General features: G+C 42.2%; 1 protein-coding gene across 1 annotated transcript; it reads left to right on the forward strand.

Annotated features, from left to right (window-relative positions):
- Positions 1–676: 676 nt before the first annotated feature.
- On the forward strand, positions 677–58,217 carry peds1a (plasmanylethanolamine desaturase 1a). Its single transcript, XM_078257826.1, has 6 exons — positions 677–1,246; positions 28,391–28,510; positions 28,806–28,897; positions 44,484–44,628; positions 51,851–52,063; positions 55,280–58,217. Exons 1-6 carry the CDS (start codon positions 1,087–1,089, stop codon positions 55,402–55,404), a joined length of 855 nt encoding a protein of 284 aa, XP_078113952.1. The 5' UTR covers positions 677–1,086; the 3' UTR covers positions 55,405–58,217.
- The last annotated feature ends 13,872 nt before the right edge of the window (positions 58,218–72,089 follow it).

Here is a 72,089-nt window from a genome sequence, read left to right on the forward strand (position 1 = left end):
CCACATGATGATTTTGTCCTTGGCAACTATCATGTTTTTCCCAAATGATGTTGAGATTTTAGGCATTCTCTTATCAAAAGTGCATACAGCTGCCATAAAGGGAGCATATGCCCCTGGACCCCCTTAGGTTTTGGCTAAGTGAGCCCTAGATATTTACAATGTCTGGTTCCGCCCCTGCCTTTTACCACAAGCACCTGGGAGGTAGATATAATATTAACCTTAAACTGTGAATTTACAAAACTTGGCAGAAGATGATTTCGGTAGCTGATTAAAGTGAACTTTAATCAAGTTGTTTTTCGTTAAATGCCTCCATAGACCTTTTTCACAGCAGACATGTTGACTTAATTGTCATAGTAAAGCACAGGTGTCTTCAAAACCATTAATGATGGCTGCATTCCACTCAGGAGAGACCCTGGTATTGTTCATGCTGACTCACTGAAATAGCTTACTGGGACACTTGATGGAATTGAGCCATCGTTAAGGTTATCAGTTTCAGCTGTGCTTTTCCTATTACAACAAGTCAAAAATAAATGTCTGCTGTGAAAAAGGTCCATTGTTGTGTATGGGGGAACAGACCATAACTCTCACTAACACACACCAGAAACTACATTTTAGGTAGACACTTCCACTTTTTTATCATAGCCTAACTGCAAAATGCAGACGGTCCCTGCAGCTGACGTGACGGTTGAACTGGACGCACAAATAAAGTTAGTTGAACTCGACCCGTGCTGTAAGAGTCGTGCTACAAAAAGCTTCACGTTTTGTTAACACAGGTAGTCTTTCACCGTTACAAACTAACAGCAGTGCCAGTGCGTGACAGAGACTACAGCGGTTAAATAGCTCTGTGTGTCCGCAACAGCTCGGTCCGTATATTTCCGGGTGGTACGAGGCTGCTCCGGTAACGTTACATCCTAGCTAGCATCAGTTGGTTCAGCCTCCCTCCTCCACACAGCCACAACAACAGTCATTTGTGTCGGAGGCCGGGACACAAACAAAACCAGCCGAACAGTTCTTAACCGAGACAGCTCTATAATTGATGACTTATAGCTGAAAGCCAAAGCGACGGCAGCAGTAAGGGCAGGAGTTATGGCTGCGTCGCTTCTCTTCGAGACCGACATCAGGCACCGGTCCATGGCGGAGGAGGATCCGAACGGGAATGAGCACGGGGCGGCTGCACGCAGCGCGGCGCCTCGCTGGGGACCGCAGCACGCCGGGGCCCGACAGCTCGCAAGGCTCTACTCTCCCGGTGAGAACGTGCTTATTGTAGTTTGTTATTGTTGTTGTCGCTGCCTAAAAGCTACAGGGTGACATGATGATGATGATGATGATGAAGATGGAGGAACTGTGGCTGTAGGACTTGATGATATCAGAAATGGCATGTGACCAGTGGTGGAATGTAACTAAGTAGGCTACATTTACTCAAGTACTGTAGGCTACCATAAGTACACTTGTATGCCTGTACTTGAGTCTTTTCTTTTCATGCCACTTTCTACTTCTACTCCACTACATCTTGGAGAGAAATATTCCTACTCTTTACTCCACTACATTAATCTGACAGCTTTAGTTACTGGTTATTCTACAAATGAGAGATAGAGAGAGAGAGAGAGAGAGAGAGAGAGAGAGAGAGAGAGATATATATATATATAATATATAATTTTTTTTTTTTCACACAAAACAAATTATAAATGAAACTAACCAACGATATGGTCTACAATTCCAGCTGAAATGATTAGATGATTAATCATAGTTGACAGAACTGATCGTTTCCAGTTTCTAAAATGTGAGAATTTGTCTGCATTGAGTAGGCTACTGTTACTATTAATAGCCTACTTTTAAGTTAATTTTCCTGATACATTAGCTACTTTTACTTAAGTAACACTTTTAATACAGGACCTTTACTTTACTGTAATAGTACTTTTACTTCAGTAAAGGATCTAGAAGTAGAGAATACTTCTTTCACCACTGAGGCCCTGTTTACACGATGACGCTCGTTGTTTAAAACGACAAAATATTTCATCGGGTGTGCCTTTCGTTTATACGGCGACGGTGTTTTTGAGGCTTAAAAAGGCAAAAAAGTGAAACCACCCTCCAGAGTGGAAATCTTAAACGCTGCACCAATTCTAGGCTCCTGTTATCTAAAATATTTTCAATGTAAATGCTCAATATTTGAATGATTTCGACAATTGTGGATAAGGTTGTTGTAGAGAGAGAGAGAGAAGGGTCTGCTTCAGCCTCCTCTGCCCGCTGCCTCTCGCTCTCAAGCATCGGCTGAAGGGCTGCGAGGCTCAGGATATTGGTAGTGCTCCCGTGGGTGCTGTGGCTTATCGGGGTCGACTGTGCCGGTCATCATCAGACAAACCTGCAACTCCACCTCATCTTTCCAGACAAAATTGTCAGCTTTTGTTGTTTGCTTCGACATGTTTTGGTTTCGCGCTACTAAGGAGAGAAGTAGAAGGAAGGTTCTACGTAGGCGCGCAGCCTTGGTGGTGGTGTTGTGGCAATGCCACCTAGCCGCCTGGTGTGCATACTACATCGAATTTCACACACGTTTGCGTCACCATATGCACGCAGATTCCCCCCCCAAAAGTCTTGTCTAAATACGGAATAAAAAGTGAGAACGCAACTCCACTTTTGCATTTTTCTCTTCAGATCGTTTCCGTCTAAACATAGCCTGAATATGACTAATCAAAACAGTTACAAGCCACAGTCTGTCATTTACCCATTGCACATTATTGCATTCAACAGTGTCAAGGTTTACTGTCTACAGCTAAGGATCACATTTTTCAATCTGCAACTTACTGAAAAGCAAGTTGGTCCCTAATATATTTTAGTTATTAATATCTGCTAGACTATGTCCACACTAATAACACTGAGCTTAACTAAATCTGAAATTGAAGCACGAGTATCACTCAGTATTTCTCTTTTAACTCAAAGTGGACCTCCAGAGGAAATAATAGCCTCCCTGTCCTGGGGTCTACATACCTAGAAACACATAGGCTTACTCAGGGTGCCATTTATGAAGGGGGGGCGGTTCTGATCATGCAAAACAAAACATGCAAAAATGCCAATGGATATAGTGCCAGTCGGCCAGCTATGCCAAAACACTTATTTATGAAGTTCAATATTCAAAGGAAAGTAATCTCAAAGTGAAATAGCACATAGTGGTGTCAACATAAAACGGAGCGCTTTCACGCCGGGGAGCGGAGTTCACTTCGTGGCGAAAACAAAATACTTTCACCTAGGAAACGCTCGTTCGTTCCTCGGGGGCGTTTTTTAATCCAAACCGCGATCATTTTCCTCAACTTAACTGGTTGTTTTTGGTGCCTAAACGTAACTGTCATCACCGCATGATGCTCACTTTTTCTGGCAAAACTGCACTACCACGGCCCCTGAAAGGAGCGTCATCTGGCGGTGCCTGTAGCTGGCTCACAGTCCCCTATTGGCAGCTAAATAATCCCGCCGGTAGCCGGCGACCCCGGAGCTCTGTAGCGGCTAAATACAACCAGCAACTGCTGCTCGGATTTAATAGTCCATATTGTTCACGTGTTCGGCGCTTTATTTAGTTTAAAATACTTTCTATTTTAGGTTTATTATGGTCTATTGGTGAAGTAGCATTGATCACTTTAAGGGGGGGGGGTATATTTTGTTCCCACCGGGGATAATATAATTCAGCAGAGGCAGGGATATGTTGACCAGAAAGGGGGAAATCCCACGCATCCCCTCCGGAAAATCGCACCCTGGGCCTACTGTACATTAGTAGACTACCACTCAATGTTCAGAACCCCCCCTCTAAATTAGCATAACCAGTGTGTGGGTCGAAGCAAGTTTAAATCTTTGTAACACATGGGCATTTATTCAGGTATGGAGATTCTAAGAAACAATGCTATTGAGATGCAGTATGGAAACTGGAGGATCCCGTGTCTTTGGAGCTTGACCCGTACTGGGAATTAAAAAGCCTTGATAACTCAGCCTTTGCTGCGTACAGTTTGATTATTCTCTGTTGAATATGTCTCTCGCAAGTCCCCAGACTTTATGAAGACTACAATAATATGGAAGTACAATAATGAATTGCTGCACATATCCCTTTTGATATTTGGAAAACAGATTAGGTCTTAAAGGCCAACCCCAGTCAAGTGTACATGTGTTTAAAATGCCCCTGGATTTTGGGTACTTTTTTTTTTATTTTTTTTTATTTTTTTTTAAGATGTTAGTAAAGTTGTTGCCTTCAGCTCAGAGAGATGTTTAGTCCTGGGACAAAATCAATGTCCGTGACACAGTCTACAGCAGTAATCCTCAAATCCAGTCCTTGGGGGTCCAGAGTATTGTTGATTTTCCTTTTTCCCTGCTAGTTTAAATTCACCTGGCGTCCCAGTCCAAATAAATCTCCGAATAGAAGTCTAGAATGAAAACTGCCTGGCAGAATAAAAACTAAGCAGCAGTCTGGACCCTGGAGACTACATTTCAGGAGCACTGGTGCACAGGCTACAAATACTTAAATAAAATGACGGTTGTTATTGTTGGCAGGATTGCCTGCCTCCATCACACCAAAGTGTTGCCTTTGTATCATGACCCTGAGGCCTCATGTAGTAGCGTGCATTGCGGTCTTGTTAAATAAATGGAGCTTCCAGAAAATATTTTCCCATCAGCTCTTTTGTGTTGATTTCTATCATTGTCTTCTTCTCTCGATTCAGTTTATTTGAGAAGGGGACAGTGCAAATTAATGAAACACATGATTTTACATGGGTTAAAAATGCCTTAATTAGCCAAAAGGCTGTTTTTCATTTGTGGTCCCGTGGCCTTGATGTTAAAAAGGCTTTTTAAAAATTCAAAGAAACTGGGGCCTGGGTAGCTCACCTGGTAGAGCGTGCACCCATATACAGAGGCTCCTCAAGTCTAAGCTGTCCTGTCAAAAATAAAGACCTAAAAATGCCACAAAAAATATCTTGTAACAAAAAAGATGCCACAAGAATAGCAGAAATTAGCAAAAAACAAGGGACAGCGCAGAATAGGGGTGTGACTGTTCACTGGTCTCACGATTATCCTGTCTTCGATTCGACATTGCGATACATCACCTCGTCCATATTATCATACAGTGGCACTCATAAGTTAAAGCTCATTAAAATAGCCCCACATCGTCACATTCCATTCACCATACCTAGAGATTGGCATGGGGTACTTTCCATAAGATCATCTCTCAATGCAAATCAAACCAGCTATTAGGCTAACTGAAATAAAACCATGCCAGTCTCTAGGTATGGTGAAGGGTATGTGATGATGGGGGGCTATTTTAATTCCAAAGGCCAAGGGAACTTAATCAGGATGCATAGTATCCTGGATCCATGAAATAACTGGCCTTTAAAAATAACAATCTGCCTGCCTCTATGGGAATTTAACATAGGGGTGTACTTACAGGTGCTGGTCATATATTTAGAATATCATGAAAAAGTTGATTTATTTCAGTAATTCCATTCAAAAAGTGAAACTTGTATAATGTATACATTCATTCCACACAGACTGATATATTTCAAGTGTTTATTTCTTTTAATTCTGATGATTATAACTGACAACAAATGAAAACCCCAAATTCAGTATCTCAGAAAATTAGAATATTGTGACAAGGTTGAATATTGAAGACACCTGGTGCCACACTCTAATCAGCTAATGAACTCAAAACACTTGCAAAGGCCTTTAAATGGTCCCTCAGTCTAGTTCTGTAGGCTACACAATCATGGGGAAGACTGCTGACTTGACAGCTGTCCAAAAGACGACCATTGACACCTTGCACAAGGAGGGCAAGACACAAAAGGTCATTGCTAAAGAGGCTGGCTGTTCACAGAGCTCTGTGTCCAAGCACATTAATAGAGAGGCGAAGGGAAGGAAAAGATGTGGTAGAAAAAAGTGTACAAGCAATAGGGATAACTGCACCCTGGAGAGGATTGTGAAACAAAACCCATTCAAAAATGTGGGGGAGATTCACAAAGAGTGGACTGCAGCTGGAGTCAGTGCTTCAAGAACCACCACGCACAGACGTATGCAAGACATGGGTTTCAGCTGTCGCATTCCTTGTGTCAAGCCACTCCTGAACAAGACACAGCATCAGAAGCGTCTCGCCTGGGCTAAAGACAAAAAGGACTGGACTGCTGCTGAGTGGTCCAAAGTTATGTTCTCTGATGAAAGTAAATTTTGCATTTCCTTTGGAAATCAAGGTCCCAGAGTCTGGAGGAAGAGAGGAGAGGCACAGAATCCACGTTGCTTGAAGTCCAGTTTAAAGTTTCCACAGTCAGTGATGGTTTGGGGTACCGTGTCATCTGCTGGTGTTGGTCCACTGTGTTTTCTGAGATCCAGGGTCAACGCAGCCATCTACCAGGAAGTTTTAGAGCACTTCATGCTTCCTGGTGCTGACCAACTTGCAGATGCAGATTGCATTTTCCAACAGGACTTAGCACCTGCACACAGTGCCAAAGCTACCAGTACCTGGTTTAAGGACCATGGTATCCCTGTTCTTAATTGGCCAGCAAACTTGCCTGACCTTAACCCTATAGAAAATCTATGGGGTATTGTGAAGAGGATGATGCGATACGCCAGACCCAACATGCAGAAGAGCTGAAGGCCACTATCGGAGCAACCTGGGCTCTCCGAACACCTGAGCAGTGCCACAGACTGATCCACTCCATGCCACGACGCATGGCTGCAGTAATTAAGGGAAAAGGAGCCCCAACTAAGTATTGAGTGCTGTACATGCTCATACTTTTCATGTTCATACTTTTCAGTTGGCCAACATTTCGAAAAATCCTTTTTTTGTATTGGTCTTAAGTAATATTCTAATTTTTCGGAGATACTGAATTTGGGATTTTCATTAGTTGTCAGTTATAATCATTAAAAGAAATAAACACTTGAAATATATCAGTCTGTGTGGAATGAATGTATACATTATACAAGTTTCACTTTTTGAATGGAATTACTGAAATAAATCAACGAGGGAGAGAGCGAGAGACTTTCATGATAAAAAGTGAATAAATCTCTTCATTGGAGAACGGTACTGGATAAGGTTAGCATAATCAGTGTTTTGGCCCGTACATGCATTCACCAGTGTTTTAATAATCTTTTCATTGCTGACGGATTTCTTGCTGATTCGCTCATAGTGTCACACTTCAATTAGGATTAATCACAATGAAAACACAAGATGGTGGCAGACAATGACATCAGATTCCATTTCAACTTTCATTCAATATATTCAGACATTCATTCAATATATTCAGACTTCCATTTATATACAGTATATATTCAAGGTTCATTCAAAGTATTCAGACATTCATTCAATATATTCAGACTTCCATTCAATATATTCAGACTTCCATTTATATACAGTATATATTCAAGGTTCATTCAAAGTATTCAGACATTCATTCAATATATTCAGACTTCCATTCAATATATTCAGACTTCCATTTATATACAGTATATATATTCAAGGTTCATTCAAAGTATTCACTTTCATTCAATATATTCAAACTTTATATATAGTGTTGTGTGTGTGTATATGAACTCCCCTTTTTATTGTATCTGCTCTTAAAAAAATCTAAAGCAGCAACCGTAAAATCAACAAGTAACATCAGTAGGCAATAATCGATTATGATCAGTCACTGCATCGATGCAGAATCGTCCAGGGCCGCATCAATGCAATGCTTAATTTAAATCATTTTAGCTTTTATTCAGGAATGTCTCTGTAAACAGGCCTCCTTTTATCTTCTCAATAATCAAAAACAGTAACAAAGCTGACAAGTTTCATATATAGATCTGCTCAAGGTTTTCAGGATTTTAACCTCTGCTCTGTACTTGTATTCCCAAGCATGCCTGTCACTCTCTGCTGCCGTTTGTCATCACGGCTCAACTCACGGTCATTGGGTTTCGCTCCAATGTGGGCTCAGAATAGTTAGAGGGAAAGCTACGTTTAACCAATGCGATAAATGAAGGCATTTTATCGCTGTAGATCCATTGGTTTTAGCGTGGTGATGGCAGGCACACTGTGCCTCAGACCATGCCAAAGACAACCTGCCTTACCAGTTGTGCATCAAGCTGGACTGTGCCACGTTTTTCCTGACCATCTGCCCTGCTTCTCACTTCACTGAGCATTTTAATTGCCTCTGGTCGGACCATGTTGGCCACTTGTTAACACTTCCTAAAAATAGGAATGATGAGAGAGAAAAAGGTTTGCATCGCCTTAACCCCATTATTGTGAAGTTCATATGAGGGCACACAACACGTGTCACTAGGTTAGCGCTTCCAGCACTTTTGAGTGTGTTCATGTTCACACACGACTGGCCCCTGGCACTGCCTCCCTCGACTCACTGAGCCGAAAAGGATCTTCTGACCCGACTGGTGACTTTTCTTAAACTTTATTTTCATTTTCATTTCATTTTGTCTGCCTGCAGGCCGTCGCAGAACAAACCCTTCCGTCAGTAGTCCTATCTTAAGACACTGTGAGTAAAGGAGTCACCTTCGTTTTCAATCAAAGATAAAATGTGTAACTTTACTGGCAAATTTCCTGTTGAAGCCTGCCTGATGAGCGACTGCAAAACTATTTAAATATGTCAGCTAGCAAAGTGTGATACTTAGAGCTGTAACAATTCCAAATTTTGCGATACAATTAATTGTCTCAGAAATAATTGCGATTAACAATATAATTTTATTAATTTAATTAATATTTATTTATTTTTTACTTTTTTAAACAAATCAAAGTTTTGAATGAATTCCAGCATACATCTTTTGGTTGTATCACTATATATGCGAGACGGATAATGTAATAACACAGGTACACCGCCTATGAAGTAAACCACGCCTCTTTATTATCATAAAACATTTTTTCCAACTGTATCCCCCCCCCCTTGTCATTTTTGTTACTATGAATGTGTATAGGGTCAAGTGCCAACAACAATTGAAATAATAATAAAAATATATAGTCCAACCAATAATCACTCATATAATTACAATTTGGCATATCTAAACAAAATTAACAATTACCATTCATACGCCTTAAAGGTTAAGTACCTTTTTTCATCTTGGACCCTATGTTTTTCTGTCTTATTGACTGATCGGAACAACAGTCTTTGACGCTGCTCCAGCAGTCGGCAGCGGCGAAACAAGCTACAATGTTAGTTAATGGGGCAATTGTCCAGCTTGTATTTACCTTCACAAAAGTGCTCGTTTTGCCGCTGACAGGCTCAGTGTCTGACAACATAATGGAAGTTAGAATTGTTATTTTTTTATATACACAGTATATTTATATAGGTTTATGTCATCTATATTTTTTTTAATCATTATGATTGAATGAGCAGGGCCCCATTTCAGGAAGGAGGTTTAACAAACTCAGAGTCTAACCCTGATGTCTGAGTTGATCTACCCTGAGATGGGAAACTGAGTTTTCGGTTGCAGAACGGCTGATATGAGTTGGGGTCAATCAACTCAGAGTATGTTCACGCGCGTGCACCACCACAATAACAAGGCAGCACGAATGGAGCCATGATACTACGATTCACCGTGGTAACAACCACAAACAAACGGGTCGGCGGAAATACTCATGTGCACATACAGCGAGTTTAAAAAAAACAACACAGTGGCTGCTGCAAAAGAGAGAATTTGCGTGGGAGAAAATTGCTGCTAGAGTAAATATTCCAATATGGTGTAAATCATATTTAATCATAAGTATAGCCTAATATTACTGGTGAAATGGTATTGAACCTATAATCTATTTCATTTAGGTGCAATACTGCGGGCGAAAAAGTACTATGCCTACTAATCCCATTCTGAGGCTGCAGCACCATCATTAACATTTACATAATTCACCTGCAATACTGTGGAACTCCTATTTTTTTTTAAAAATGGCTCTTACTGGTTTGTGTTCAGGGAACACTACAAAACATTTAAAACACGTTTCAGAGCGAGTCACACTCTTCTGTCGCCGCTACAGTGGCTCTACTAAAATGCTCCGCATCACCATAGGCATAACAGACTGGGAAGAAAAACATACTGCTACAAATAGGAAGTTAACTGAAAATTAAAATGTCGGGGCTTCAGTATCATCTCCCGACAACACCCTGCGAGGTAAAGCAGCTTCTTCATTGACGGGATCGTCGACACAAGGAAATGCCATGTTTTTAGAAAAAGTTTTATAGTCTGCCTAACGCGGTTAATAAACCAACACTATTTTTTTTTTTTTTTTTATTCATGCCGATAACAAACTAAAATGCTAAAATGTGCCTGATACAGACTGAATGATTGAATGAGGAAATGAAAGCGCTCTCTGTCAGAGGGAGGAGACTGAGAGAAACTCGAGGTTTCTTGAAGGAAACCTGCTCCCGACCAGGTGAGGTTCACAGGCTCAGTTACCATAGTAACTGACTCTGAGGTGAAGTTACCTCTCTTTCTGAACCAGAAAACCCAGAGTTTCATCTCAGGGTTAACAAACTCCGAAGTCAGGTTTTCCTCAGCATCAAAACGGGACACTCTGTCCCCTTCACACAACCGCTTTTGACTGAACATTCAAGTGACACAGTGGCCCAATCCCAAAGTGAGCCCTGAGGACTAAGGACTAAAGACTCACAGACTTAATTGACCTCATGTGCTAAGTGAGTGTGTGAGGCCACATGGGCTCAGATAGGTATAAATGGGATTGGGACAGCACTTCACGAGATCACATGTTACCTTGGCGACGTTTAATAACAAAGATGTTGCGGACACTTGCCGGTTTGGGAATTTTCATTTTAAGTTTGTTGCTTTCCGCACGGCCAAGGCACAGCAGACGGCTGCCCGATTCCAATATTTTTTTCAAACTCCGGCTTTACAAGCTGGACAACAGGTTGGTCTGTGTTCCGTGGTCACGTGTCGTGCTGTTGTTTACCTTTTGTAATTCCCGGATTTCCCTATGGTCTCCGCAGTAAACGTCACAACGCTTTGAACTGTGGGTAATTCCCTTTGGTGAAGTCTGCATCGACGCAGACTCACGGAAAGGGCTCGGTAAGTGTGTACTCAAACCCTCACACCCTTTGAAATTCGACAATGGGCCAACCCTAAGCCCTTACGAATTTCGCGAGAACGCGCACCAAAGTCCGTGAGTCTGTGAGTCCGGACTTTGGGATTGGGCCACAGACATCCGTTGTCAGGTGGATTTACAAAAATGGCTGAGGCTTTCTCTGTCACGTTGATACATTTTAGAAATATTCTAAAGGAAGGTGCTGCACAGGAATCATGTTGAGGCTTCAGTGATGGATAAATGTTGCTCAGATGGGGATTAACATTGGGGACAAAATAGTGACTTAGAAGCATGGCACTTTTTTAGTATGGCATTCATTCTAACTTTTAGTTTAAATCTGAATTGTTTTATCAAGATTTAACATAATATTGTCAAATAAAATATCTGTCTTTAAATATGTTATCCTACTGCTTTACATAATTGTATTTTCTTTTGCATCCCTATTGTCCTAATGTATTCATCAAATAATTTTCTGTCTGAATGTTTCATTGCCTTTTCTATATTTCTTATGATTGTACTTTGTGTTCTGTTTTTGTCTTTGTAATCTGACTCGATGACAGTGAAAATGAGGGTCACCCCTCAATGATCTCTCGAGGATAAATAAAGGTTTAATTTCAAAACGGTGTCCACACTATAACACTGAATATGGTGGTGGTGGTAGGAATGTACCAATACATTTTTAAATAACATTTTATTGTGATTTTTATTGATGGACAATAGCAGTCGAAATTAGTGGTCACTGGATTTCTAGCTGCAGTCATAACGAAGAATATGGTTGTGTGTGCATTTCTGTGTTTTCACCAGGTAAATCTCCAAATCACTTATACGCTTTCGCTCATTTCAGCCAAAGGGCACAGCAGGCTGCAAGTGGAAGATGTGCTCAGCAAAGCTAACAATGCTGCCGAGCCATTTTATGAAAACTTAAAAGCACAAATGTTCCCCACATGCTGACAAGTGTCTGTTAAAGAAAAATAAACAGCTAAAATTCAAAATGTCAAAGTGTCCATTTAAGGGAGCGCCACGCTGTTATGCGCTTAGTTGTCTGGGTCCGGTTCGACACTGGTAGGAGGTAAATCTAAATAGCAGTTTGGCTTGTTAGAGTTTGGAGACGTTAGATGAGGCGTTGGCGATGCTCCATAGAGCCAAAACGTGCTCATTACAGCAAAGCTAGGATGGACAAACAGCTGGATACATCTCCCTCTCCCTCTGTTTCTGCGCCTCTCCATTTCTCTCACCAACTCTCGATTCATCCCCTCATCTCTCTTCGGTCCTCCCATATGTCTTAAGTGTCATGGTCCACCGACTTTCTCTCCTCTCGTCTCCTATCTTCAAATGTTGGCTCACATTTCTCTTCTTCCTCTTGCTTTCTGTATACTGTTGCAACTTGCGAGACATCTAACTCTAGTCGCATGAGCAGCATGTATGTTTTGTCTCTCTGTTAGTGTGTGTGTGTGTGTGTGTGAAGGCTCTAGGTTACGTGTGTGTGTGTGTGTGTGTGTGTGTGTGAGAGAGTGTGTGTCTGGAGTTACCCTGGATGATCTGTTGTTGGTACCTGTAAGCGATCTAAAGAGCGATACTGATCTTCAACCTCATTCAGCTCATCTCGCTCTGACTGCTCATATGTCAACCTGCATCCATTAAACACACATAGACATTCTGTAGCGCAGGAGCTTCTCTGGAAGCACTCTTTTGGATGCGTACTGCCAAGAAATGTAACTTCTTCGATTGCAGTCTAACAACCTTTTGGTTAATACAGTAAATGACTTCTGCAGCAAGGAGGATGGTAATTAACCTCAATGTTCCAAAAGTGGAAGTGGTGAAACGGACAAGACGCTGCTGACCCAAAGAGGGAGATGTGGCAGTAACAATATCCTATTTTCCCTAATTCCCAACCATAAGAACGTAAATACAATCTTTGTTTCTGTTGTGTATTTTGGGCTCCTTGAAGATCCGTAGTTGACCTGCACCTAGTCTCGCTTTGCCAGACCGTCTTCCAAAGCTCGCTGGAGGAGAGTCTGGCTACTCCACACAGCATTCGGGGATGGGAGTAAAACGTGCTCTGGTTAATTGGCATTTCTTTAAACCAATCACAATCGTCTTGGGCGGTGCTAAGCACCGGAGAAAAGCCATGGTGGCGCTGCAGAATGGGCTCCGAAGGAACTTGCTTTGGTGGAACGTGTACGTTTAAAAGTTGTTTTAGTCGTGCAACAGAAAACTCCGATTGGACAGATAGTCTAGCTAGCTGTCTGGATTTACCCTGCAGAGATCTGAGGAGCAGTTAACCATAGTCCTCAGAAATCCACCGGAGTTTAAAATGCCAACACAAAGGAAGCCCAAGGCAATGGATATAGCAATCCCGGAAGTGGAACGTCAAGGATATAGACCAAGATGCACTTGATGGATAGTGGGTAACTTTAGCTTCCGTAGTTGGTGTTAGCAATACTGCTGTAAAGACATGCTGTTGGGCTAACAAATAATTTAATACTCCGTCATCGTCAGGGTTATCATTGTTATATACAATATAGTAACATGAAAAAGTGAAGAATATAAGTTTTTGATTGGTTAAGTTTTGAAATCACAATCTACACCATATCTTCAAAGCAATACAACTATGTAACAGATCAATTTAATCTATTGAGCAGAGAAAGAAATGTTTGTAAAATAAAAGGTTGTCTTTGTGAAACTGCAATAACTGAATTTACATGGTAAAGTAATGTGAATCGTTATGGCTTAATTTAGCACCATTTGAATTAACGTGACTCGGTCCTCGGTAGTACCGACGTAATACGGTCGGTACCCAAAATAAGTACCGAGTTCGGTACCCAACCCTAGTAACATTAGTAACAATAATTTCTCTCAGGACTGATGCGGTGTGCTTGTGTTGTGTCAGTAATGAAACATGTCCTTTAGCTATCCTTTCATGATGTCATTATATAAGGGCTAGAACGATATGCTTCCTCATCTCATTTTTCAGATTTTTCCGACACCACATGAATGCAACACAAATGCCCAATATTGAAAAAAATATTTGTGCGCCGTGATTCGGATCTGCTCCAAACTGCAATGGGTTTATCTTTGGCTTCCATAAAGTTCCATGAAAATTGGGCCAGTAGTTTTCCTGTAGTCCTGCTGACGCAAACCAACAAACAAACACACAGACAAACCGGCTGAAAACATAACCTCCTTGGCGCAGGTAATAAAGAGTACATTTGATTTGCAGAAATGAGTTTTCCCTCACAGAGAAGGCTCCATGCTGCAGAGGAGTGACTGTCTCCTCCCTGACATCTGACTGACCTGCATTTGTCTGTGTAAGACGTGCTGCTGTGATAACACTCACTTCTCCCATGTGACAGTTGACACATTCTCACACACACACACACACACACACACACACACACACACAACCTGACCAGACTCCTTGAACTGTGGGACCCAGGGTCATAAAGATCAGGGGTCTCATTTATAAAACTGTGCGTAGGATCCTTACTATAAGTGTACGTGATGGATAAATGTTGCTCAGATGGGGATTAACATCGGGGACAAAATAGTGACTTAGAAGCATGGCACTTTTTTAGTACGGCATTCATTCTAACTTTTAGTTTAAATCTGAATTATTTTATCAAGATTTAACATTATACTGTCAAATAAAATATCTGTCTTTAAATATGTTATCCTACTGCTTTACATCATTGTATTTTCTTTTGCATCCCTATTGTCCTAATGTATTCATCAAATCATTTTCTGTCCGAAGTCTGAATGTTTCATTGCCTTTCTACATTTCTTATGATTGTACTTTCTGTGTTCTGTATTTGTCTTTGTAATCTGACACATGATCCTTACTATAAGTGTACGTACGCCCAAAAGCCCAAAATGGCGTACGCCGAAAAAAAGTCTGATTTATAAAACCGTGTGTACGCACACCTGTAAGCAATGTTCCCTTTATAAATCACAGATTACCTACAAGTGTGTGTACGTGAATCAGCCTCTTATCCCGCCCTGTACACGCCCATTTTTAACCATAAATAGTCAATCCAAAGCACCTCATGAATGCTGATCAGTGTATGAATGACACTGGCAGTTGTTACACTGTATCATGATGACTGGCGGAGAAAAAGCAAAGAACTTCTCAGACATTCAGGAATTGCTGCAAATTGAATTATAATTTTGGCCTGTTCTTGCACAGTGTATAGAACCCGGATCTATAGACTACATATATTAATAAGTCCAAAACGGCAGGCATTACGGCACTCGGGGACAGCTTCGATATACCAGACCTATATGATAAGATTTAACAGAACTATATATTATATCCAAACAAGCCTTAGTGATAAAGTTGAAGATTATATATAATATTTATAAAAAACAACACTTAGCTGTCTGCCATTTCTCTCTGGAAACAGCCGTAGCCTATTTGGACCTGGATGGCACGGTTCCGGCACATTGCCCTCTCTACTGGACCCAATTCAGTGCATAGATCCAAGAGCTCAGCTTAAGGGAATCTAAATCGGCATATTAGCAAGTCATCGTCATGGTCCCTGAAGTCTCTTTTTCTCCTGATTCTTCCATTGGGGTTAGTCCTCCTGCAGGGCCAGCAGTGCCATCATGCAGCACGCACGGGTTCACCGCAGTATTTATAGGTTTACAACAATTTGTGATTGTTAACACCTTTCCAACACAGCATCAACTAGTGGTATTTCCCCCCAGGTTTTGTTATGAACAGTATTAAAGTTCGGACTGATAACAAGGACATTAAGGGTAACGATTGCACGAGAGCTTAACAGCTGTATTTTCAGACTTTGACATTTGATGATATATGCACAGTTTTAAAGACATATTTAGTTATTTACACTGTGTTCTGCTGTTATCTAATGCTGGGTATTTGATGTTATCCTGTATTCCATGCAGTGGGGCCATCTCCTCCTCCTGCGCTCCATAGCAGACTGTGACGGCGAGACAGCGTCGATTAAATATTAAGAATTTTTTTAAAATTTAAGATTTGAGTTGGAGGTGTTTATGGAACAGTTATCACTCAGTACAAGCGCAAATAACACTGCTGGATTTAATTTTCATGGTAACGTGGATGATATGTAGTGAAAAAAATGTGCGAGGCATCAATATTTTTTTATTTTTTTTACTTTTATAGTCATTCCCATTTACTCTCTGCAGTCTGACTTCAGTTCACCACCTCACCATCGTGCGTCGCCAATTCCTATTTTGTCTCCAAAATGTGTGTACGCATGGGTCAGAGTTTGCGTGGAGGACCGCACATTCTCCCGTCAAGTTTGTTTTTTATAAATCCCAACCTTTGCGTGGGAAGTGGCGTACGCACAAAACAGGGCTGAAAATGTGCGTACGCCACTTCCCACGTTTATAAATGAGACCCCAGGGGTCACAAACCATTTGAGCACATGGTGTTGTCACATGGGCTCCACTGGGCTTTAGTGTGTGTGCGTGCGTGTGTGCGTGCATGTGTGCATGCATTCGAGTGGGCCAGAGAGTACTTAAGCAGAGTCAGCAAAATCAGTAGATGGAACTTCTTCATTACTTCATCATGTTTGTGGCCCTTCAAGTACAGTGCTGACCTGGTCCATCTTTACATTTACATTGATAAATAACACACTCTTTCTATAAACATAAAATGTCTATTTTTTCTCTAATCAAAATTTTTTTTAAAATTTCTACACACATACATACATATATGTAAGCTCTATCACTAGGCTCGTTTGAGATGAACTGCGTCCTCGCCTGTGAAGTGGACAAGAGCAGGCGGCAGCAGCCGGGGGCGGAGACAAAATGCCGCGGTGAAGTCGGACAATTTTCAGCCGTTTCCAGCAGCCTTCAGGCTGAACAGGAAGTCGCATGAACACTCACATCCTGTTAGGTCCGATTCCGATTTCATAAAATGTTTTCAGACCCATATATCGGCTCCTACACAGTCTCCAGTTGTTTTTATTAAGACAGAGTAGCTGTCAAAATGCTCTACATGTGATCTGTTGCTGATTTGAATTAACAACACACTGTAGATGATCCGTAATGTGAACAGATTTAGTCTCTCTGACTTCTAAACATAACTATCAGCCACACGTGTTCTGTACAGACTAAGCCTTTAAATCAGACAAATAGCAGTTAAAATCCAAATCAAAATCAATAAGTTTATATAAAACGTCATCAATTTGAGTCGATTCTGAACCAATCGGCTGTTAGATCAGCTGAGAGGCCGGCGTCTCCCAGCATGCCCTGGGTCCCCCTGGGTCTTGCAGTCGGTGAAAAGCAACTGCCTGCATCTCAAACCTGCGGCCGCCTTGATCTCGTGAGGTTATCGTTGCCCACGTGTGCATGACGTCAGAGCAAGTCGGGATCAAGACGGACACATATCTAACCGGCATGTATCGGGCGGCGATCGCCGGTGATCGACTCTGTGCAGACCTGGCTCATCTCGAACGAGCCTATTGTCTCTCTTTCACTCAAGCTCTCTTAGCTGCAACTTGCCCACATCTCTAAATGTTGTGTTTTGTTCCCATTCTCTCTCTCCTTCGCCCCTGTAGCTGTCCTTCAGAGCCACAGGCTACAGCTTCAAAAGTTCTCTCTTTCCTCTTCCTGTGATCAGCAGGTTTAGACATCCAGATTCTTGCAAATATCAAACACGTTGCTGTCTTCACCTACAGATTATTACTGGCACATTCATGAAGAACTGCGATCACACACCTGCGTCATTGCTGTCCTCTTAAACTGTCCGGGTACTTAAACGTGAGTCCACACCTTCAAGTCAGAATCCAGAATTTCCAGTGGCCACGGTTTAATGGCCATTATGACCTGGCTCTAAAGTGAGTCACTTTCATTGTCCCGGTTGTGGATATCAAACATTTATTGAAATCAAAATGTTTACGCTTTATTACTTGAATGCACTTTTTAGTAACTAGTGAGGATTTACCAACGTGTGATTTCAGAAGCTTGGTTTAAATAACTGAGTGGGTTTGTGTTCAAGGGAGATGGTTTACCTAAATGGATGAATATGATCTGTGTGATCTGGTGGCTTGTGGCTCCGAGGTAGAACGGTCTCCCCCTCAACCACAAGATTGGCGGTTTATTCCCAGGCTCCTTCAGCCACATGTCAAAGTGTCCCTGAGCAAGACATTGAATGCCAAGTTGCTCCCAGGATGCTGTATGTATAGCTGTCCACTGCTCCTACTACTTAGGATGGGTTAAATGCAGTAATTGAATTTCACTACATTGTGTGTATGTGTAATGCTTTTTTTTTTTTATCTATATTTTTTCCTGTTTTCTGTTGTCCGCACTCATGCAGGCAAAAGTAATCAAGCACAGCACACATACACGTGAAGAATGTGCACACATATTGACCAGCACACATGCACTGTACACACACTTTACACATACACATACAGTGCATTTATGGCTTTAGGCGAGCCTTCTAGGCAGGATATTGCTGTTGACCTTGTCCAACGCAAGAGAGGAGCTGTGTGTGTGTGTGTGTGTGTGTGTGTGTGTGTGTGTGTGTGTGTGTGTGTGTGTGATTATCCTTATGAGGGCCGCAGATGAATATGGTGGTAGCAGAAAGCCCAGGAGATGAGGTGATGGCATAAAGCACACACACTGGCACACAAAGGAACACACACAAGATGGGATCCATCCATCCTTTTTGTATCTCCACAGGGGAGGGAGGCTGGAGCAGGGCCTACTTACACTGGCTCTCATGTGGGTTCAAAATGTGCGTGTGTGTTATTGTGTCTAGATGTATGCATCCGTTTGTCTGTGTGTGTGTGTGTGCGCGCAGTTGGTTTGCCGTTATTGAATCTCATTTGCCACATTCCTCTCTTTGTTGCTGTTGAATCTACATGGTAATGGATTTATTAAGTTTGTCTGGCAGGGTTGTGTGTGAGCAGATGAACATATAGACATACTTTGTGTGTGTGTGTGTGTGTCGTTTCTTCATCTGTGGTATGTGTACTGTGCGTTGATGTTGGTTTTGTGTGTATGAATGTGTGTGTGTTTGCTTGCGTCGCTGTGTTGTGTACTGTTATTGTGTGTGTGTGCGTGTGTGTTTGTGTCCCAGGTTTTGTGGTCCGCTGAGATCAGATAAAAGGAAAGAGGCCTGTGACTGATCCACTCCTTCTGAACAAGGGAATTCGACCTCCCCCCTCTCTCTCGCTCTCTCCCTCACCATGTTTGCGTCTCTCTACCTCTCTCTGTCACCCCATCTTCCCCTGTTACTGTCATTCTCTCTCAGTATCTCTCTCCCTCATCGCCCGCCGTCTCCCCCTCTTTCTTTCTCTCTGAGCATATGACCCACTTTTACCACCCACATCTCTCCCTCCTTTTTTCTCTCCCTCTCACTCTCCCGAGTCCCATCTGAAGACAGCCTACCGAGAGCAAACCAGGGGACACGGAAAGAGAGACAGACGAAAAAGAGAAGCGGAGCTGTCTGTGTTCTGTTCATAAATCCTGTATCACACTCTGTGATGTAGTGCCTAATGTGTTAGCAGTCTTAACATGAGTATGAATAAGTGTTCGTAAACAGTTTCATCTCAGAGAAAGACTGTAGGTGATGGAAAGAAGAAAAAGCCCAAAAAGGCCTGTCACTCGGCCTTTGAGCCGCTGTCAGGCTCGCTGTTCAAAGTGTGTGACTTTCCTTTTGTCACAAGCTCTGTATGTGGTTTCTTCAGAGTGCGAGTGCGGCTGGCTCACTTGTTGTTTGCTGTTTTTGTGTGCTCGTCTTTAGTTTCCTCCCTCGTTGTGTGTATGTGTTCGCTTGATTGGTCATAACTGAATCAAAAATTATTTTTTTTCTCCCACTTTAAAATGGGAAAATGTCCTTGTGGTGGAGACATATTGACAGTGTATGCTGTAGTTGTAGTCAGTGATACATATACAGTAATACAGCAGCACTGACTTTTGAGTGATTACAGCCAGAGACCTAGTAAAGGATCCACCCGCCTCAAGTCAGTTCACCCTCCTCTTTATTTGCAGAATGGAGTTTTGCCTCCTTTTTTAAAGCTTTTTTATTCATGCAGTCCGACCAGTATCATAATGAATGAATGCAAGCATGAAGGCCAATGTGTGCAGGCCGATCTCGCGAACAGGGTACGTATTTACAAATTATGGTTTGGTAGTAACACAGCCTATTAACCATAAATGCGGCAAAAACCACAGAGATGGCAGTAGATTCTAGGAATAAATCCTACTGTCAGACTCATAAATACTTAGGGACTGTGTTGGACGACAAATCGACCTTTGGTACGGTTTACTGAACTAAATACTAAAAAAAAAAAAAAACTTCAAGGGATTGTGAAAGTGTGTGGGAACATTGCAGCTACTACTCTGACCAATCTCTCCAATGTATTTAAAGTGAGAGTTTTTAAGAAGGCAGAGTCAGTCTTGGCAGATCATAATCGCCCTCTGTCACAGGCGTTTCAGTTGCTCCCGTCTGCCTTCTCAGATGCAGGACTAACAGATCATAAAAAACTCATTCTTTGCTGCTGCTATACGTGCTCTCAATGATTAATCCTTACTGTATTATTGTTTTTGTAATGATTGGATGTGTTGCCAAATTGCCCCTCAGACTACTTTGACCTTGACCTATTTTATTGCCCATGTTAAAACAGGTAAGATCTTTGCAAGTAAGTTACCGGTAAAGTTATGTTGTCTGAGGTTATTATGGCCGTAAGTTAGCTTATGACCCTACAGTAGGTTGTTAGCATTATATAGTTAACTTGTTAGCTAACGCTAGTGTTCCATTCCACACATAATAGATCCATAATGTCACATCACTAACATAGCAAGCATTCATAAGTCACACACATTTAATCATGCACGCCAAAGCACTTATCACTTCCCCTTGTCGCCGGAGCGCCACTGCCAGACGCCATGTTAAGGTTGACCTGTGACCAGCCTAAGCATGTTTTTGATAAACATTGCAAATACTTTTAAACACTTATATTCATGGATTTCTATTGCACCAAAACAAGAAATATGTGTGTGTGCATCAGAAATACATTTGTGAACCATATCTTTTTATTTTTTTTATTTTTTATATATAGGCAGATGTTTCTTTTACATTTATGTACAACGATAACTATTTCTGTGTGCATTGAAAAATATATTTGTGTAGGGAGTCATTTATATATAAATACCAAAATACAATTGTGAATCCTTCTCTGTGCATTCATTCATTATGATACTGACCTGGCCCCATATTTATTATTATTCATTCAGTCACATTATTATTTATCGAAGCATGTGTAGAACAAGTTCTAAGAGTGTGTGTGTGTGTGTGTGTGTGTGTGTGTGTGTGTGTGTGTAGGAACTGTCAGTACAAATTTATCAGCATTCGCACAACTTGAACAGTGACAACTCTCACCTGTTCTGTATCTATCTACTCATGCACGTTCAGGCTCATTTACATACAGAAACCTACACAGAATGCCAAATATGGTCAACCACATCCCTTTAAAAGTCCAAATAGCTTTAGGGCCCGATCTTGCACCCGGCGCAACGCAAAGCAAAGCCCGACGCAAGTGTCTTTGCTAGTTTAAGACCGACGCAGTTGTCAATTTCCTGTCCAGCGCCCACGTGATTTAAATAGCAAATGCACCTACGCCCATTTTGTGCGCCCATGGGCGTGCTGGTCTTACAGGGAGGTGTGTTCAGGTGCATTCTTGGCATATTGCTATCTTGAGACAGTGGGAAGTGATCGCGCCATTGACCAACAAAAACCTGGTCTAAAGTCAGTAGTGCAGCATATTGACAGCATATTAGTAAAGCATATACAGCAAATTAGTAAAATGCGCCTAGGCTTATGCACAGCGCGCGCACACTATGCTTGGCACACACACACACACAGGGAAGCGCAGCAGCACACAAACATGCAAAATATTACAAATAAAAATATTACGGTGCAAATCCGCCATCATAATATCAATGTGCCAAGGTACAAACACGCCTGGCTTTTAAAAGGAATGGGAGATGACTCTCTGATTGGTTTATTGCATGTTACGCCCAAAACACGCCTATGAATTAATGAAGACACTAAGTACAACCCTTTAGAACCATGCGCCCGGCGCACGCACCCTTTTTTTTGCCGTCAAACTAGCAAAAGTGGATTTGGACACGCCCTAAACGCACCTGCGCCATGCGCTTAGATCGTTAAAATAGGGCCCTTAATGTAGAGTTGTGGACAAAAGTAGCAAAAAATAAAAATCAAGACGAAAACCATCACAGACAACAAGACTAAGAAAGAGCACCCAGGGAGAAGGCGTGTTGGAAAGTGTCCCAGAATGCACCACGGCAGTGGACTTATTCACATAAGTCTCATTTCACGTGTCCTTGCGTTGTTCCAGGCATTGTTGTGTTTCACATTGTGTTCTACGTTTCCACTACTTCCACCCTGCATGCTTGCCATGCGAGTGGTCACAACAAACGACTGTGGCGAGACTGTAAGTGACGTGGCGTGCGCTTGTTGTAAGCACAATAAAATACAGTGTAAATCCAAATCCAAATATTCCCTAATAACGCTTTGTAGCTGAGAAACCGAGATCAGCCCAGTAATAAATAAATAAAAAATGTTTATTGCTTGACATTTCCACAAGTGGCTTGTTCAAAGATAAATAAAGATACAAAATTGGGACAGATGATTCACTTGATGTAATATGTGTGACACATAATGGACATTTGGTACAGGACCCCAATTTAATGCAATGTGTGCACATTTTTCAGTACATAAGAAAACGGATAAATCTCTTCTTGCTCCAGTTTGTTGTGTATGAAATGCCAAAACAGAGAGGAAGGAACAGCTATGGTTTCAGAATTAGCCGGCTTAGTGCGGAGGAAGGCATGACCCTGCTATTCTTTCTTTTCTTTTTTAAAACACGAATCATCATACGACTCTTCTCACTCTGTCTTATGATTCTTGAACTGCAGATTTTGTCCAAATATTTTCTCATTTGGGAGCAGCAAAGACTGCTAAGTGGTGTTTGTGAAGAGAAGTGTCCTATAAAATAACATGGCTTTGAATGACAACAGTGCTGGTATGTGATAAATATGTACTTTTGCTCATTTTGTGTATTTTCTTGCATTCTGTCACATCAATCTGGATTTTAATCTTTTGTTTTCTTGTTAGTGTAGGTGAAAATTGCTCATACTGCTCATATATTTTAATGCTGTTTAGTCCCTCCCCCTATTTTCTCATTACCTGACAAACATCAGAGAGAGGTAAAGGGGTCTACTTTTTGTCTCCCCTCTCCATTAGTCTATTAGTATTCAGGATGTGTTGCCTGCCTGCTGCCTGCCACTCATTCCCCAGACAGCGAATCAGCCGGCGTTGATTAATTTCAGCCTATTAGCACCCCTCGTTCCCCTCCCCTGGCTCCGCCCAGGTTAAATCCCTGTGCACACCCACGTGCACGCTCGCAGGCGGGGGGTTCTGCTGGGTGAGCGATGGCAGAGAGTTTGCCAGGGAGCCAGTTGTTGTCAGAACGATATTAATGAGTGTGCTGCTCTGGCCCTATGTGTGTGTGTGTGTGTGTGTGTGTGTGTGTGTGCGTGCTTGCGTACGTGCCAGTGTGCCTGTGTTTACGTGTGTCTAGGTGTCTTCAATTTTGGTGGCCAAGTGAAGGCAGGTCAGGTGTGTGTGCTGTAGAATAAGATTTTTGTGTTTGAGAGTTGTATGTTCAAACATGCTAGCACATGTCTGTCCGTCTATACATATACATGCTTGTAAAGGTAGTTTTTGTGTCTGTTTTGTAGCTGTGTGTGATATCCAGCAATGCCATGGCCTGAGGGACAAGGGCTTATGTGTGTGTGTGTGTGTGTGTGTGTGTGTGTGTGTGTGTGTGTGTGTGTGTGTGAGAAAGTCTGTGTGAGAGTGTGTGTACGTGTGCTCTGCGGAGGCCTGTCCTAGTTTCTTTCCCCTCACCAGGGAGCCAGAGGATCCAAGGACTGACGCACATCACCTGACAGCCGCCCCACTGCTCCACGGCCCTGCACCACATGCAGTGTGTGTGTGTGTGTGTGTGTGTGTGTGTGTGTGTGTGTGTGTTTGATGGAGATAGAGTGTCTGAATTTGTGTATGTGTCAGAGGATGTTTGTGTGTGTAATCAAGAGAGATGTGAGAATGTGTTGGGATATATATCAGTTGGAGCATCAATCTATTTGTGTGAGCACTCACACATGTATGTTGTGTGTGTGTGTGTGTGTGTGTGTGTGTGTGTGTGTGTGTGGCTGGCTGCAGACACAGTGAGGAAGTTGGAGTGAGTGAATTTTGGTGTACTGATCCCTTGAGGTGTGTGTGTGTGTGTACACCTTGGGGCAGAGTGGAGAAAATGGTGAACAATTGGAAACAATTGAGCGAACTGCGCTCTACTTATCCTTAGTTTGGACTCAGGCTGTGTGAACTGAAAATCCATTACCTGGACGATATGATGTGTAAACACATTAAGTTATTTCACTGGACCTGGGAAAAGCAAATCTGAAAAAAGCCATTTTTATTTCATTGCCGTCAGTTGTAACTCCTCTCCTTCTCTTTCGCCGCGCTATTTGTGTTTTCAGTTTTTCTTTTTGAATTGAGCCCTAAACTAATGGCCACACCACGTTTCTTTGGAAATGAAGTTCCCCTATATCTGTTGGCGCAGCTCATGGCGAGCACATCATTTTCCAGGAATGCTGCCTAATAACTTTACTGTTGCTTTTGTGTTGAGCAGACAGCTGCAGTACATTAGTGTGCCACAGTCCCAGAGAAACAATCATTCTATTTTTAAATTGCATTAGCTTCCTTTTACCACTCCAATTACCTTAGACACGTCCTGTAGATGTCTTTGAAATTTACCTCAAAATTACTGTACTAATACAATTATGTTTAATGCAAACAGTTCCTTCACTGGATTGCCTCACAGGTTTCATACTGGTCCATACCGTTTTCTTATTTGGCCATAAAATGATGCAGAGTAGCACTGGTTGTAGAATTAAGGCCTTCTTTAATGTCCTGTGAGGAGGGTCCACATTATTCAATGAAAAGGCTACATTTTCCCAGGGATAATGTTAGGAACTGGGGCAATAAGGTTATGAGCAACAAATGAATGTATCATTAATAAATCCTAGGCAAACTAAATCATAGTTGTTGTACATTTTAAAGCAATAGTTTTGGGAGATACACTTGTTTGCTTTTTTTTTTTTTTTTGCCAAGAGTTAGGTGAGAAGATTAATACCAACTTCATGTCTGTGTGGTAAATATGAAGCTACTGCCAGCTGCTGGTTAGCTTAGTTTAGCATAAAGTATGGAAACGGGGGGGAAAGAGCTAGCCTGGTTCTCACTAATTAATTAACACATTATAACTCATTTGTGAAATCCAGACAAACACTGAGATGTTTGCCTAAGTTGCTTGGCAACCAGCAGAGACACCGAGACGTCACTTCTCACAGCCAGTTTTTGTTTTTACTAGTGCTGTCAGTTAAGCGCGTTATTAACGGCGTCAATTTTCTTATCACGAGATCAACGTTCTTTTTGGCCTAGCAAACTTTGTCGTTTTTTTCACATGCTACAACCATGTTACTGGTTGTTTGCAACAACCAGTAACGTTAGAAAAACTACAACACCACACCGGATCTAGCTAGACCGGAAACAAAACGACAGGCACGCCGCCACACACTTGTTTGGGCTTGCGAGCCGGCCAAAGAGTAGTAGGCTAACGTTACGTTTTGAGTGGATGGCGAGCGCGAGACGCCGAAATGGATGCCTGTAAGATTCTGAATGGAAAGTTTACTTTTAAAAAGTTGCCAAATGGTTCCATTGACAAGACCAAAGTGATCTGTGTGTTTTGTCGTTGTGAACTGAGCTAGCATCGCAGCACGTCCAGTCTGAAATACCACTTGATGGCCAAGCACACAGCTGATGCCAATTCTCCGCCCCCTCGTCAAAGCCAGGCCGATCCACTTTTCCATGTTGATAAGAGCATTAAAATGAGAAAAAATAATGGGACAAAAAGAAATCTAGGGACATTTAGAATAGATAAGTATGTGCGATTAATTGCGAGTTAACTATGACATTAATGCGATTAATCGCGATTATATATTGAAATCGTTTGACAGCACTAGTTTATAAACTTCGATGTAAAACACAAAATGTTTGGATTTGAATTGCCCCCAGGGTATGAATAAAGTTATTTGAATTGAATTGAAATGAAACAAATTGCAGCATCTTATTTAGGGATCTTTTGGGGATTGTTGTAGTTACTTTGTAGTAAAGAGCTTGGTTACCTGTTTCTCTCTGTTTCCAGTCTTTAGTGATTATGCTATGATAGGTGTAGGGCATCAAAGCACCCAAAATAAGTCTTAAACAAAAATACCTCATCATTTGCCTTGTCCAACTACAATCAGTAGCGGAAACAATAGTTTTTTTTCGAAACATCTTTGAGTCAAACTCATTGAGAAGCTGAACTTCAGTCCACACTTAAATTAGCCGTCTGTCTCTTCGCAACTTTGATACCATCTATCTTTAGAAGGTGAAGGGTCACATTTGATGACCCGTAAAATATACATAATCACACATATTTTAAATCTCCCAAGACCACTTCAATCCTTACCTTATGAGAGGCTGATGGCATATTCATAGTCACACAGGTCTATAGGCGCACACATTCGCAGGCCTGTGTGCTTTATTAAAAAAAAAAAAAAAAAAAACTGTCATGAATTTCTTATAGGCTGTTAATGCTGTGTGATCCGTTCGGATCTGAACACATTAAAGTTTTAAAAGCCCATTTGACTGGCAAAGACCGAAGGATTAGGAATAGGGCCACGGAGACGGGGTGATGACAGACAAAGAGCAAAAGAAAGTGAAATAGGAATAGAACAGTGGTGGTTTATATTTGTACGTTTTTAAAGTTTATTTCTGTAAGTGAGATCACATTTCCTGCTTGGCCTAACAAGTCAGACAAGTCTGAACAAAGACAATTTAAATAAAGGGACAATTCAAAGAAATGTGAGCTCATGGAAGACGAAAGACCTGAAACTAATAGAACTAGAAAACCCTGCAGTACGGTGCTCTGACATATTAGATGAGCTATAGATCAGCTGTGTGTGTGTGTGTGTGTGTGTGTGTGTGTTTCAATAATTCAGTATCTTTAATCTGCAGGGGTGTGTGGCTGAAGGGTTTTGAGTTTGACCCTCCCATCTCTCTCTCATATTGCTGACCTGCGACTTTAGAGTATGAGTAGTTTGAGTTAGTCCCTCTCCCTCTGTCCTTTTAGTTAATACTGCTGACCTATGAGTTTGGCCTTGTCCCTGCAGAGGCCTGCATCCCACCTGATGTGTGTGTGTGTGTGTGTGTGTGTGTGTGTGTGTGTGTGTGTGTGTGTGTGTGTGTGTATGCTGCGTCAGCAATGGTGTTTCACATATGAGAGGTCTTGACCCCACACTCTGGAGTACACTTGTCTTCATCTGACTGATTACATATTAACACCCTGGACGGACACACACACACACACACACACACACACACACACACACACACACACACACACACACACACACACACACACACACACACACACACACACACAGAGAGAGAGTCATTGTGGTGGTATGGTCCTTTGACCCTGGGTAAGCAGTGAGTTGTTCTCCCAGTGGGTGCAGGGACCTCACCCAGTTCATTAATGCAACACCTCAAAGCCGAACCCCCTCAACTTCTTTTCGTTTCCACTCTCGTCTACAGCCTCCTCTCCTCGATAATAACCAATGCACAGTACTCGGCGGTCAATTGTAACTAAGTACATTTACTCAAGTACTGTAAATTTGAGGTACTTGTACTTTACTCGAGTCTTTTCTTTTCATGCCAACTTTCTACTCCTACTACGTTTTAGAGAGGAATATTGTACATTTTACTCCACTACATTCGACTGGCAGCTTTAGTTACTTTACAAATTAAGATTTTTGCACACAAAACCCATGCAGTTTATAAAATATGTGTTATTATAAATGCAACTACCCAACAATATACAGGCTACAAGTCTAGCCGATCAATCACTTAGTTGATTGACAGAACTGTTTACATTGTTTCCAGTTTCTAAAATGTGAGGATTTGTCTGCATTGAGTACAATGAAAATATACTTTTAATACTCTAAGTACATTTTCCTGATTATACTTACATAATTGAGTAACATTTTCAATGCAGGACCTTTACTTGTAACGGAGTATTTTTTTTTTTTTACAGTGTGGTATTAGTACTTTAACGTAAGTAAAGGATCTGAACACTTCTTCCACCACTGACAGTACCCAACAATACAATTTGTATTTTGATGATGCTGAGATGAATAAAATGCGTTTTTCTTCCCGTTTGTGTCCTTGTCCTTCTTCAGGGAAGCGGCTCCAGGAGTGGGTGTGTGTGATTCTCTGCTTCTTCCTTTTCACCATCAACTTCTCCTTCCTCCTCCTGCACTTCTCCGCCGTCCACATCTACAAGATCATCCTCGGCATCGGTGAGCTGGCAGCCAGAGAGACTTTTTATCGGAGAGAAATTACCAAGCTAAGATCAAGCTTCTCCTCTGTAAAGATATCGCTTTAAAACAACCTGTCACAGTCACCACAAGACGGTGTTCTTATATATGTTTCGAAATAAACCAGTGCAGTCCTAAATCATTGTTCCAGTCCACATGAGGTTTTTGTAACACTTTTTGTAAAAATATTGTTTTGATGTTTGCTTGCACATCTCATAACAACAAAACCGTATCTTATTCCTCTTTTCTTGTGTCTCTTTCTGTGTTCGTGTGCCAGTCCTGGGAATAGTGACGGCAGACTTTGCATCGGGGATGGTACACTGGGGGGCGGACACCTGGGGATCTGTGGACATCCCTGTTATTGGCAAGGTGAGCACACACACATATATACACACAGCCTAACTGCCTAGGCTCCATTAAACAACTTCTAATAATTTGTCATCAATTAGCTACTGAAATCATTATTCCCCCACAACTGAACTGGTACACATTTGATAACGGCCCTCTAAATGAGGTACACATTTTCGGGGCAAAATATTGTTGTGTTGGTGCAGTCTAAATCTCTTTTTTTTTTATTTTTTTTTTTTTAAACTTTTGTTTGTTGCATTTTGCCTGTATCCCACTGTATAGAAGATGACGTTGTGTTGACAAACTTCTATCTGACATCTTTGGATCAGTATTATTTTACTACACATATCCTTGTCAATTACAGACAGTGCTTTCCCTGGGTTTGTGGAAGACTTGGGTGCACATATTTAGCGAGGCGTTAGGGGTCCTCCCTCAAGAAAATGTTCCGTTTTTCAATAAAATAATAATGCTATTTCACATCATTTTGGACCATTAATATATCTTTTTTATAAAACGTTGGAAAAGATAGAGCAGATAATAAATAAAAAACACTCAAAAAGCTTGAAGACCAGTCCACTGGGGACCAACGATAATCACTAGATTACATTCATTCGGCTTAGGCGGTGCCCAAAACTGCTCGGGTGCTACGCCTAAGCCTTAAAATGGTAGGGACAACCCTGAAAGCCAGTTTATTTAGCTCTCATTAAGTGTTTTGCAAGAGGAACATTGTCCACTGCTTTAATTAAGATTAATCTTCTAAACCATTTGGCTGTGCCATGCAAATGAATTTGGTAGCCACCACACACAAAAGGAAATGAACAATTGGTGGAAAGCTGACTCTGCTTGGGCATCCAATGTTATTTCAAACTTAATTTTCACCACTGGCTTTCTTTGCTGTGTGTTTAATTTACTTGCTTAAGGTTTGGTAAATGCATTACTTTTCACACAGTGACAGTGTCTGGCAGCTAAATGGGATTTTTCTTTTTTTGATGTTGGAGGTCTTGTCAAAATAAAAGCTCATAGTCAACCTGCAAGTCAAGGCCTTTGAAGCAAACATGAGATTATAGTAAAGATTTGTGTGACCCAGTGTATTATGGACTACAGAGAAGATACTGTGCCGTATCCGTGTCCCCTCTCTCCTGAGGCTGCGTCACCATGGCAGCATGGTAGTTGCATCTTATTTCCCCCCCACCCCGAGCCTCAGGAATGCCATAGTGACCTGGAAACTAAATGTCAGTGTCTCACAGAGGGATCTCCCTGTAGACCATAATGTCCATGGTCCCCAACACACACGTGGACACACACTGTGAACCTCCACAACCTCTCACTGTACAGTGCCGGAAGACATGTATGCACGTGTGTGTGTGTGTGTGTGTGTGTGTGTGTGTGCGCACTACTTAATTCTCACATTAAAACAAGTTCCCTACATTAATGCACATACCCATTATGCCCCATTTCCCACAGCCAATTAAAGTAAAGGTTATTCTCATTTCAGCCAATTAAAATCGGTGTGATCAGGTGCAGCTTGCAGATTGGTTCATGTGAACTTTGTTTTGATTGATGGGATGAGAGTTCAGTGGGTGTGTGTTTCATCTCCTATTTCTTCTGTTTATGAAATATTCATTGATAATTAATTAGTGGAAATGTTGAAGCCCGTGTGTGTGTGTGTGTTTTGAGACCTGAAGCTTTCTAATTAGAACGTTGGTTCTCATTTGTGCTGAACCCATGTTATCATTGCTCAATTAATAATGTAATACTATTCACTGATTTGATGACGTAAAATATCTCCACACGAAGGCCTACTATGAGACCATAAAAGTGTTAATAGTCTTTTATGTTACAGTATGTGCGTATTAAACACACATGTAGTGTTTATAGTCAAACTCCTCACACTCATTGATATCTGTTTGCAGAATCCACTTGGTAAATGTGTCACTCTGCACACAAAATATTTCACAATTGCATGTTACAAAAATAACACAACAAACCTTAAAGGGGCTGTACTAAAAAAAAAAAACAACGGGCTGGGATTGCCTCCACACGGCACTTACAGACCGTTACCCAATATGTGAAATACCTACGTTTGTTCACCATAGTCCTCATGAATCCACCGGAGTTTAAAATTCCAACACAAAGAAAGCAGAAGGAAACAAACATCGGCGAAAAGACATGCATCTGGCGAAATTTCCTGCGGCAACGGAGCAATCCCTGAAGTGGAACGTCGAGGATATAGACTAAGGCACTGGTAACTACAGGTGTCAATTTAAAGGTCCCATGGCATGACAATTTCACTTTATGAGTTCCCCCAGCCTGCCCATGGTCCCCCAGTGGCTAGAAATGGTGATAGGTGTAAACCGAGCCCTGGGTATCCTGCTCCGCCTTTGAGAAAAGGAATGCTCAAATGGGCCGATCTGGAATCTTCCCTATACTGTATGTCATCATAAGAGGAAAGGTTACCTCCCCTTTCTCTGCTTTGCCTGCCCAGAGAATTTGGCCTGCTCATGAGAAAGAGAGAGACATCATGGCTTGTGTCGGTACACGATCTGTGCTGACTGCACGATCCGTCATGCGCAAGATGTTCGCGCATGCGCAGATGATAATCCTGTTTTACGAGGATTTACGACACTGCGCGATCTGTTCTACGCTAGCCTCCACCGGGAAGCTAACGTTAGTTTAGCTAACAGCTAATTCGGCTAACCACTAGCTGAGACAGCATGTAATAACTTTAAAAGAGCCTCAAAATAAAACCTGAAAATAACCTTTAAAATATATAACAGCTGTTACGTCAGTTCTACTTTACTTGTGCTCATTTAAAATACAATCAATCAAAACTTGTCTTTATTGTTATTACTGTAAAGTCTTAATTTAGCTGTAGCCTGCTTTTCCCAGTGTTTACTTTGAGTTAACCTTATTTTAGACTGAATCAAGCTGACAGCTAGCGGTTAGCCAAATGAGCTGTTAGCTAAACTAACGTTAGCTTCCCGGTGGAGGCTAGCGTGGGACAGATCGAATAGATCGTAAATCCTCGTAAAACCGGATTATCGAATATCTGGCGCATGGCGGATCATGTAGGCAGCACAGATCGTGTACCGACAGCTTGTAAACAAGCGATGCATGGCAGTTGGTCAAGGCCACACCCCCACCCTCCACCTTGCCCCGCCTCTCTCCTCCTCAATAGCATTTAAAGCTACAGACACAGAAATGGCACATGCTAAGGAAAGCTCATTGTGGGACTGGCTCTAGTGGCTGTAATTCTGCACCAAAGCTGAATTTCGGGAAAGAGACTTAAGATACAGTATTAGGGGACCACTAAGGCCTATATAAAAGAGACTTCAGATACAGTATTAGAGGACCACTAAGGTCTATATAAAAGAGACTTAAGATACAGTATTAGGGGACCACTAAGGCCTATATAAAAGAGACTTCAGATACAGTATTAGGGGACCACTAAGGTCTATATAAAAGAGACTTCAGATACAGTATTAGGGGACCACTAAGGTCTATATAAAAGAGACTTCAGATACAGTATTAGGGGGACCACTAAGGTCTATATAAAAGAGACTTCAGATACAGTATTAGGGGGACCACTAAGGTCTATATAAAAGAGACTTCAGATACAGTATTAGGGGACCACTAAGGTCTATATAAAAGAGACTTCAGATACAGTATTAGGGGACCACTAAGGTCTATATAAAAGAGACTTCAGATACAGTATTAGGGGACCACTAAGGCCTATATAAAAGCATCCAAAAAGCAGCATATCATAGGACCTTTAAAATTCAACAAACACAGAGGGAGTGTGACTTCATTCTCGGCTCAGCCATTACCACCATATCTGGTGGTGATGGTATATGCACCATATCTTTACATAGCAAATAGTAGTTTGCTGCTATAATAACTGATCAGATTATACTTCATCACCTTCCATCGTTTTTTCCTCCAAATTTGCTTTTTTCACCAATGTCAAATTACAGCCAGCATTCCTCACGATCCACCCGCTGTTCATAATTCCATAATTCAGTTTCTTTAAGTCCTTCCTAAGTTCTTAGAGACTACTACCGATTTATTAAAGCAGGTTGCACCATTACAGTTTGATAAAATGTTTTAGCCAAAAAAAAAGACTTCACTATTAGTAATGTGTAAATGGGTGTAACACATACAATCAAAAGCAATTAACTTCACTTCACTATAGTCACACAAACTGTAAACTAGCCTCCAAAATTGCAGTTTTGTAATTTATAAAGGGGCTGTACTCGGTGTTCAGATCATTAAGCACTATAGCCAGTGGTAAAGCTCATTTTGTGGACTTGTATCTTTGTGGACTGTATATTACATCTGCATAATGTAACACTGATTGTTTTTTTGTTTTCTTTCACTGTTAAAATTACCATTTAATGACAAACCGTTATATGGCTGGAAGCACACAATAAGAACACAATAACTGTTAACAGCTTAATAATGAGTTGCATAAATGTACTGTATCTTAAATGTTAATATTCTATTTAATAAATTATCATTAGTTAATATCTACACACGGGGGACTGTTTTTGAGTGTGGACTGGTAGCTGAAGAGGTGCCAGTTCACCCCCTCACTCTATCTATTTGTGCATGTATAAGACCTGAGCATGTGTGTGTGTGTATTTCAGGCCTGTGTGTGTTCTAATTTCCCCACTCAGGATCAATAAAAAGTACAAAATTAAATTAATATAAAACAAAATGAAATAAGTCCCGTTAAGTGGCTCTACAGCACTTTATTGAGAGGTTGAATAGTCTGATACATTCTAAGGATTTGTTCTTTTTTTTTAGAATTTTCTGTCAGGCTAGTATCCTATCGCTGTGTCAAATCACTGTGTGCATAATGCCATGCATTTTGCTATCTAGATAACAATCCCGTTTTGTGGGCATTGTGCCCACAGTAGAATAAACCATGACTGTTCAATCCCTGTGGTACTGTTTTTGTTTGCTGAAGGTACTATGTGGTTTGATGTTTATTTATGGCGTGCCATTTATTGGGGTTTGGGGTAGTTACTGGGACCAAAGGCGCGGCGGCAGTCACAGATTTGCATGGTGTGTCGAACACTGTAGGAGACTTCTAATAAAGACTTTAGAAGAATAGACCTTTGCGGAGAACAGAGGGATGGCAATAGGCTAGTGGAAAATAAAGTCTGTGTGCGTGTGTGTGTGTGTGTTTTGAGACTGAGAATAAAGCAGGCCTGTGCTCCCAGTTAAGGTTAGTTTGAATATCAAAGAGGAGCACGATGGAGAACACCTGAGGCTAATGGTTGCAGTTATAAACATAGACCAAACATTTGAAGCCAGTGTTGCTCTTTGTTACTTGTTTGTTCTCATTTTCTTGTTGTTTTGTGTATATATGTACTTTGTGTACATGTGTATGCTCTTATTTTGTTCCCTGTTGTTGTTGTCTTTTTAAAGATGTTGCTCAGATTCTACAATAGACACCATGTAGAACCATTAATGCAGGCACATAACACAACAGCCTCCATACCTTCTATCCGTTAACGTCATTGGCTTAGTATGGCCGGTATGGTCTCCAGGATCTGAGGGGAAAAATGATGCCGAGTCTGTGATTCTAATCCTGTACACTTATTGTGAAATTTAGCCAATATCTCGGAAACGTCCCAGGATCTTAAATTGCATCTACAATTCCTCCACTTGCTTCCCTTCCTCGCGTCTGATTCCGTCCCACTGAGGAAGCATGGGGGCCGGGAGACATGATGAAAAAATGCGAGGAGATAGGAAACAAGGAAATGTGTTTTTTTTTTACAGGGATTAGAAGTTCTTTCCTCTGACACGATCACCAGCTGTTTGGGCGGAGTTTGCAACGGCTTTCAGCTGCACGTAGAGCTGGGCGATATGGAGAAAATCAGATCTCACAATATTCTTGGCTAAATACCTAGATGTCGATATTGCGACGGAATTGTAGGGTTGACAACCGGTGCTTTTACAAAATATTTTACCAATGACATTTTAGATGAATAATCATCAATAATGTGGATATAATGACTTAATGGGTAAAGGCAAATAATAGAACAGTTAGAACAGTCAATGCTGTACTGTAATGCAGCTTGTACAACCAGGAAAAGACAACACTTATGCCATATTACGATATCCAGTCCAATATATCCGTAGTGGCTATTCCGTTTCAAAATTATAGCCACTGCCCCAACAATAGAAGAGCGGTTTTAACGCACCATTGTTCCTTTGTTGTTGATCCAGGCACCATGCGGTCGTTGTTTGAAAATAATAATTAAACACGAATATCCTTCCTATAGAAATAAATCTTAATGATCCTACCAAAACGTTGCAGGCTAATGTTGCATGTGTGTGAATCAGCGAAAATATATAATAATGATGGTTTCTTAAATTATATCAAATAAGATGAAACAGGATGTCTATATGTGGTTACAAAAACTGTGTTTGGTCTCGACTAAAGCTAGGACTTCCAAAAAAAACTTGTTTCCAACTTCCCTTTATCAATTATACCACACCCACAATTACTATGGTATGGCCGATTTGCCAATCAGTGGCCTAGCTGTCTATCCAAATCAGTGGATCAGAACTATAACCAAAATATGGGAAGTCTTAAAATAATAACTATTGTTCTTGAAATATAAACAAATACTGCTTTTTTGGCTTCTAGATTCCGGCCCCTAAGTGTGGCCGTGATAGACCTTTTTCACGGCAGACACGTTGACATGTCATAGTAGGAAAAGCACAGGTGTATTCAAAACCATTAATGATGGCTGCATTCCACTTAGGAGAGGCCCTGGTATTGTTCATGCTGACTCACTGAAATAGCTTACTGGGACACTTAATGGAATTGAGCCTTCGTTAAGGTTATCAATTTCAGCTGTGCTTTTCGTACTATGACAAGTCAAAATGTCTGCTGTGAAAAAGGCCATTAACATAAACAATTACTTCAACATAATCTTAAAAGGAGCCTAAACTTTACGTACATTTATGCAATTTACTGATGGGGCGTACTAATGTGCCTGTCTTGGTTTTCAGTAGCAACCTCCTTACGTGTCTTCCTGCATCAGGTAATGGTTTAATCACTCTGGCAATCAACCAGGAGCTGCGTGGAGCAGTATCATCCACTATGAGGACGACATCATCAGTTGCAAGATTCCGCTTTGAGATATTCCATTTCTGGCGCTCCTGCAACAGGGGGAGATATTGCCCAGCCCTAGCTGCACGGCTTCCGGGAAGGCTGCTCTCGTGTATCCTCGCTCATAGCTCCTTTTGGAGATCCCTCCTCGCCCCTCTGGGCAGAAATAAGAGTTCTGAGCCGGCCTTTACCATACAGGGCCAGAACAACTTCTGGTTCAAGCGAGGAGATATCAAATAAGAGACTTGGGAAACAGCCCGTCTCTCAGTCTGTGTGCGCGCTGAAATGAAAAAGGGAGGGGACCAAGCCACACATTATTCATTATTCCATTCATGCTTGTGCACAGGACAGGGGAAAGGCTGTGGATGTGTAAAGAAAGGGACAGTGGGCGCGAGAGGGACGTAAATCTGACACATGCTCACGTTGTGAAGGACCACTGATGGGTGCGGTGCATTTATTTGGGTGTTGAGTTCAAATATCGACAATCTTCAGAGTCACAGACTCCACATTTGTTTTTTTTGAATATATGTTTATTGCAGATCAGCGGTGGGTACAGACTGCACTTGTTCATACAAGCAACATTGTTTTCCATTTTCGTATTCATACAACAACAATAAGCAGCAAACAAGAACATACAATTGTAATTATTTGGCGGATTCTGAAGACATTATGATGAGGCACCGTAGCAAATATGAAGACTTAGTTAAGAGACCAAAAAGCCAACCAGGAGTCAAAAGAGAAAAGACAGATTGCACATTTAACATGTTCCGTTTGTATGAGCATATTTGATTTGCACATAAGAAAGTCTAGATGGAAACCTAAGATGACAAAAACACAATTGTGTTATAAATTGCTATACCAAACAAAATGCTCATGGAGACAAATTGTTCAAATACAGCTTGATGTTGTGTTGCTTCTTTGGTAGTATTCATGTCATGCTGCCACTCATTTCAGCAAAAAGCCCAAAAATTAAACAACAACGCTGCTGATTAAACACCAATTTTAAAAAGGGCCACAAACATAATCAGGGAACAGCAAGGAAGTGCTACTGGTGCTCCATGATTTTTTTTGTTTTTGTAATATTCTTCTTATATCCTCTTGAATATATTTGCACAAAGGTAGTTAAAGGAACACGCCGACTTATTGGGACTTTAGCTTATTCACCGTAACCCCCAGAGTAAGACAAGTCCATACATACCCTTCTCGTGTCCGTGCGTGTTGTAACGCTGTCTGACTTTTTTGTACACGCTGTGACTCTACAAATCACAACATGTAAATAGGAACATGTTGCCGTTGTTTTGTCACTTATTCGGAGCAGTAGGCTAGTTGGAACCAGTTGCCTGCAGGTTCTGTGCTAGGCTAAGCTACCAGTGGAACCGTCAGACAGCGTTACAACACGCACGGACACGAGAAGGGTATGTATCGACTTGTCTAATGCCGCGTTCTATTTACCCCGGAACTCGGTTTTAACGAGGTCAAAGTCGTAAACACGCCCCCTGACCTCGGATTTACGAGCTCGGAACTCGGACAACCTCGCAGTAGCCCGAGTTCAAAATCCAACATGGCTGCCCCCTGTATCAACAGTTGTAAAAAGCTGCAGTAACATAAAGTTATAAGCACTTCTGTCTTATTTGTGTCACTAAAAATGTGTCGTTCACACAGTCATGTCCAACTTCTATCTGTGGACATCTTGTTGCGCTGTTTGCATGCACAAAAAATGGCGTAATGCGTTATCAACTGGATTTGCTAACAATAGCTAACCGGGCTAGAGCTAAAGAAAACAATGAAAATCCGACTTTTAAATAGAACGCATTCAACTCGGGTAAGATGTCATTCCCAGCTCCGGCTTCCGAGTTCCGAGGAAACTAGAACGCGGCATTACTCTGGGGGTTATGGTGAATAAGCTAAAGTCTCAATAAGTCGGCGTGTTCCTTTAATGGAAACACTGATTCACATTTTACTTTGACAAACTTTCAAACGTTTTAGCAAGCAATTTAATAGAAACACAACTATTGCGTGTCCCTTCTGAGGTTCCGCTGCACTGAAAATTGGAGAAAATGACACCGTATTGACATTAGGGCCACATTTAACCATTATTTTTATCATTGATTAATGTGCTGATTATTATTATTATTTTTTTTTTTTTCAATTCATCTTTGGTCGATGAAACTATGAAACCCAAATAAATAGTTAAATAGTTCATAAATGCCCATTTCAACTTCCGGAGCCCAAGGTGATGTGTGCAAATGTCTTGTTTCGTTCGACCAAAACAACTCCAAAACCCAAAAATATTCAATTTACAATAATATATGACAGCTTCTCCGGGAACCATCACCTTATCGTGGTGGAGAGGTTTGTGTGTCCCTATGAACCTGAGGGCTGTGTTGTCTGGAGCTTTGTGCTCCTGGTAGGGTCTCCCAAGGCAAAGTGGTCTCAGGTGATGGGCCAGACAAAGAATGGTTCAAAAATCCTATGAAAAATCGAGGAAGGGATGAAGTGACCCTGCCCGGAGGAAGCCCGGGGCCCCCCGTCTGGAGCCAGGCCCAGATGGAGGGCTCGTCAGCGAGCGTCTGGTGGCCGGGTTTGCCACGGAGCCCGGTCGGGCACAGCCCGAAAAAGCTACGTGGCGGACATCCCTCCATCCCATGGGCCCACCACCTGTGGGAGGAACCGCTGGGGTCGGGTGCGCTGCCACATGGGTGGCAGTGAAGGTCAGGGGCCTCGACGGACCAGACACGGGCAGCAGAGGCTGGCTCTGGGGACGTGGAATGTCACCTCTCTGTGGGGGAAGGAGCCGGAACTTGTGCGGGAGGTGGAGCGCTACCGGTTAGATCTGGTGGGGCTTACCTCTACGCACAGTCTTGGTTCTGGAACCATACTCCTGGATAGGGGTTGGACTCTTTTCTTCTCCGGAGTTGCCCAGGGTGTGAGGCGCCGGGCGGGTGTGGGGATACTCACAAGCCCCCGGCTGAGCGCCGCTACGTTGGAGTTTAACCCGGTGGACGAGAGGGTCGCCTCCCTACGCCTGCGGGTTGTGGGGGGGAAAAACTCTGACTGTTGTTTGTGCATATGCACCAAACAAGAGTTCAGAGTATTCGGCCTTCTTGGAGACCTTGAGTGGAGTCCTGCATGGGGCTCCAGTCGGGGACTCCATAGTTCTGCTGGGGGGACTTCAACGCGCACGTGGGTAATGATGGAGACACATGGAGAGGCGTGATTGGGAGGAACGGCCTCCCTGATCTAAACCAGAGTGGTTGTTTGTTGTTGGACTTCTGTGCTAGTCATGGATTGTCTATAACGAACACCATGTTCGAACATAGGGATGCTCATAAGTGTACTTGGTACCAGAGCACCCTAGGCCAAAGGTCAATGATCGATTTTATAATCGTTTCATCTGATCTGAGGCCATCTGTTTTGGACACTCGGGTGAAGAGAGGGGCGGAGCTGTCAACCGATCACCATCTGGTGGTGAGTTGGGTCAGGGGGTGGGGGAAGACTCTGGACAGACCTGGTAAGCCCAAACGGGTAGTGCGGGTAAATTGGGAACGCTCTGGAGGAGGCCCCTGTCCGACAGACTTTCAACTCACACCTCCGGCGGAGCTTTTCGTGCATCCCTGTGGAGGCTGGGGGCATTGAACCCGAGTGGACAATGTTCAAAGTTTCCATTGCTGAAGCTGCGGTGAGGAGCTGTGGTCTTAGGGTCTTAGGTGCCTCAAGGGGCGGTAACCCACGAACACCGTGGTGGACACCGGTGGTCAGGGAAGCCGTCCGACTGAAGGAGTCCTTCCGGGATATTTTATCCCAGACGACTCCGGAGGCAGTTGCAAGGTACCGAAGGGGCCCGAAGGGCTGCAGCCTCTGCCGTGAAAGAGGCAAAGCAGCGTGTGTGGGAGAAGTTCGGAGAAGACATGGAGAAGGACTTTCGGTCGGCACCAAGGTACTTCTGGAAAACCGTTCGCCACCTCAGGAGGGGGAAGCGGGGAACCTTCCAAGCTGTGTACAGTAAGGATGGGACGCTGTTGACCTCAACTGAGGAGGTAATAGGGCGGTGGAAGGAGCACTTTGAGGAACTCCTAAATCCGACTAATACGCCCTCTATGGTAGAGGCAGAGCTGGAGGATGAGGGGGATTGGCATCAATTTCCCTGGTGGAGGTTGCTGAGGTAGTTAAACAACTCCACAGTGGCAAAGCCCCAGGAATTGATGAGATCCGTCCCAGAAATGCTTAAAGCTCTGGGTGTGGAGGGGTTGTCTTGGTTGACACGCCTCTTCAACATTGCGTGGAAGTCTGGGGACGGTGCCTAAGGAGTGGCAGACCGGGGTGGTGGTTCCCCTTTTAAAAAGGGGGGACCAGAGGGTGTGTGCCAATTACAGGGGTATCACACTTCTCAGCCTCCCGGTAAAGTCTACTCCAAGGTGCTGGAAAGGAGGGTCGTCGATGTCGAATCTCAGGTTGAAGAGGAACAATGCGGATTCCGTCCCTGGTCGTGGAACAACGGACCAGATCTTTACTCTGCAAGGATCCTGGAGGGAGCCTGGGAGTATGCCCAACCAGTCTACATGTGTTTTGTGGATCTGGAGAAGGCGTATGACCGGGTGCCCCGGGAGATACTGTGGGAGGTGCTGCGGGAGTACAGGGTGAGGGGTCCCTTCTCAGGGCCATCCAATCTCTGTACGACCAAAGCGAGAGCTGTGTCCGGGTTCTCGGCAGTAAGTCGGACTCGTTTCAGGTGAGAGTTGGCCTCCGCCAGGGCTGCGCTTTGTCACCAATCCTGTTTGTAGTATTTATGGACAGGATATCGAGGCGTAGTCGGGGTGGAGAGGGGTTGCAGTTCGGTGGGCTGGGGATCTCATCGTTATTTTTTGCAGATGATGTGGTCCTGATGGCATCATCGGCCTGTGACCTTCAGCACTCACTGGATCGGGTTCGCAGCCGAGTGTGAAGCGGCTGGGATGAGGATCAGCACCTCTAAATCGGAGGCCATGGTTCTCAGCAGGAAACCGATGGAGTGCCTTCTCCAGGTAGGGAATGAGTCCTTACCCCAAGTGAAGGAGTTCAAGTACCTTGGGGTCTTGTTCGCGAGTGAGGGGACAATGGAGCGGGAGATTGGTCGGAGAATCGGCACAGCAGGTGCGGTATTACATTCAATTTAGCGCACCGTTGTGACGAAAAGAGAGCTGAGCCAGAAGGCAAAGCTCTCAATCTACCGGTCAGTTTTTGTTCCTACCCTCACCTATGGTCATGGGCTGGGTCATGACCGAAAGAACAAGATCCAGGGTACAAGCGGCCGAAATGGGTTTCCTCAGGAGGGTAGCTGGCGTCTCCCTTAGAGATAGGGTGAGAAGCTCAGTTATCCGTGAGGAGCTCGGAGTAGAGCCGCTGCTCCTTTGCGTCGAAAGGAGCCAGTTGAGGTGGTTCGGGCATCTGGTAAGGATGCCCCCAGGGCGCCTCCCTAGGGAGGTGTTCCAGGCACGTCCAGCTGGGAGGAGGCCTCGGGGGAGACCCAGGACTAGGTGGAGGGATTATATCTCTAACCTGGCCTGGGAACGCCTCGGGATCCCCCAGTCGGAGCTGGTTAATGTGGCCCGGGAAAGGGAAGTTTGGGGTCCCCTGCTGGAGCTGCTACCCCCGCGACCCGACCCCGGATAAGCGGATGAAGATGGATGGATGGATAATATATGACAAAGAAAATCTGCAAATCCTCTCATGTGAGAAGCTGGAACCAGAGAATGTTTGGCATTTTGCTTGAGAACTGACAAAAAAACTTAAATAAAGTACGATAAATTAATCAATTATCAAATAAAAAAAATATTTTTTTCGATTGAGCGACCAATCAATAGACTAATTGACATAACTCTAAAGTTACTGGATGTCTTTCTTTGTAGATAGACTAAATGATCTGAAATCCAGTTATATTTCTTCTTATTATTATTTTTAGCGGGTCCATTGTGAAATAGCACAATCACAATATTTACAAAATGCCTTTTTTTGTAACCAACATCCCTTAATTGCACGGTGATGTTGTTATACTGTACGTCACATTCTCCTATACTGCACACTGCTAATGCTCTTCATAAGGAATTGAATAACAATGATTTGCTTTGATTTGAATCCATAAAAGCCTTTTCACTCCCCAGTGCTAAAACTGCAACGCTATCTTAAAAAGTGCTCTCCATTCTCCCAGTAGTGTTTAGAACTATTCCTTAGCGAAGCTTTGGGCCGTGCTGTTTTTTTGTCGTTGTTGAGCTTTAATTGACTCAACAAGGATTTAGCAGTCCTCTAATGACACCACTTTGAGGACAAAGTCACGCTCATTAGTTCCCAATGATGCTCGATTCACATTGAAATTTGCCAGATGTGTTTACAGTTTTTAGGGATATATATTTGAAGATCCTTTCTCTCTGTTTCTCTTCTGCAATCTTTTGAAATCTTCAGTACCTTTATGTCAATTTCCCTCTGTCTTTCTCTCTCTGAGAAACATATCTCCTTTAATTCTTCTCTCTAATGAGGCTGATTAGAGCGTTGAAGTAGACTTACTGTAGTTAAATGATTTAAGTCTGTTCTTTCTAAAAGGCCAGAAGAGAGGAAAAAAAGGGTGACACTAAGAAGAAAGCATAGATGGAAAAAAACGGGCCAAAAACAGAAACCAACAAAAAGTGAGATGAAAATACAGCATAAAGGTTATGAAGGACAAAAAAGAAGAAAAAAAAAAGAAGGGGGTGGAAGGGCGTGTCGGTCCAACCAGTGGGACAGCGCTGGTTGCTGGGGCGATGGGCGATGTGAGCTGGTGATTAACGGACGTCGTGCGAGGCGGGCCGTTAAACGGTGTGGGATTAGAGGACATGCATCGGCCGGCGGCCCGCCGTTAACTGGGAGCGCTGACGCCGCTCCGCTCGGCACGACCTCCGCTGCTTAGCCGGCCTTTCATCTGGCTGAGGGCTGCGGCGAGAGGAGGGCTGGGGACGGGAGAGGAGAGGTGGGGGGGAGAGGCAGACGGAAATGGGGATGGGTACATAATTGTGAAGATATCAACATAGATAGTTTGTGTGTTTGCGGTGACACCTACCTACGAGGCTTGCTGATAGGCGCGTGTGATCGCTTCGAACAGCTAACGCGACAATAATGAGTTTTCATGCTGATGCTTTCACGGCCACACACACACACACACACACTCCGTCACACTCAGACACACAGGCGCACGGATGCACACTGTGGAAATACAGATGAAAACCTACCTTTCCTGCATCTTCCACAGAGGGAAATAAATTACATTTATCCTGTGTGTGCATGTGTGTGCATATCTCTTTTTTTCCTCTTTTGTGCTTTCTGAGATTCAGATTCAGTCAGTCATTTGAGACCCCCCTACTCTCGCAGACAGGTGTCTGCCTCTGTGCAGTGCAGGTGGGGGTTGTGTGTCGGTGTGTGTTTGAAGCTCACATTTTCTGAGATTGTGTGTGGCGTCCATGGGTCATTTATGTGTATAAGTGTTTTTGCGTGGGACGACTGCTGTTCTGTGGTTTATTAGGATGCTGGATATGAGCTTTGGGGTTGTGCGGGCTGCTGGGCACTGCTGAGTCGTGGTGTGTGTGTCTGTGTGTATTTGCATTTGATCTGCATTTGTGTAAAGACTGTAAACAATGCGTTTCCAGTGTCTGTTGTGTTCCAATTTAAAGTGAATGTGAATGAAGTAGTAAAACCTACCCCAGTTGTATGCCTATTGTTGTTTATACCATCAGTTTCATTTAGTGAAATGTGGGTGTGTGTGTTTAAAGATATAATATGTAATATTCCTGCATTAAAATGTCTGAAAACAACTATACCTATGTATATATGTGTATGTATATATTTTAGAGATGCACCGAATCCAGATTTTTGGGGTTTGGACGAATACCAAATCCACTGGTTAAGATTCTGCCGAATCCGAATACCGAATCCTACTCTCATCCCATCAAGTTTTTAGCTGTGACTGTCCTTCCTTTGCCGTACCTGAAGTTGCTGCATTTTGGCTGCTGTCTGTAGATTCCTTCATGCACAACTGGTATTCTTTCGGATGTTTCGTACGCAAATGTTTTAACAGCGGCGATGTTGTGTATTGTTTAGGGTCCTCGCCACCACGAGACAAATCGGCATTGCAAATTGAACATGTAGCTCGACTTGAATCACCTTCTTTTGACTGAAAGTACTGGCAAACGGCACTTTTTCTGCTCACGAGTTCCACACAGCCTACTGCATTGAACGGTCCACCTACGTAAACACCTTCCCGTAATCAACGGCGCCGTCATTACGTCGACTATCGTAGCGCGCGTAGTGCAAGAGGATGGTTTGGTTCGGTGGAAAAAAAACACCTACCTATTCTTCATTGACACTGAATTTAAATATAACACTTCAGGCTGCTGCTTTAAAGTCTGTAAGGAATATTACAGCAATTATTATTTTGTTAATTTTACAGCAAGAATCTCTCTCTCTGTCTTTTTGCAGGCATTTATTCGTCCATTCAGGGAGCACCACATCGATCCAACCGCCATCACTCGCCACGACTTCATTGAAACCAATGGCGACAACTGTATGATACCCATCCTTCCACTGGCTCACATGGCCTACAAGTTCCTCACATACACACCAGGTAGCATACACACAGGCATGCACAGAACTTGAGGGGAGACACTACCGGCAAAACCATAATTCTTTGCGTGTGCAGTTGCTCTCAGCCTCAGATACAGATGCCAAAAGCGCCCTACAGCGTCTGTATGGAACGCACCGGGCAGAGCAGCAGCTCCGCGGCGCTTTAAAGGTGCCGTAGGTAGGATTGCGAAGATCCAGGACTAAGCCAAAAAATTTGAACATCAACAACTTCTCAGTCCCTCCCTCCTTTCCGCTAATGCCCAAAACGGGCATTGTGAAAGATATTTCATTCAGCAAGCTTCAGAAGACTGTAGCAGTCACACTGCGTACTGTAAAGCTGTAATGTGAGTGTAAGGACTTTAGAAGGGCAGCTTGACATGGCCACCAAAGTGTAGCAGTGACTTAGGTAGCACAGACTCTGGCTGGAGTGTGTCCACTGGTCGAGGGAGGGCACGGGGCAGTTTTGCAGGTAATCATGTGCACTGACCCTACGGGTGCAGGGCAGAAGGGGAGTTACCGGAGGAGGAAGATCAGCTGGAGAAACGGAGCAACCTGTTATTGAGAAGGAGACATTTCCACCTGTCATGTCTGCACTTCAACTTCAGCCAAAAGGTCACTGATGGGCAGAGAGGAGAGAGAGAGGAGGGGGGGAGTGACATCCATTAGCTGTGGTTTTAAGGGGTTGAGCTGCTCACGCGCATCTTTGATGCTTTGTCTGCTGTCATGATGGAACCAATGAGCTGGCTATTTACTTACAGACACAATAAGCTGCTAACAAAAAGGAATTAACAGGTGCAAATAGGCCACCAGTTTACCTCTTCAACCAAGTGATACTGTACCATGTTACGGTGGAAAGTAATACTGATCCCAACATTGTAAGAAAACTAAAAACATCATTATTGTTAAAAAGAATAACAATTTTGCAGTACGATTTTCTGAGCCTTGACTTATCTCTGTAAATGTTACAATTTCAATAAGGACCAAAACAAGATAAGCATTTATCTTTGCACATTGCAGCGATACTGGCCAACAATAACTTAGTGCTACACTTGGGCAGCGCCCTGCAGAAAGTCTCCGTTGTGTAGGAGAGTAATAACGGCAAAGAAAGCGTCAGGGTAAACTATAGGAAGGGGGTGTATTGTTGTTTTGAGAAAAACATTGGGTGACACTTTACTTGAAGGTATCTACATAAGAGTGACATGACACTGTCATGAACACATGAACTCTTACCCTGACCATAACTTGTCATGACAAAAACCGAATGACGCTTACTTAAAGAAGCGTTATGTCCTAAACGTTTATGACTTGTTTATAATGTTTATGACACGTTCATGACAGTGTCATGTCACTCTTATGTGGCTACCTAAGTAAAGTGTAACCAGTGTTTTTTATTCTGCCATGTCGAAATGTGTTCAGCTAAAATCCAAGACCTGATGCTGATCAAAACCTAAGTAATAATTCTAATCCGCGTCAGTGAGCCAATCAGCATGCAGCATGCTTCTACCAAGATCTAATAATGTCTGTGATTGGCTGTCTAACGTTACACGTTACAGAGGCAGGCAGGAAAAACTCTACGTTGCGCACAGAGACGGGGCTTGCGTAGTAGGAGCTGACAAATAAATAAGATTTGTTCCGTAATGTGTAATGTTGTATTTTGTTTTTGTTTTATAAAATTGGTATCGGGGGGAAAAATGCGTAGTTTAGGAACTGGTATCGAAGTCACTGTACCGGTATCGGAAATATTTGAACAATACCCAGCTCTGAAGTAAATGATTGTCTGGAAGATGGTGAAGGAACATTGCAATGAAGTATTTAGAACCTGGAAAAAAGAGGAGCAAAGGGGAAACTTGCAAAGGTCAGCTGCCTGCCCTTAACATGGGACCAGCGAATTGGAAAAGATTAGAGGGGAGGGAGCAGTAGTGAGGTTCACTTGTAGGTGACATCCACACCTGTCATGTCACACAGCGCGGCGAGTCAACAGGTCGCGGGACAGAGACGGGGAGAGACGCAGTGACATCTACACCTGTCATGTCTGCACCTTAAGAGGTCAGCGCTAAGAGTTTGCGACAGAGGGTGGGAGTGCACGGAGAAGAGACGCAGCGAGCGAGCGTGGGTGGGGGTGGCAGAGGGTCATGTAGCGCTTAGATGACATCTAAACCTGTCATGTCAAGCTCCTCGCAGTGTCAAGCGGTCACCAGACAAAGACGGAGACAGAGGTAGATGGGGGGAAAGGCTGAAAGCCGCGAGGTGACATCTCCAGCTGTCATGTCTGCACGTGAACCGGGGTCAAGAGATCGCTGTTTGGACCAAAGAGAAAGAACGAGGGGGATGGAGGTAGACAGAGAGAGGACAGCTCTAAGTCGTAGCGACAGAAAGACTCAAGTGAATAGCAAGAGTTGGCCGTGTGATAGACGAGCTGTAGAATTTTGTTTGGTCTTTAGGCAGTAGACCGACAGAAACCTTCTCCGAATGCTCTTCAAATGACAAACGGCAGTAGCCGCGTATGCATAATGTTATTTTGAGAATAGTTGCACTCGGCTGCTCCTGAGTCCTGACATGTTTGTCACCTGTCAGCTCACATCAACACTGACACTTCCACTTCCCTGAAACCAGTCTCTTCTTCAAAATACTCTTTTTATAGCTTTAGGCTTGATAGGAAACCTGATTAAATACTTACAGTATTCCCAGCTTACAAAGATGCTTTTAGTCTACACGTTGTGCCACGTTGGAAAAGAAAAAAAAAAAAGATTTGATGACAGTATTTGGCTCCCTTTCAGCTGGGCACACTCAGAGCAGGTTCACCGAGGAGGAGAAGTATTAAAATATAGCAATACACTCCATTCCTACATTATTTAAAAAATATCACTGTTTTATTATTACTGATGCATGTATATGTGTAAGCAGCATATCACTGGTGTTGGTCGAGGTGAGTTCATTTTAACTACTTTATATCCTGTTGGGTAGTTTAATCTGTAACAATGCCTCAAACTATATACGCTCTTGTTTGGTTTTTGTAAAGGCACTCGTAGTCTCTGCTTTGCCAGACCTTCCTCCACAGCGCTGCGGAGGAGGGTCTGGCTAGTCCACACAGCATACCGGGATGGGAGAAAAACGTGTTGTGGTTTATTGGCATTTCTTTAAACCAATCACAATCGTCTTGGCGCCGCTAAGCTCCGCACGGAGCCGCTGCTAAATAGCCTTGGGAAGGAACTTGTTTTTGGTGGAACGGTTGTACGTTTAAAAGTTGTTTTAGTCAGTCCTTCCAGAAAAATGCGGGCAAAAATCCTTGATTATCCGGCACGTTTTCTTAAAAAAATGCGATGGAATATGCGGGATATTTATTGTGGGACTGGCTCTAGTGGCTGTAATTCTGCACCGAGGCTGAATTTCGGGAAAGCGACTTCAGATACAGTATTAGGGGACCACTAAGGCCTATATAAAAGAGACTTCAGATACAGTATTAGGGGACCACTAAGGTCTATATAAAAGAGACTTCAGATACAGTATTAGGGGACCACTAAGGTCCATATAAAAGAGACTTCAGATACAGTATTAGGGGGACCACTAAGGTCTATATAAAAGAGACTTCAGATACAGTATTAGGGGACCACTAAGGTCTATATAAAAGAGACTTCAGATACAGTATTAGGGGACCACTAAGGTCTATATAAAAGAGACTTCAGATACAGTATTAGGGGACCACTAAGGCCATATAAAAGCATCCAAAAAGCAGCATGTCATAGGACCTTTAACGTAGTGGATTAAAATGTACGATATGTATCAATATCCCACTAAAATGTAGTGGAATAGAAGTATAACGTTGCATGGAATAGAAAAAACTCAGAAGAACCTCAGATTTGTACTTCATCAGTAAATGTACTTGGTTACATTCCACCACTGTAAATAATGTGTATCGTCAGCAAAAAAAACATTTCATCCGTTTTCAGGTTTACAGTTTATTCCAGTGTGTAAATATTTTCGGCTGTGCGTCTGTTCCACCAGATGTCACCCGTGGATGCTGTCCCTTGCACGGCAGCTGGATTCTCGCAAGATCACGCGAAAATCGCGGGAATCACAAGCTCGCACAAAAATCCATCTAGTCAGACTTCAAGTAGTCCCGCCATTGCCAGAGCTATCTCCACACACACATTCTGGGATAGGAGGGAAAACAACGCTCTTGTTTAGATTCCTTTAAACCAATCACAATCCTCTTTGGCAGCGCTAGGAAGGAAAGGGATTATGGTTTTAAACTGCCGGAAATGTGTATGGAAGCAGGGAGGTGTTGATTTTATTTGTAAACGACTGTGTACAATATTAAGCATCAGAAACTTAGCCCTGTTTCTCTCTTAAGTTGAGGTAATTCAAAGGCATGGTCATTATTTAAGAATGTATTACATTTTACACTAAAATTGATCTCATTCCTTTTATTCCCTGTAAAACTGCATTCGAATGGCTTCCTCTTATTGTGTAAAGTCCTGGCCCCGTTTCCTGTTTCTTTAATCACATTAAAAAAAATATGCATTGCAAATGCTGTTTCGGTGCGACTTTCTCACAGAGCCAGTAAACTGCTGTCCCCTATTCCCTAAACTCCATCCAAACTCCAACTACACCTTCATCTGAATATCACACAAGAACACGGCACACAGTTGGTCCAGTCCCAGGGCGCTACAGTAGGAATGATGTGTCGTTCTTTCACAGTATGAGAGTGGGATTGCAGAAGTTGTTAAAAAACATTATAAGGTTCCATCTGAACATCAGTAGGGACGCTGACCCGCTCAATGAGGAACAGAAAGAATGAAGGGACTGGTTTCCTTGTGTGATGGTACTCGTAGAGGCGTGGAGGGCTGAAGTGTCTCCCCTGACTAACTTCCTTTAAAATGCCTCTTGATGCCCGCGGTGCTGAGGTGAAAGCACCGGGATGGTTAAAAAAACCAGTAAAATACATTGATGTCAAATGTCTGATCTCCCCTTGGCCTTTCTGATTTCGGCAAAAAGTGTGGTTTTTGGAAGACATCCTGACAGTCGCTGCTTACTGTTTTCCTGATGTTATGTAACTTAGGACTGAACGATTTGGGGGAAAACTCTAATTGTAATTTTTTCTGCCAGATATTGCGATTACGATTCTTTTTAGAAGTTTAGCTTAAGTTCAATATTCACTGTGTAATAGATAAAACATGTCATGGAACATTATAACATGAGACACCATCAAAACTGCACATCTGAATAATCACTACCCTCATGATTAGCTTATTGATGATGTTGATGAATAATTTTCTTTTGGCTAACATGCATGAAAGAAACAATGATTTGCCACAATTTGCCACCGTAGCTAACCGAAAAAGGAATAGGCTGAAAGCCAGGGCTTATTTTTTGCCTATTCTCTAATCATAGACTCAGCCAGAAATCCAACAAAACTAATTGCATTCTTTCAAACCTCGATTTTGACTTGAAAACGATTAATCATCCAGCCCTAACGTTGCTACTTGTCTGTCTTTGTCCTCTCCTCTTCCCTCTCCCCCCTGTCTCCTCATCCTCATCCTTATCGAGACTTCAGTATCACTTTTATTTTCAAAGCTAACTCCTCTTATATCTTCCCCTCGATAACCCTCGCTCTACTATGCCCTCTTCTGCCGTACAGTTAACACCAGTTACTGTCAGCGGAGCGGATGTTTTGGCCTATTATTAAAAGGAGTTATTTCAGATACTTTCCTGTTTTAAGTTTATTATAGAGACACACACACACACCCATACTAAAGGGTCCTCGCCTGGGTCAGGGAACCCGAAGGCGAGGCAAGAGACTTTGATTAACACCCTAGATGTCCCCTTGATCACGGGTGTTTTAACCTCCTATACAGAAAAAGTATTGCCCGAGGGAAGCTTTATAACCAAATTCTTTTCAGTAATACTCAGTTTAAAGCTGCTCTTCGCGGAATCACCAAAAATTCAAATCCGCTGAAAAATGCAGTCTCCGATGAGTTGAGAGGAGGCTTGCCGTCAAAATCGATCCCCGCTGGGTTGCCCAGCGGTTAAAGAGGAGTCAAAACCGCCTCCCGTAGGGGTGTTCCCCTACCGCTTGGCAGAGTTGAAGAAAAAAAGGAAAAAATAAGTCTTCCAACAGGTATTTTTATTTTAATTAAAGCAGAAAGTTAAAAAAGGCAAAAAGCTAAACAGAAAGAAAATGAACAAAAATGCACTAACTACGGAGATTCTTTCAGTACAAAATGCCCCAAAAAGAAGAGGCTCTATCATGGAGTTACTCCTATTTATACATACATTGACCAGTTCACTCCCACCATACCAGCAGGGGCTGTCTCACCACTTCTTGTGGCCTAATAAGGTATCATTTTTTAATGCAACCACAGGTTAACAGACACTCACAGGAAGCCTCACATGTGATGACGTTTCGTATCTTATACATTACACAAGCAAGCGGTAATGCTCTTCCATCATATATGACGGCTTGACTCTCTTCTCCAAACAGAATCAGGACAGTGTGAAGTTTTTAGCAGTACATATGTTTGACATCAGCTCCCCATTACTTTCTCTCATACATGAACTCAATGTACCCCACATGTACTCTTCCCCTGTCTCAGCTGCAGTCTCTTACAGGAACACACGAGCTTCCCCTCTGCATGAACTGCAGGCAGGCCTTCTCATACATTTACACTAAACAAATGAATATAATGCATATATATATGCAACATAGTATCTAGCATGATTCTTATTCCTAAATAAAATTATAATTACATTTATAAGCAGCAATATGATTATATCTGTAAGCAGAAATATAGTTGTAGCTGTTTTTGGGCTAATACACTTCTTAAAGCAGTAATATATAGTTTAGCTGTTTTGGGGTTTCAACTGAACACTTCGTTCAACAGTCTCTCCCCCCGTCTCTTCATCTCTCCCCCCATCTCCTCATCTCTCCCTCGTCTCCTCATCTCTCCCCATCTCTCCCCCGTCTCCTCATCTCTCCCCAGTCCCCCCGTCTCTCCACCCGTCTCCTCATCTCTCCCCCCCCTCTCCTCATCTCTCCCCCTTGGTCTCTTTATCTCTCCGAGGCTCCCGCCAGCATCCTCTCTGTGGGAGTACTATGCCTTCATGCTGCCCCTCTTCATTACACTAAACAGTTTGATCAATTATTCTATTAACTTTACCCTTTTTACTTTTCTTTCTTTCTTTCTCTGTGTATAAATGTCCGTCTGTCTCTTGTGCTCTCTCAGAGGCCTTGACGGCGTCCTACCCCTGGGACTGCTACGTCTTCGCCCTGGCGGTTTTCGTGACGCTGACCAATCAGATTCACAAGTGGAGCCACTCCTACTTCGGCCTCCCGCGCTGGGTCACGCTGCTCCAGGACTGGCATCTGGTGTTGCCACGGAAACATCACCGCATCCACCATGTCTCGCCGCACGAGACATACTACTGCATTACTACAGGTAAGAACTGCTGTTATCATGACTAGATACTTCTAGTGCACAGATACATGGTTTAACCCACTAGAGCTATTATTTAACTATTTAACTATACTAACTATTACAGAAACAATTTCACTGACTTTACTGCATTACGTAGTCCACATCTCAAACCTCTCAGCCACCAGGACGCCCCAAAGACTTTTTAGGGTGAACCGGAACTCATTGTCCGATAAAATGACTCCTTTCACCCAATTCATCTTTATATCTTATATATAATTTTTGTCAGACTAATTTCTCCAGGACATTTTGATTGGAATTGGTCATTTCAACACTAAAATGTATACCATATGGCAGACATTCAAATGTGAGTTGTGTCAACTATAAGCAAATTATATAATTAAGGCTGATTACTGAAATCTAATAAATGCTAGCTTCAACTCTCTACTCCCTACTATGTTGCCTTTATTTCAAAATAAGAGCACATTGTTAGTTCATCAAAGACAAACAAATCAAGGCAATGATAAAAAAAAAGGATAAAAAAAATTGGTGAGGGATCATTTTACTGTGATAACAACATGTTAGGCTGGATTATTTTAGTCACATTTGATGGATAGTACCATGGTTATCTTTACAATACTTACATACTTTACAAACATACTGTCAAACCCAAAGTGCATAACCAAAATCTATAAATCGTATCTACTGTACCTAGAAATCTAATCCAGTCTCTAAGAATGAGATTTTTGGCTTTTAATATGCACAACACTGTTTGTATATGATGTATAGATCTTCTGTATTGGAGGGCAGGTTAAAAATATTTGTTAAAAATCAAACCATCAAAAAGTTCCTTTTTTTTTTTAAATTGTGCATCCATCATAGCATTGAGGCACTCCAGGATAGAATGTGTGTAACATGACTTTTGAATACTATCGGATGTTTATAAGTGTGTGTGAGTTGTGGCTATTTTAGATCGCCATAATTGAAGCTGATTTCTCTTCCAATTCTCTGCAGATTGGGACAAAATGGCGGCCGTGTCTGTCTGTCTGTCTGTCGGCTTCATATAAATAACTAAAAGAAAATGTTCTGTTTGCGTGCGTGTGTGTCTTTAGAGACACGGGGCCTCTGTAACAGACCCACATTAAGTATTCTGTGTGCATCTGGGTGAAAGGGAGAGAGGGAGGGAGAGAAAAGAGGGAGGATACACAAGGGGGATTCAGCTTGTACGTCACCCTGCGCCCCTGCGGACGACAGATGTGTGTGTGAGCAAGTTGAGGGGGGGTGTCACAGCGAAAGTGTGTGTTTGTACACGCGCACACATCTGCATACTGGAGCATCTGTGTGTGTGTGTACTGACCTCTTCGGTTTCTAACCTGTGTGTGTGTGGTGGGAGGTTGGCTGGTGTCGGTCAGGGGCCCACGGGGGCCCACAGGGGACAGCAGCGGCCCCCCACTCCCCCAGCCTGGCTGCCTGGGCCAGGCTTGGATTCCACTGGGGCTCGCCTAGCTGCCTTTGTGTTCGCCACCGGCTGACAATCCCCATGTATATTTAATGCTAACCTGCTGTCTGTTCTAACAAATAGGACTTCACAGGCAGAGGGGGGCACGGGAGGGAGGGAGGGGAGAGAGCGGGAGGGCGAGCAGAGGGTGGGTAGAAAACAGGGATTTGGAGGGGAAAAAAGGACGAGTGTGTTGAGAAAGAAGGAGAAACAGCAGAAGGAGAGATGGAGGAAAAGAGAGGTAAATCAAACAAAACCCCTGGCTGCTTTACTGTCTTCCAGCAGAGAGAGGGTCACTGGTGGGACGGACACACACACACACACACACACACACACACACACACACACACACACACATCCCCGCAGCTATAGCATGCACCCTATGCAAACACATCATGGGTGGTGGTGTGTGAGCATCAGACAAGGGTAGCCTAAGTACACACAGCCAGTGTGTCTTGCCTGTGTGTGTGTGTGTGTGTGCGTGCATGCGTGCGTGCCTCTGACATCTTTTTTATTTCTGCCTTGTGTTACTGACTGTGTCGGTTTACAAAAGTAAAACTGCATTTGTGCAAGTGCTTTACTCTCCATACAAACATATGTGTGTGCATGTGTGTTTTCGGTAATAATGGTAAAAAGGCATTTTCTCTTAAATGTCAAGGGAATCCTTGGCTGCCTGTAAAGCAGTGTCACTTACACAAGTTTGGTGTGTGTGTGCGTGTGTCAGAGCAGTATGTACAGAGACTAGTGTACAGTCATGCATGCATGTGTACATGTAAATGTACTTTGGCCTGCAGCCATACATACATTAATGTATTTACCTTAAATATACAGCAGATTCAAGTTCTGTAAATTGTAACAGAACGAAGACTCTGGAAATGTGTGTGTGTGTGTGTGTGTGTGTGTGTGTGCGCGTGTTTCTTTGTGTTAGTATAGGCTAAGGACATCTCTTAAAACTCCCCTCATACCTCCACCACCCTAAAAATTCCAGTCTGCCTATGATGATGAGAGTGAGACAGGAGGTTGGATGCAGGTAGGACTGAGGATGGGGGTGCAGATAGGAATGGAGGAGGGAAAGAAATACGACGATAGAAGGAGGAGGAAGTTAAGGACAGAAGATAGAAATCTGAGGTGAAGCATCGAGATGATAAAGTAAAAGAGACAATAGGAAAATTAGTCTGGGATGTTTGGAGGAAAAAGAGAGGCGGGGAAAGATGGAGGTTAGAGAAAGGATGGTTGGGAACAGGTCAATACGAGCCAGTGTTCGCCCTGTGGGTGCTGCTGGAGCAGTGGGCAGGGCCATAGACGAAACAAATATCTTAATACAGTAGGAAAAATCCCTTCAGGGCTAAAAGTATATGGACTGATCTGTCTACATCGCTGAGGCTCATACATCAGTATCATCGTTCAGGTCATTCCATAAAATCCACTTGAAGAATAAACATTGAGTCTAAATAACATTTCATAATAATTGTTTCATTAAATGGCTTAGTGTTTTTTAAGCCATGGTTGCGGCATGACTGTATGGATGGCTCTGTCTGTCTGTCTGTCAGTCGGACAGTTTTTGGTCCATACTAAAATACCTCCAAAAACTATTGCACTTACAGAATTTGGAAACATTTAGAAATCGTATGTTCCTTCCTTCCCTTTTCACTTCTTCCTCTCTAGTCCTCTCCTCCTTTCTCCACTTTCCTCACATCCGCTTACATGTTCTGTCTCTTTCTCCATGTTTCCTCACATCCCAGGTTGGTGTAACTATCCTCTGGACCAGCTGGGCTTTTGGAGACGAATGGAGCAATTGATCCAACGACTTACAGGGCAGAAACCACGATCTGATGACCTGGCGTGGGCCAAGAAGACCGACAGATAAACACTCAAAAAAAAAACGGACGGATGGGCTTGCGAATGCAAACACAGAAACAGGGACGGACAGGGAAAAACAAACACACACACACACACACACACACACACACACACTTCAACGATGTAAGTACAATATTTAAGTCCACTCGAAGGGAACTATTTACAGGGACATAAATATTATAGATGCAGTTAAATACATAGACAAAATCATGGGCCATTGGCATACAGCAGGTCTTCATAATATTAAGCACACACACGCACACGCACACACACACACAGGCAAGACACACTGGCTGTGTGTACTTAGGCTACCCTTATCTGATGCTCACACACCACCACCCATGATGTGTTTGCATAGGGTGCATGCTATAGCTGCGGGGATATGTGTGTATTAAGCACACACACACACACACACACACACACACAAACAGATTGTACTCATGTCTCTGTGCTTTTTTGCTAAAGAGCAAACATTTAAAGAAACAGTTTGGGGAAAAGAAACGTCTACCAAGCTTTGAACGTGCAAGGTGAAAACATTATCAGATCATAACCTAACTCCGCTGTAATAGCCAATCAGCTTGTAGTCCTGTTTAACCAATGAGGTGTTCTGGTGTGTAGGCGTAGGAGGTTTCTGGAGGTTGGGCTCTCCAGGAGGGACACTGCGCTGCCTGTTGCAGGCAGCTTCTTACACCACACACACACACACACACACACACACGCACACGCACACGCAGACGCACATGCACATACCAGTATGAAAGATGTTCAGTCACTGTCTCTCCTGATTTCTTCTTGTCTTTTTTTTTTTCTAGCCCGTCCTAGAAACATCACCACCGTCTTTGAATTCTCATGACTGTTTCCTCACACACAAAGGTGAAAATGTGATGATCATGTGCTTTGGATAAAACATTCAGACCGGTATAACTATCCTCTTTTGTGCCTGTGCTTGATTATCTCCACAGGCAAGACAAGACTTTTGGGAGGACAAACATAAAAAACACAAACATAAAAAAAGAAGAAAAAAAAGGTTTGATAAAATACATACTGTAGCTCCCATAATAACTTATAGCACTAATATAAATATACTAGCAGTCAACCTGCAGATGCAGACTTAACGCATGTGCAACTAAATCGTGTCATCCAGTTTTGGTACGTAGTTATCAGCACTTTCTATTCATCCTACGTGTGCTTTGACAAACTGTTGGACTTTCTCTTGCTCAGACATTTCTCATAGATCTTATTGTACATAAACGCGCTCGGGGTAGTCCCGCTATTTGTAGCTTTAGGAATACAAAGGCTATATACAAACGTTTCTAAATGAGCGTCTTCACCGCATATAAAAACTAATCAGTACAATCTTTTTGACTCCTCCGGAAGCAGTTATAAGGAGGTTTCATTAGAAGCTATGTTTTACTTGAATCCAGATGAGTTCAGAATTTTTGTCGTAGTAAAGAAGCATTTAATCTCTTTGCACTTTCATGCAAATTGATGAGGCAGCCAGATGTTTTCGTTGTCTCTTTGTGTATTACAATTTAAGTGAGGAGGTGTCCACTAGAAAATGAAGGCAACCGTGCGGTCAGAGTTCTGTCTTTCTTGGCAGGCGGAGTAAGGACACAGTTGAACTTGTAACTGGTGGTTTAGAAGAGTATGTCATCACAATGCAGAAACTAAGATGAAATGGAGAAAGTTTGAATGACAGGTTGATGTTCTTATATGAAATCAAATCTCTTGCCTCCATTTTAACATTAAGTGGCACAGACAGAAGCAGAACCTCTTTGGCATCAGTGCTTTCTCCCTTACAGTACTTGTGCAACGCCTGCAGACAGAAATCTATCTGGGAGGATGCTTTCGGCTGCCCCAAAGCCTATAAAATGAGTCCTACATGTGTAGTTAGCATTAGCTTCTCACCACCACGCTGGACGGCTCAGGGCAGGAAAGCTTACCTTGTTCTTGCCTCCATGTCCTGCTTCTTGAGTCTGCATAACTAGAATATTTTATGCAGCTTTTATTCAGTTCACAACAGCCGGACCACTCCTTAAGAACGTCTGAATTATTTAAATTCTTAGGAAAGCTTGAAAACCGGGTTTAACAGAACAGCATTTTGTACCACAAATTCACATTTGCAGCCTTTCATAAACATGTGCAGTCATTCCGACCATTCTTGATTCGTTGCTGCGTGCACATCCCGAATCCTCTTGTTGAAAAGACGAAGAAATCTCGTCAGCGGTTGTGCAAAATACTAATCGGTGCCGCTGTCTGCCCCACTGTGCTGCATATTTGACTGCGACTGTAAATACTAAACAAGAAATGTGTCACAAACCTCTAAACCTAAATCAGAGAGATTCTTTAGAGAATTACATCAGTTCCATTCAGCTGATGCAAAAGGGAATTTGTTTTACTGCATAGAGAAGAAAAATATTTTTCAGCAAATGCTGGTTACCAAGTGGCTTATAAAATGCAAATAATGTCTCCAGTATCACTGATTTCTGTTTATGTTTCATACAATGACACACTTTAGTTGGCTGTTACTAACTCTATACTTGAGAGTCTAGCTGCTTGACTTGTAGTTTAGTTTTAGGCTGGAAAACCCTTCAGTCACAGAAGGTCAATAACGGTCTGAAAATGTGTACTGCAAGCACTCGGTCACTCGTGTGTATTCTCTGGCTTTATAATTTTCTATTTTTTTATTAACGGATCAAGCCATGTATAGTTACATTTTGGCGTTCCATTTCGCAGCTCAACGCTCGCTGCTTGCTGCTCGTCTTGCCTTAATGTTTTTATCTGCTCTTTGATTTAAATAAAAGATTTAAGAACTCCAAATGTTCACTTGGTATGATTATCTTTTATATGAAAAACATATGTTTGGAGGCCCGCTAAGAATGTGTGCAGACAAAATGGGGACATATGAGTAAAGGACGTGCAGTTGTCATTCATCTGAAAGCATGGTTATGTGTCAGTGTAAATGCAGTACCCAGCTCAAACGTTTAATTATAGAGAGATACAACACACTGTCATTTAAAGCCACTGCTGAACCACCAGCGCCCTCTAGTGTAAGGTTGGAGTTTCTACTGCGTTGTATTATCCCTTTCACTTACTACAGATCCTCAGTCAGACACACGTACTGTAGGTGGATGGATGGATACAGTGGGGAGTCTTCAGCACAGGTCAGAAGGTCACCTCGTTCTGCTCTACATCCTTGCCTATGAGATCGGTTCAGTGAGTTTCACCATCTAGAGCACCCAGAAAGCCGAGCCCCTGTTGGGGTACAGCTGCTGCTGCGGCCCCGCTGGATCCTGCTGAGAACTGAAGGCAGGGGCCAGTGTAAGGTGAATAAACTTAAAATTAGATATATGTACATATATGTTAAGTTAATGAGAAAAGATGAGTTTTTGTTCTACTAAATTGCCTGTATGATGTTTTACAGTGTATGTCCATCATACAAAAATTGTTTCAAATTACACAGTAGTAAACAAGGAAAGAAAATAACTTAATAGAATTAGGATTGGAATGAGAAGAAAAAAATGACACCAGATACAAGATACTATACGTCTTAAACATCCTGACCGTTAAAAAGAAACATTCAGATTGAAGTTTTCAAGCAAGTTAATGTAATACTAAAGATGTGAATCTTATAATGTATTTAATTACAGCTATGCTTGCGAACTTACACACATTGGTGCTTTGGGTGAAATTGTCAGCATGCTAACATACTCACAATGACTATGCTAACGTGAGTTTTAGAAGGTATGTTTACCATTTTAGTCACTAAACCGTGTATTAGCATGCCATTAAGATATATCATGCTATTGGACATATTAGAATTTTGACATGGTGATGGTAGAGGAAAAGTTAAGGGATCGCCAAAGTAGTTCATCCTGAGGGGAACTTTGGCATTTCATGACAATCCATCCAAAGGTTAAGAAAACAAAACCGAAAAAAAATCTATGGTGGCACGAAAGGAAAAATCAGGGGAGCACCAAAAACATTAAGGTACATCCTCTGGGTACCATGCATGTGTCAGGATCTGTCAAGTGTGTGGCGAGGATTGGACCCAAATGCAGTCAAGACAGAGCAGTGCTTGAGTTCAAAGATTTAATTAGGCAATGGTACAACAAAAAGTGTCCTGAAGAAACAGGAATAGGTGATACAACAGGTGGAACAAATCTGGGTGGGGTAGAACAATCAAAAAAGGCGGGAAACAAACAAAGACAGGAAGTAAATTAGACAAGACAAGGGAGACAAGACAGACTACAAAATAAAACAGGAAACAGAATAAAACAGAAAAACAAGACTACCACAATACGACAGAACAAAATACCAAAACCCTGACAGCATGTCTGTACATAGACTAATGTTATGGCAATGAGTGCAAGTTGATGAGATATTTCAGTCCAGACCATAGACTGTAAAAGTAATGGTCGTAGCATCAGTATAGATCGTGGTCTGTGGTTTTAAAGCTGGGAGTTTGGACTTTGGCCGTAGCCATCTTTATATTTTCGAGCCAGAAGTGACCATTTCTGGATAAGTGGTCAGAGCTTGGGATGGCTGCGAAGCCTGTGTCGTGTATAGTTTCAATGGCGCTGCACTGAGCCAGATTTTAAAGAGGGAAAGTTGCCGATTTTCAACCACCTGATGCGAGTCATCCAGTGGAGTTTTGCCGACGGGTAAACGTGGACCTCCAGGCACTGAGCTGGGTAAAATTGGGCAGACTTACCAACTAACGCTAGCTATCTTTGGTTGGCAAGGTACTATCGAACACTGAACAAGACATATTTAGGTGACCAAAATGTTCCAATTCACATCCAGTGAGAGGTTCAAAGTCTAAGTCAAAAACACGCACAACACCCAAAAACAAGTTCACGGTTTAAATATACACAGTGCCATGGCAATAGCATTGCTAAGCCTCTGTCATGATTGACAGGTCGGCGTGTAGCCAAGCCCTCAATCATGCCCTACTTTTTTATCAATTTTAAATTAAATGGGACCATAATTTACAAAATGAACATCATGCTGTATTGAAAAAGACTTGAGAGTAGCGTTTGAGACATAAACTTGTTAGGAAAATGTTTACTGAGCTTATAAATCAATTGAGAAGTCGGGTCATTTTCTCATGTTTCTGTGCAATCAAATAAATCTTATTTCTGGAGCCAGTGGAGTTTCGCCCTATGCTGGAAATTAGATAGAATGCAGGATTAAAGCACTTCCGTATTGGCTTCACTTTTCAGTCCCAGAACTTGCTGCTTGGTCTGCACCAAAGGCGGACCGACCATCAGACCGATATTGCCGGCCCCAAGAGACACGCCACAAGCAAGGCTAAATAAGGATAAATAAATCATCAGTAAATCAATCACTGTTTAAACATGATTGAATATTTTTGCATACCATCTTTAGGTACCCTATAATTATTCTCCAGCATGTCAGCCTCTCTGCAGTTGTTATAACAGTAGCTACGTACGGTTTGTTATTCTGGAGGAGTAATTTGAAAGCTTGAATCTGGATGTTTGAGGTGTCTCACCGTCGCTCCTAACAAGCAGTTAGCTGTTGGAGATTTATAAATAGAGGAGTTAACTTTAAATTGTCTCTTTAGAAAATAGATTTCAGTTAATTTTTAGTACCTTAGTTGCGTCACCTCTATACATTTGACTACACAGTTTGGGGTTGTTAATTTGTTGGAAGTATAAGAAGTAAGTGGGTTAGAAAATCACACATACAAACATAGCGACAGTGTCCGTTACCTCAGTGTGCACGCACACACACACACACACACACACACACACACACACACCAGGGGACGTGACATGTTGCAGAACTCTCACCGATCTCGCACATCTTCATATAGCTCACAGTAAGAGCTCCTTCGTCATTCCCACATTACTGCCACCACTTCCACTGTTACACCCAGCGCTAACAAGACACACATGTAGCTAGCCTCTCTCTCTCTCTCTCTCTCTCTCTCTCTCTCTCTCTCTCTCTCTCTCTCTCTCACACACACACACACACACACAAACACAAACACACACACACACACACACACACACACACTACCGCTCTCACTGCGTGGTGGTGACATATTGGATCTCACTATGCTGATGTGCTTGGCTGATCAGTGTCTCATGCTGGTAGCTATTAAAGTTTCTCTCAGACATACTGAGACAGGGCTTTATGACAACACAGCAGTTAGATGCAGGGACATGAATGTGCAGCTTTTAAATTAATACTTCATTATACTATAAAACTTACAGTTTTTACCAAGCAATGGTTCATATAGAAGCTGTAAGATGACGTAGCGACAACGGTAGCGAGTGGTTTGAAAGACCGAAATGCAAGGGGGTAAACCTCTCTCCACAACGCGTAGCTCCTATGGCGCCATTTTGATGCTAACAAGCACTCACCCGCCGTTAGCATTCCATTGACTGCCATTCATTTTGACGTCACTTTGACAGCGAATAACTTTACATCTGAATTGTTTAAAGACTTTATTTGTCCATTGTTTATTTCTAAAGAAACACAACAATGTATACAATGCTCCATTACCTTGTACCTCACGTTATGGCTCCGTAGCAGACGTTTTTGTAAAAATAGGCTAACGATTGTGTCATAACCACGCAACCTTCTGTCGCATAGTAGAGGAATTACCGTATAGTCAGGAGAAGCTTGCAGGCAGTTTGGACTTACATTAGCTGTTTAAGTTTAATTACTAATGTTAACTAGCATTTTAGTTAGCAATAATTAGCCTGTGCCTATGTTATCTCCTTACATATACCTACGCTCTCCATCTCTGCAAGATTCGGAATGATTGTGATTTCTCTTGGCACAGCTACCAGAAGACTTACAACTTTCAGACATGTTGCTCACGTCACATCTACGTCTTCAAGCTCAGTTGGAGGCTGCGCAGTAACGCTCAGCCACCACTGGAAAAGTGCTTCTAATAGCTTTCACTGGTCTCCGTCCATCGCAACGGGATCTGTTGGTCCATTTATTTTACTGTCTATGCCAAAATGCTGCGTAAGGAGGTTGGTTGGGGTGGTGGATGGGTCAAACAACACAGGACTTTCACCCAGAGACCGGGGTTCGTGTCCCGTTCTTGTGCCGCATGTAAGTCAGTATATCCCGACCCAGAGCGTCAAAAGTGACGTCATGAGTCCCGACGAGGAGTAAAATAATTGATTATTTAGATATTTATTATTTGGACTATCAGTGGTGGCAGGACAAGCTGTACTCACAACTTTCGGCATATTTTTTTAATTTATTTTTTATTTAACCATTATCCAGGTAAGTCGATTGAGAACAAATTCTCATTTGCAACGACGACCTGTCACATTCACACAGTTACGCATTTATACCTGGAAGCTGCCCGGGTACTGCTCTGTTCAAAGAAAAAGGTTAAAGGAATGGCAATTCAGTGTTTTCAACCCTTTGTTGAACAGAGAGCGCCATCCAGTGAGCTCAGAAAATAAAGACAGTGGTTCGCGAAGCTTTATTTGACCATCACTAGTGAGAGATTCAGCCCAGTTTGTCCCATTTGGGTCTAATTGGGTTAATTGAAATTTGAAAAAAAAAAGTCTACGAGTGGAAGTAACAGAGCATCGACTCTTTAATGATCTGTTATCTGTAAGCATGACGGCAGGTGACTTTTGTCAGACGGTGTAAGAATCCAACAATGATTCTTGTCAGAGATCGAGGTGTGTTCACACCCTTTGCAGTAGCTTGCTGTGTCTGTGTGTGTGTGTGTGTGTGTGTATGTGTGTGTCTGTTGCAATTTTTTCATTGTGTGGATACATGGAAGTCTATGCATGTGTGTATTAAGATGTGTGTGTGTGTGTGTGTGTGTGTGTGTGTGTGTGTGGCTGCCTCACCTGCAAGTGCAAGTAAGAAAGCCAATTATGAGAGTTGACAGAAAAGCAGTGAAGCATCAGAGACTTTCACCACACGTCTTGAGTCGAAAAAAAAAGTTTAGTTTTCTCTTGAACCTAAGTGCTCTTCCAGAGATTTCAATGCATTTTACTTTTCTTAAAAGATAAGTCTGGTGATATTCTATATTTTTCTTACTGTTAACAAATGTAGTAAAAAGACCGAAACCACCAACGTGTTAGTCTGTCTCTCAATACTTCCTGATTCGCTACCCTGACTGTGGCATTCTGCTCCAACTTCATTTGTTCCTATACTGAGTATACAACTTTAAAAAATGGGTCACCAATATAGGCCTATAGTTTTATTTTTTCAACAAAAAAAATGTAGTGAAATGATTTTCAAAAATAGCTAGGCACTGTATTTTTTTTTAGCAAATGTTACTCAAACAGGATTACATAGGACATTTATTCAGGACTATTTTAAGTGGATGTATTAGACTTTACATGCATACACAGACAGTAGGATCAATGTATTAGTTAGTTTTCATGTTACAATGGGATTTATTGACATTAAGAAAAATATAGAATATTACCAGACATCCTTTTAACTGTCCTGAGTAACGAACATCAACTTTTTCTAAGTGTTTAGGTTATTAAACTTTATGTTCTGAACATTTTGTTAGGGTTACTTTTTTGGTGCTTGACAAATAATTTTTGAGCTGCCGGCCATTTAGCCATACCATATATATATATATGGTATGGCTAAATGGCTAAATATATATATATATATATATATATATATATATATAAGAAGAAAGGTCTTAAAATTGCCCATATTAATATATGCAGTCTCAGGACTAAATTGAGTGATTTAACAGATATACTGCAACCAAATAACTTGACTCTACATTTGATGATGCAACTTTAATGATTGATGGATACAGCATTTTTAGGAATAACAGGAATGCATATGGAGGAGGAGTTGCTATCTATATTCAACATCATATGCCTGTCAAAGTGATGCCAGATTTAATGTATTCTAGTATTGAAGTCATTTGGTTAAACGTTAGTCTGAAACATCTTAAGCCAATACTCATAGGATGCTGTTACAGACCTCCAAATGCTAATAGTGAGTATTTGGACAAAATATGTGATATACTAGATCATGCTAGTAGTATGATTCTTGAAACTTACTTAATGGGTGACTTCAACATAGATTGGAATTATTCTGAATGTCCTAGGAAAATCAAATTAATGAGCACAGCAACGGCATGTGGATTATCACAGGCAATTAATAAACCAACTAGAATATGTATAAATAGGGATGGCACTCAATCAGCTTATCTGTGTTTTTAATTGGTTGTAGTGACCATAATCTTATAGTAATTGTAAGGAAAATAAAAGTTCCTAAATTGGGTCCAAAAGTAATAATGAAAAGGTCATTTAGAAGATTCAATCAATTACAATATGAAGATGATATCAGTAATTCAAATTGGTCAGAGGTATTTCTACAAAAGGATCCAGAGAAAGCATTTCAGCTTTTTGATCGAACTTTAATGACAATTGTAGAAAATCATACACCAATAAAAAAGTTTACTATTCGAAATGTCAACACCCCGTGGTTACATCAAGAATTAAAAGATCTTATGAAAGCAAGCTGATCCACTTTTCCATTTTGATAAGAGCATTAAATGAGAAAAAATAATGGGACAAAAAGAAATCAAGGGACATTTAGAATAGATAAAACTGTGCGATTAATTGCGAGTTAACTATGACATTAATGCGATTATTGCGATTAAATATTTGACAGCACTAAGTGTGATTGAAACTCACTATTTACATTATTTACAGTACTTCATTTACAACTGATATGTGAAAAGGTACACAACCTTATTTGTTTAACAGTAATTTAGTTTTACTGTGAATCGTCACAGGAAGTGCTTTTATATTGAAGTAGCCTACACAGAGGTTATCTGTTGTGTACTCTTGCTAGCTTACTGAGATGAACGTGAGACGCTAGATTCAAAACATGTCCGTCAAGCCTAAGTTGTTCACTTTCTTGTAAAACTGCAACATATTGACCAGTAAATGTTCACAGTAAAAGACGAGCGTTTTTGGTCGTCATTCGAAGCCATTCCACTACAGAAGGCATGTTGGGTGGGTGAAATTAGAAAGCTAACGTTAGCTAACGAGCAGCAGCCGAGTAAGGTTTGGTTCGGTGGAAAAAAATTCTAAGGTTCAGCAGAAACCGAACCCCGTCAAAAAGCCCAATATTGGGCCGAATCCAAACCCAAATCCTGGATTCGGTGCATCCCTAGTTTTAAGGTCCAATGTGTAACGTGTTTAGTTGTTCATTATCAAAATCTGTGTTGCCCGTTCACAAACTTGTCCTTTTTCATGAATATTTACCACCAACATCAATTCCAAGTATTCCTTTTGGCTTGAAATGTTACATTTGCATTCACATGAACTGGGTTAAACGCTCCATATTCATGTGCCATTTTGAAATACGTTAGGGACTACTGCTCCGCCTTTCGCGTTTTCGTTGTTACATGATAAACTCACAGGTGCTGCTAATGCTGCTAATGGGTATCGTAGCTTCCCAGCCCCGGCAAGTTTGAACAAGAAAACATGGAGGACCACATGTATTCAAAATCCAAATTTCAGAAACAGGAGTCTTCTTCGCCCAGAAAAAGAAAAAGGATATTGAAAAGAGCAAGAGACCGGCTTTTTGAAGCGTGAAGGCTACCGTAGCTGTAATACGTACTCTGAACTGCGTGGCACGAGAGAGTTGATTGCGATATACGAGATCAACGCTAGATGGGAGAAATTCCTACACATTGGACCTTTAAAGTGGCTATATGTAACTTTTCAGATCACAAATGTGTGGACAGCGACTGGGCCTATGGATAAAGGGGACAGGAAACACCCTCAAACACTTACATATTTATACTCAACCATTATTATACATTTATATGTTATTGTTACATTAGTCTATATCCACAACGTTCCGCTTCCGGGATTGCTCAGGTGCCGCTGAAAATTCCGCCAGATGCCCTTCTTTTTGGCCGGATGTCCGTTACCTTCCGCTTTTCTTTGTGTTAGAATTTTAAACTCCAGTGTATTTATGAGGACTATGGTTACCTGCTCCTCAGATCTCTGCAGGGTAAATCCAGACAGCTAGCTAGACAAACTGTCCAATCTGAGTTTTCTGTCAAAAACAACAGCAGCAGCTCCACCAGGGGAACCCAAACTTCCCTTTCCCGAGCCACGTTAACCAGCTCTGACTGGGGGATCCTGAGGCGTTCCCAGGCCAGGGTGGAGAAATAATCTCTCCACCTAGTCCTGGGTCTTTCCCGAGGCCTCCAGCCAGCTGCATGTGTCTGGAACACCTCTGTAAGGAGGCGCCCAGGGGGCATTCTTACCAGATGCCCAAACCACCTCAACTGGCTCCTTTCGACGCAAAGGAGCAGCAGCTCTACTCCGAGATCCTCACAGATGACTGAGCTTCTCACACCATATCTCTAAGGGAGGTTAATAAACTGTCAATAGTTTTTTCAAATTATTAAATGATGTTATTAATTAAATTATAATCTGCAGCTTTCTTCTATATATACTTAATATATATATTTATATAACATTGGTAACCACTAGGGGTGTAAAGATTCACCGATACAAATCGGTATCCGGTTGTATTATCACAGATACGACTACATCGATACACGGACCCATGCATCGGTCTAAATGGACCAAGATTCGGCCGAAGGCCCGGTTCTGACGTTACGAATCGCTTGACTGAAGCTTTGCTGTCAATCCAACGAAGTGCAATGCTGTTGAAGGAGACGGTTTGTTTTTGGAGTTAACTGTTAAAGTGGCTGAGAGGAATACATCGTGGATATTGTGACTTGTACAAGCTTCGGTCTGTGAGTCATCCATGCATTTGTGTGTTCATAAACATGTGAGTAGACTGTTATAAATATGTATAGATATGTATTTGGGTGTGTTAAGTTTATATTGACGTTTATATGTTCTAAGATGTTCAGTTACATTAGCACAAGAGTCCGCTTGCCGCATGCTAGCGCTCACAACAGTATTATTGTGCTCACATGTGTACTCACGTAATACTGTGTATGATTATTATTGGAGTGCTCACAATGGCTGTGTAACGTGGACCTGTGTTTGAGTTACTGTCTCTAAGATTACAGCAGCAAGGAGGCAGTTTCATTTAACATGGAGTTGATGTGGATGTTATTTGGTTGTAAGAGGCTAGCTAATTAAGTTGAAGTAACAGTGTATACTATTAGCATGTCGTAGCTTTGCTATTCCCTGGTCCCTTTTATAAAATATATATATTTACTTGAAGGTAGGCAATGCTTATTTTTTAGAATTGGCTTATTTTAATTCATAATGGGAAATGAATGTGTGTACATTAAACGAATATTAACTGTATCTATCAGATTGAATGGTATCTCATCGGCTCGCACCGAATCGTTTCAACATCGAATCGGATCGCACTGAATCGTTTCATATTAAAATGTATCATCCCTGAACCGTAGCCCACCGAGTGAAGGGGGTGGAGAGTCAGTGTGGGGAGCAGAGTGGGGGGAACGGGGCGTTGCTGGTGGCTTGGGACTTGAAAAGCTGACACGGTACTACAGGGACCTGAGCACTGTCAAACTGTCATACCACTCCCACTCACACACAATGGGAATGCCAATTATACATGTGCAGTGTGTGTGTGTGAGAGAGAGAGAGACACTGACATACCCGAGTTAGAACTGTACATACGAGTTAGAACTGTTGTAGGGCCACTGCCAGTATATCCTTTTGACCAACCAAGTGGGTTTTGACTTCACATTGCAATTTGAGTGCAACGCCAGCCCTCTCTCTCACAGGAACCTACATTTCTACACACTACACAGCATGCAGAAATTCTATACAGAAAGTTTTTCCAAATATGCTTCATTTTCATCATTCTGAGATCTTACGATACATCAAAATCACTCCCGCTGTTTAAACACGAGTTGGCTCATTAACATTTCTCATATAGTTGTTAACACTTTCTGTGCTCACCTTTTCTGTCAAATGTGAAACCAAGAATCCAACACAGAAATCTTGGAGTCATGCACTCAGACTTAACTGTAACAGCCTGCTGGAGACAATATCAAAATGAGCTGACCACCATCTTAAAAATAATTAGGCATTATGCCTGTTCTCAGATCGCTGCAGTGTCTACCTGTGTGTCAAATGATTGAATTAAAAATAATATTACTGGTAAATGTTATAAAGCACTAAATGCTTTAGGCCTGATCGGGTCATTTGTTGCAAGTCTGTCAGTTATCAGCTGTGACATTTACGGGATTTGTCCGAGCTGGACCACTAAAAAGTGGGTGAAAATCTTAACCCAACCTTAAACCTGCAATAATTGTTCGTTTTGCCACTTGGGGGCAGTGAAAACAAGCAGTGAACCACCATCGATATGGTGAACGTGTTACCAAACTTTTGCTTCATTACACAGCCAGCAGTTATGGAGCAACATTATCATCAATTTGGAGTTAAGTTTCTGACCCCCTGGCAAATGTAAATATAGAAGGGTGATCATGTTTCATGGGTTAGGGTTAGGTTAGGGTTAGGATGTTGTAATATGCCACTCTTTATAAATTAGTTCTAGAACAGAAATATCAAGTTCCCTTTGGAAGCTGGTGGGTAGAAAAGGAGGTTGTACAAATTGACCCTTGTGTATGTGTATCATCTAGTCCAGGGGTGTCAAACTCAGTTTCCCTAAGGGCCACATTGGAAAATGAGAATCACATCAAGGGCCAGACATGTAGAGTTTATTGACATGCTTTTATTTAAGAGAAAAAGTCAAATATTTTGAGAATATTACTGCATGTATCATATACTGTGGTCTTCTCACTTACATTTTGGGCCTCATAAAGCCACAAAAAAGTTCAAAAAAGTTCAGCCAGTGACAAATACGTTGAAAAAAGTTGGAAAAAGTGCCAAAAACATCGTAAAAATCACCAAAAACTTCAGAAAAAGTGGAAAAACATTGAGTAAAGCGCCAAAAACGTTAAAACAAAGTGCCTAAAGCATTGAAAAAAAAAGAGCATAGACAGCTGGAAAAGGCGTCAAAAATGTCGAAAAAAGCAAAACAAATGTAAAAAAAAAAAAAAAAAAAAACATCAAAAACTACGTTTTAAATTTATTGTGAACCTAAAATGAAATGCGGGCCGGATCATAACCTGTGAGGGGCCAGATTTGGCCCTCGGGCCTTGAGTTTGACACATGTGATCTAGTCTATAACAAAGATTTAAGGGTTTCATGCAGTAATTATAGGTTTAATTACTAATGGATCTGCGGGATCACACACTTCTATTTAAAGGGGTGATATTCACAATGCCTCATATCTTCACCTTTGTGTCTTCACATTGGTTACGTTCCAGGAAATTAATTAAAAGAGAATAAAATGTGCAGCAATACAGCAGATAATTTTCAGATTTTTTCAGATTTACAAACCATGTGAGGATGCTTCACATTGATTCACATTTCTTCCTAGTTCTGTTAATGCTAAGGGGACAACTTTTTGAGGATGGTATTGAAGGAATGAGGATGACCAGCTGAACTCCTCCACCTGTTTACTGGTGAGCGCTGGTTAGTGTAAACATTTTACCCAAGGCCCAGCAGATGGTAGCATTGCACCTCAAACTGCAGCATGTAGCTTTCAAACTCAGTGGGCAGCCGGAACATGACTCAAATACTGGAACATGGAAATCAGTGCTGTATGATTTGTTTTGTCCCTTTCAGATGCCCACTGTCCACTTTAAAGAAAAGACCCACAGTGTGGGGCCTAATCTGATCCCAGTTTCACTTGTTTTACTGTAACTTAATCTGGTTGGCACCATTATTGGCCCTGTCCGTCATCCATCTATCCCTTCTTGCCTTTGTCCATCTGCTGTTGCTTGTCTTCATCCATTTATCATTCATGATTATTATATTGTGCACTTCTATTGTAGGCGGTGGGCGTTTTCATCGCGGTTTGAGCGGAAGTGATAACGTATTTGTTTGCCTTACGTTTTTTGGCCTCTGACAGAGAGGGGGTGAGCCCGGGAGCGAACACTTTCTGTTGACCGCCGCACTAACGCACTTATTTTGACTCACAAAGTAACTTTACATTTGGTAACTGCAGTGCTAATTGTATTTTACGTGTGGAGGAATAAATCATTGCAATACAATCTTGAACGCATCACAGTGTATGCATCTCTCAGTGTTTAGTCCCTCGCGGCAGCACTTTGTTGGACTGCTTACAGCCGCAACAAGTAATATAACAAAATGAATTATGTTGTCACACAAAAAAATACATGCCATTTTTCTTGAGATATAGCTAAACAAAGCTTTATTTCATTCTTTTTTTAATTCAAAGGCCTGTTTGTTAAGGGATGACTAACTGTGTCGTGTGTGTGTGTGTGTGTTTGTGTCTGACTCAAACAAGATCTGACGTTTCCATCTATGCATAAATTATATTGACATGTAAACTTTCAAGTATATTATAAAGACAATTAAATTATGTGTTTTTAATCGTGAGCCAAATCAAAAAAAATATTTGCTGATTTTTTTCTTGCGAAAGGGTAATTATGTCTTTATGTAAACAAAGATTATTTGAATGGAGAGCAGCAAAAAAGTAGAGAGGTAGAGGTAAAGATGGTAAAAGGTAAGGGAATAAACAAAAGAGGGAACATAAGGGGAGAGAGAGAGAGAGAGAGAGAGAGAGAGAGAGAGAGAGAGGTCTGTAGGTTGAAAAGACGTGGGCTGTTATTTTATTTCCTCTGTGGGTACACAACAACAGCGCTGTCTGTCTGAGGTGCTGACACAGCAGAAGTACAAAAAGACATTTTACACACACACACACACACACACACACACACACACACACACCATACATGCATACATGCACATACCCACAGAAAGTATACAGGCATACAGACAAAAGCATGCTTTTGCAGCAAAACTTGCATGCCTTTCTCCTTCTGTCCCTGCAAGTAGAGACAGGGACACAGACAGTATACACACAGTCACACGCATTTTCTCATCGCTGTCGGTGTATTATTATGTTAAACTCATCTAAAAAACCTCCCACTGACAGTGACGACTCATATCTGTGTGTATGTGTGGTGTATGTGTGTGTGTGTGTGTGGGTGTCCGTGTCCCTGGAGCCCTGCAGTAATCTGGGTTTATTTTGACCAGTCAGGCGGTCGAAGCCAGGGCCTCAGCAAATATGTGTGTGTGTGTGTGTTTGTGTGTGTGTGCGCTGACCTTAGTGTTGAGGTGAGGCAGAGATCAATGCCGAGGCAAACAGAAAGGTTGAGACAAAACTCACCACCCTCTCTACTGCTCACCCCTCCGTTTGTCTTCAGCTCTCCTCTCCCCATCGCTTTCTTCCTTCCTTCAGCCTCTCCCCAATCTCCTCCTCTTTCTGTGCTGTTATTAAGTGTGTGTGTGTGTATTGTGTGTTTGTGTGTGTGTGTGTGTGTATACGAAGAAGATCAGTAGAGAGAAAAGCTTGATTGATCGCAAGCTAATAACCACAGTTGAGTCTTAGCCGCGCACTGACCAACCGACTGAACAACAGGCTTCCAGCCAAAACAAAGTATGTCTGTCTATCTCACAACGTCTCTCTCTCTCTCTCTCTCTCTCTCTCTCTCTCTCTCTCTCTCTCTCTCTCTCTCACACACACACACACACACACACACACACACACACACACACACACACACGCAAGTAACATACCGTACATCACAAATATTCTAAAACACTGTTGTTCGGCTAAGTTTCAAGAAACAGT

The sequence above is a fragment of the Sander vitreus genome, chromosome 8 (genome assembly GCF_031162955.1).
Source record: "Sander vitreus isolate 19-12246 chromosome 8, sanVit1, whole genome shotgun sequence".
In the NCBI taxonomy this organism is placed as follows: domain Eukaryota; kingdom Metazoa; phylum Chordata; class Actinopteri; order Perciformes; family Percidae; genus Sander; species Sander vitreus.

Excerpts from the sequence above, each read along its gene's own strand:
- peds1a (XM_078257826.1), top strand. The coding sequence starts at position 1,087 with ATGGCTGCGTCGCTTCTCTTCGAGACCGACATCAGGCACCGGTCCATG. Across the intron at positions 28,511-28,805 it reads CAAGATCATCCTCGGCATCG|TCCTGGGAATAGTGACGGCA; the intron begins GTGAGCTGGCAG and ends TTCGTGTGCCAG. Across the intron at positions 44,629-51,850 it reads GTTCCTCACATACACACCAG|AGGCCTTGACGGCGTCCTAC; the intron begins GTAGCATACACA and ends GTGCTCTCTCAG.